We start from the raw sequence: 70,517 nt of genomic DNA, 5'->3' as shown, positions 1-70,517 counted from the left end.
GAAGAGTGGTCTTGTTCTGACCCCTTCTACCCAAATGGTGTTACATGTTTGTCCTGAAGAAATGAGGATATGTTTTGCTAGGTATGGGGTGCCAGCTTGTGGAAGTGAGAATTTAGTGCACCTGAGTGATGTCTTCTCCCACAGTTGCCTTGGCTGGAGGAGACCTGAATCATCCCAGTCACAAGCACTCCTCTCTCGAAAGAAACCCAACCTCAGCTTTAAAGGAAATGGACACTTAATATCCAGTGAGATTCGTGCACATCCCTCACTCTGGCATAAGTCCAAAAGACTTTCAGAAAAATGAAAGGGCACTTAGCGCCATTAGAAAATTCATGCCAGAGTCTTCTGTCTAGTCCAATGAAACAATGCCTCGAAATACCCAGCTACAAGTTGTTAATCTATACGCCATGCCGTGAATCATCTAAGGTGATAGTATATTTCATAACGCCCTAGTAGGTACTTAATTGCTTTTTTGTGGATTTTTTGTGATTTTTCATGGTGGTGGTCGACTGTTACTTCAAGAGTTCAAGCAGGAGGGCAGAGGCAGGGAGTAGAACATCCTTGTTTACATAGATAGTTCCATGCTAAATACAAACAAAAAGATCTTGGATTACAAATACAAAACCCCAAATGAACATGTCATTGCAGATGTGTGTCCCTTCTGAGCGCACAGGTTAAAATCAAACTTTATCATGCCAAGAGAACATCCACAAGAAAATTGCTGGAGACACCAGGCAGATTAGAATAGAAGTAATGGTGCCGGAGAGGTGGTTCCACACTTAATACTGGCTACTGTTCCAGAGGTCCTGAGTTCAATTCCCAGCAACCACATAGTGGCTCACAACCATCTACAGTGAGATCTGGCGCCCTCTTCTGGTCTGCAAGCATGCATGCAGGCAGAATGCTCTATACGTCATAAATCTTAAACAAACTAAAATAAAAATAAATAGGTTTGGAAAGCTATGTGTATTATATATAAAAAGTGCAATTACATCTACTGCTATCCTGCATAGATATACAGGGGCCTGCAGCATCCTTCTATTTCTGATAGTTCACCCACCACTTCAATATCTGAGACCAGTGTCACTTATGAAATACTTCATTTAAGTTATAAATGTACCATTGTCATTCAAGCCTGGAAATATTAACTCTTTGAATGAATGTACAGAGAATTTTAGTCAGTATGTTGCCACAGGATCTGTCAGGGGTTGGAGAGATGCTTCACGGATTAAGAGTACCAATTGTTCTCCCAGAGATCCTGAGTTCAAATCCCAACAACCACATGGGTACTTACAGAACTCTGCAATGTGATCTGATACACTCTTCTGGTGTGTTTGAAGATAACTACAATGTACTCACAAGTAGATATTATATAGTAAAAAAAAGGAAAAATAGGACTTCTCAGTTTAATCTGGCAGACCTAAATGTCATGGACTTACTGGATGGAAGAGGGTGGGCTTGATCCTGTAGGAATGTACCCAGGCACTGAAATTGGCACTTTGAGTCACTATGCCCAGTTGTGAAGAGTCCTTTCATGGTTGTGGTGAGCAACTTTGCTTATCCTTTCCCATCAGCCAATTCTTTCTATATAAATGAGATCATTTCTGTAGTGTCTGGTTTCAGGTGAATTCTGATTGGCTCTGTGATTCTGACATTTTTGTGGCTCCAGTTGACTAAAGAGGAAGCCATCCATGGTTTTCTAGGTCTCTGAGTGTTTTACCTCTTTTAAAAATATTAATCAATCATGTTTATTTAAAGTATTAACATCAGAAATTTTTAATGGGAATTATTTTAAAAAATCATTAAACAACCAAATCGATTTTCCTATTCTAGCCATATAAGCCAGCTGGACTTTGTAAGGAAAATGATCTAAAGCATCAGTGTCAAGGACTACAGAAAACTGCCACCCACAGGTAAACTGCCACAGTAAAGTGACTACAGCATGGTTCTGTCATTCATACCAGACAACCCAGAATAAATACCTTATAAAAAGAATTAAAATCTATCCAAACAACTTAAAATACTTAAATGCAGAAACCTTAATTTTCCTTCAGTTGGGCCAGAAACCACCACAGACGCTATGGTCAGTGTTCCAGGGAGAACGAGTGGAATGTTTAAGCCTAGGCCAACCAACATAGCCCTCGACTTTTCAAAGAAATCGTTTACTCAGGTATACTGTAAACAAGGACTGTGGCAACACAGGAAACAAAGGCAGTTGGCAAGTGAAACTTCTAGAAGCTCATGAAAACAATACCATCCAAACTGCAGATGGAAAAGGAGAGACAGGTAGTGCCAGGTTCTCTGCAGTCGTTCGGTCCTGCAGGGTGTCAAACAATCGCTGCTTCCCACACCAGGATGTTAGCCCACAGGAGGGGCTGGCGGGACCTGTCCACTGTGAGGACTGGAGGGCTTTCCAGGAAGGCTGAAGCCTCTCAGGTTAGGAGGCCTCAGTAGAAAGAGGAGCACAGCGATCACCATCCAGGCCATCAAGATCACAGTGATGCTGATGCCACTGTCACCGGAGGGCCCTGGCAATTCCCGAAGGCATTCTGTGTCGGTACAATAGGCCCGGGACTGCCGGAGCAGATTGATGAGTCTTCTCATGGCGCGTTCACGAGAGCAAATACATTCACAGGGATCAAATCCTCCTTCAGTCATGGTTGGTTACCAGCTTGATTTTACTCAACTCTTTAAAGCCACCCAAACAAGTGGTGGGTGGGGAGGGAGGTGGCCTGGAGTATTCTGGACGCCCCTGTCGCTGCGGCTGCTGCTGGCCGCCACCCTCCTCCCCTCCGGATTAGATAGTCAATGTCACTCTTAGCCACTAGACCCGGATCTGCGTTTTGCCTTTTGTATGGGTGGATCACGAGGTTGTCAAGTGTGGGCAGAATCTGGGAGACAGCTTTGCCTATCGAGGTTGGTGTTAGTCTTTGTATGGTTACCAGGAACCAATTCCAGATCCTCTGGAAGAACAGTAAGTGATTTCAACTGCTGTGATATCTTCCCTGCCCCTTCCTCTATACTTTGATCTTTCTTTCTTTTTTTTTTTTTTCTTTTCCGGAGCTGGGGACCGAATCCAGGGCCTTGCGGTTTCTAGGCAAGCGTCTACAACTAAGCTAAATCCCCAACCCCATACTTTGATCTTTCTGTAGTCTCTCTGACTCCATCTACCATAATGAAGACTTCATCTCATAAAACACTGTGGACAATAGCTACTGTGAAAAATACCATAAGTTGACAGAGCCTCCATTTTCACATAAATATATAAACACATAAATACCTAAAGAAACACAGAGACACACATAAACACAAGCACAGAACACACAAAGACACACAGAGACACACACAGCCCAAGTCATCATATTCTTTAGTAATTCTGTCCAGAGCCAAGTGGTTATAGGGATAGAAGAAAGTACAATTCCCAGCAATTTCAACTGAATATCATGTAATGCATATTTATGAAATGCATACTTCACAGTATTTTAGGATTCGAGTACATTATACTATCTATCCTTTATTTTCAAAAGTATCGAAAGTTATGAAGAGAATTCCAGCCTAGTATCAGACTTGTGTCCATCAGAATCAGAACAGTTTGCTGTTTGAAACTTTCTTTTATTACAACTGTTTCCTAATGTCACATAGGAAAACCGGCTTCAGCCAGAAATGCCTTTAGCTACCACATGCATCTGAATCTCACCCTGGGAAAACCATGAGAATCCATGAGAGAATGTGTGTGGCTCTTTGATGTCCAGCTTTCCTGTAGGTCTCTTCTGGCTTGCACGGATACCACTCCTTGATTCCTCCCTCTAAATGGCCGTGCAACCTTCTTGCCTTGCTCTGCTGCTGGTCACTGACAACTTGAGGAAGGTAAAAAGTGCCTAGTGTGTTAGTGAAGCAGGCCTTTGAATGTCGCTCTGAGGGGTTTTGGGGAGAGAATCGACATAAAGCTCACTCTGAATGGTGGTAACACCATAACTCTCAGGCCAGGTGCCTTCACTGAATGGCACAGAGAGGAAGCTAAGAGCTAGAATTTCCCTATTTCTGCTCCCTGCTCCACCCACATGGAAAGAGTCTCATTCACATCCTGCCAGCCAGTCCACTTCTACCAACTGCACCTCTCACGGCTACACTCACCCCTTCTAGGATGGAGTCTGTGCTTCCCGACTCTGAGCCAATGGAACCTCCTTTCTTAAAATGCTTCTGTGACAGAATGGGAAACACGACCAGTGCAGTCACTGCTTCCTTCTGCCTTTTGCAGTCTCCTCCCGCCTGGTTCCCTCACAGCCTTCGCAGTCCAATGTGTCTATAAGAAAACAGGGTAAAGATGTCACCTTAATTCTCCTTTGACTTGTCTCTGGGAAGAGCCTTTTGCTACATCAGCCCAGATAGAAGAGTGAAAGAGGAAAAAGAGAAGAGAAGACAGTAGATGGCCTAGGCAAGGGATAACTGAAGTTCTCCTTGTAACACAAGCTACTTCCCAAGATATTACCACTAATCCAGATTCTGTGTCAATAGACCCCCAAAACCTAACCACCTGTCATTAGAGCACATTTGCTGACAAAATTTTGTTGCAGTTAAATTTCTATTATATGTCTTTCAAAACACATCTAAAAGTGGAGTGGGCTTTTCCAGCTAGATTCATAACCTCCTCTCTCCCACACAGCACCCATATTCAAATCACCTGTGACATCTTGTTTCCTAAACACAGGTATGGCTGTCACTTTTACTTTTCTCCATGGGATAGTTTAGGTAGAATGACCTGACCACACCTGTCCATCAATGATTGGCCTTCTAGCTTTAATGACTTCGAAAAATTTATGTTTGTTGATAATGGAAATCCTCCCACAGTATAAAGTCATTTGCTCCTGCTCTCAAACAGAGGAAAAGAAAGAGAGAGAAGGTCTGCCTGCTAGGCATAGTCAAGGTAGGTCAAGGCCTGTTGGCAGATTTTTCAGCCTGCTGAGGTATGGAACCTTAAGAGAAGGTGTACTTGAGGCTTAAATTTCTATTGACCTTGGTGGATAAAAACGAGGTAGTTTGGGGGATGGGAACGAATGCATTGTTTATTTTAACAATTTGTTTCTGTCAGCTTGTGGTTATGCTTCCCACAGTGCTATAGTAAAATAGGGCTTTGAGAAATGTGCTTGTTGTTTCCTTGTACCCACCAGCAGCCCTTTCATAGCTGTCTCTTTCCTCTTCTTTTGGCCTTTCCTCATCTGCCCCTCAGAGAACCTTTCCACTTCCTACCAGTCAGTCCACCAAAGTAGGGCCATGCCGTTTCAGGAAACTGGAATTTCTGAAAAGCCCATTGAATATGGAAAGCAATATCCCCCAGGATATGTCCTGCAGCTCAGAGTAAGATGTTGCAAAAAGAGGATAACTGACTGATCTCCCACTTTGTGCTTTCAAAAAGAACAAATACTTCAAAACCATAGTTTCTTCTGCCTCTCCATTACAGAATCTGATTTCAGCCCTGCACACTGTGCTCTCCTGGATCCATGGATGCTAAGCTGCAGGTTCTGGAGATGCCAACCACTCAGATGAATTCAATGTCTGCTCAACTCAGTCCATTCATTCTCAGTTCCTGGAGTCAATCCGTCCACCGACCCAGACGCCCATCGCCGATCGAGAGTATTCCACGCAGCAAATCGAGTTCCAGCAAGCAGAAGGATCTTCAGTCACAGAGCACATTGCGGAACTTTCCTGACATGCTGGACAGAACTAAGAGGATAGTGAGAAACAAGTTTGTGAAAAGGATCCTATGTCGCCATCTTCTGGGAAAATACAGAATTACATCCTATTACCTTACTTTGGAGTCTGAGGCTTCCTTCTAGTCTCCCATGTGCCTCTGTTCAAGACATAGATGCAGATATTCACAGCCAACCATTGGACTAAGCCTGGGGACCACAATAAAAGAGTTAGGGAAAAGCCTGAAGGAGATGAAGGGGATTGGAACCCAATATGAAGAACAACAATATCAGTTAACTGGAGCCTTCAGAGTTCCTCGGGACTAAACTACCAACTAAAGAGGATATGTGGTCCCGGCCATGGCTCCTGATACATATAGTGTAGAGCATGTGTAGCAACAACTGGCTCATCTGACATCTCTGGGATGGGAGGCAACTGGCCCTGTAGAAACTTGATGTCCCAGAGCAGGGGGATGCTAGAGGGGTGAAGTGGAAGTGGGTAGGTAGGTGGAGGAGTGGCCTCTTAGAAACAAAGAGGATTGGGAGGGTATGGGGGTTCAAAGTGGAGAGACCAATGATGGGGATGACATTTGAAATGTAAACAAATAAAATGACTAGTGTATAATAGATGGTGACAGATGTCTCCATAAGGACTAGATATTCATTATCTGTAACAGGTTCATTGAAAGTCAAAATCCATAACTGTTGTGACTTACTTATTATTGAAATTTCACATAGATGAACACAATCAACATTTTAACTTCTCTCCTTGCACCCATAATAAATCATTAGTTACCTTTATAAAACAATTTAAAAAGCAATTAGTGTTTCTACTCTCTTAGGCTTCGATACAGCGCCTCATTTTACTGTCCCTCTCTATGTTCCCTCCATTGCTGCCCTCTCCCTGTCTCTTCACATTTCACATTCCTATCCCTGACAGTGTCCCTCAGCAATCCATGAGTGAACTTGTACTTCCCTAAATGAGGACAGTCTGCCCCACGTCCCTAGACCCTCACACTAAACTGATCATACAGTCACACAGATTGAAGAATCAACAGCTAACACCCACACCCACATTTCAGTGAATATGTATCCCATTTGTCTCTTTCAGTCTGGATTGTCTCATCCAGAATGACTTTTACTAGATCCATTCATTGTCCTGCATAGTGCATGCTTCCTTTTTGCCTTTTGTAATTGTTAAGCAGCAATGCAGTGTGTAAATGCACCATGTTTTCTTTATGCAGTCATCCGTTAAGGGACAACTTAAATATTTCCAAATTCTAAGCATTATAAATGAGCTTCACTGAACATGGTTGAGCAAGGGTCTGTATTCTAGGATGAATCAACATCTGGACATGAGACCTGGAGTTGTATCTTAAGGTACAACAATTTTCACCTTCCTGAAGAACCATCATACTGATCTCCGAAGTTGCTGTAGAAGTTTGCCTTTCCACCAGGAGACTATGAATGTTCCCCTTGCTCCATAACCCAGTCAGCTTGAGTTGTCACATGTGTTATTAACCTTAGTCATACTGACAAGTGTGAAAAGTGATCTCAGAGTAATTTTGATTTGCATTTGCGTGATGTAGAAGGATGATGAATATTTCTTATGAATTTCTGTCATTTGAGTTTCTTTTATTATGAATGTTATGCTTAGATATGTAGCACTTTTTAATTATTTTTCTTCATATACAGTGTTTTAGTTTTTCCAATATATATTTATATTAGCCTGTTGGGCCCTACCTTGGAGTGTTTCCCTTCCCCCTCGCTGTGCCTTTCAGCCTACTATGGCCAGAAGTTGTTTACACCCTTGGCAGCTTCTCTCGGTCCCTGATTTGGGGCCAGGACCTTCCATGGCACCCATTCCTCTTGCTGAGCCTTTCAGCTTCTTATTGTTAAGAAGTTGTTTACGCCCCTGTGTTGGGGCCGGGACTTGCCACGATGCAGATTTTTCCTGTTTTCCTATTTTCCTGGTTGGGGTTTTCACCTGCTTTATTGTTTTTCCACGGCTTTTGCCTCTGGTATATAAGGAGATCTCAGTAAAGCGTGGACAGCCTTCTTTTAACATGAATGACCCGAGTGTGTGTTTTTTCTTAACTCTTATAGGCCTATGCCCGGTTCTGAGTGTCCTGATGACACAGGCATCATCAAATGGAGGTCCCACCAAGATTGGAAAAGAGAGGACAACCTGACGAGATGGTCCCAGGAAGCCGGCCAGTGAAGGAGGGACGTATTGGGGAAAATGGGCCAGGAAAGGTCCCAGTAAGCAGGATACAGAAGCACCGTGGGCATTGAAAGCACGTGCAAAGAAAAATAAAGATTTGGGGTACTGGTGAGTAAACCTTGTAAAAAGGGACAAGGTAATAATGGTCAAATGTTTTTGTGTACGTGTTCTTTTAGAGTTATGCTAAAATCTAGAGAAGCAAAGTTAATTCTCATAGATGCTTTTAGTCTTTGGACCCTGATTAGAGACAGTTTACACCCTAGACAAGAGAGAAAATGGTTTGAGAAAAACATTCCTCCCAGACTCTCCACAGATGCTTTGGCAAAAGAAGGAAAGTGAGATTAAGCTTTTTAAGAGCTCTCCTGGGGACATCCTGCCTCCTTGCTGGCTCCTATTGGAGAAGTGCTTATTTCTGGTTCTGTGTCCTTTAGGTAGGGTATCTGCGTCCTTTTGGTGGGACACCATCTAGCTCCTTCCCTCTATGTCTATTGTCTGTCCTTGTTGCACCAAGCTGTCCATGGATGTCAATGTATGTCTGGGTTGTGCTTCTTGTTGCTTGAATGTTTTGTGTTTCATGTTTAAAAGAAAAAATGGTGAAAACTTTAAATGCTGGTTGATTTCCCCCTTGATTTAGTTTTAAGTCCTTTCAAGAAAGGAACAAATAAATAAAACAGTTTCAATTGACCTTTGGAGCCCAGCATCCTAGATAACTGGTTATCTCTGGTGTTAACTGCCATGTGTGTCTCTGACTGAATCCTGCCTCAATGGAGGAATGTAGCTAGGAGCCTAGGTCTATCCACTGGGGAAGCTCCCCCAGGGGGCTGGCTCAATGTCTACACTAGCTGGCCTTAAAGGTGCCAGCAGCTTCAAAGCTTCTATGGTAATGGAGCTGTTAGCTGTTTCTCTTAGAGAAATCTTTGACTGTGATATTTGGAATCAACAGGTAACAAGGTGCTTCTTTTAAAATGACAGCTAAAGAAGTAAAAATGGTGTTTGATCTAAGTACTAAAGATATGTGTAGTCACTTCATTTTTTTCTGTTTGGTTTTAAATGTATAATAAGCTTTACATGTCTTGGCTATAAGTGACTGGCTTTTAAGTTATTGGGTATGGTTGAAAATTTGTAATATTTGTAATAGAATGTTGGCTTAAAAAAGGAGTCATTCGAGAAAACACGTGGCATGTGCCAACCCAGGGAAACAGGTCTAGATTGGGATAATATTTTAATATAACTCTTATCATGGAAACCGGACTTGTAAAAGAATTTAGGGCAATGTCTCTTTGGTGAGGTATTAGAGCCTGCAATATCGATCCTTCATATGCAAGGCTTGGCCGTCATACTTTATAGCATGACGAATGGACTTGGTGTTTTGGAGAGACTGGATTTTGGAGGATAGTTTGGTGGAGGGTGAGTTTTGCTTTCCAAAGTTATGGCAGTGCTCTGATGTTACAAGGGAAACTTGAAGATTGTGGCTAATGATTGCCAGTGTTACATTGACTACAGTTTACAGTCTGATCACAGACAGACCTCGGAATTCTAACTCACACATATCTGTGCTTAAGAAAAAATCAAACAGGTGTAGATTGTCACAAGGGTTGATGAGGCTATGGAACTTATAAGAGCATGACAGCCTGCTTCCTCCAACTGCTATTTCAAGAAATACATATAGAATTATTATAGATTTAAAAGATTGGTCTTTTTTTCTTTTCTTTTCTTTTTTTTTTTTTTTTTTTTTTTTTTTTGGTGCTGGGGACCGACCCGGGGCCTTGCTCTACCACTGAGCTAAATTCCCAACCCCTAAGAGATTGTTTTTATACTGTTTCTTGCACTCTTGGGTTGTTGTGAAATATTTCATTTCTTGTGTTTCCTTGGGTTTTGTTTGACTTGACCATACATTTGTATGCCTTTTTGAAAGAAAAATGTACTAATTTTTATTTATTTTGGTGAATTGTTCTTTGGATGACTTTTGTCTGTGGTTCCTCTGAATGCAGTTCCAACGGTGGCCAGAGAGACACCAGATACTGAGTTATAAATGATGGTTAAGCACCCTGTAGGTCCTCAGAGTGAAGCCAGCAGGTTGCCCAGGTTGAACTCCAATTCTAGCTCCCAGTGCACCATGATGTGCTACAGCTTCTCTGCTTCCTCCTGCTCTTCCTTGGCCAGCAGCACCTCTGCATTCTGCCCCTCCATGGCTCTCGCTTGGGTCTCAGTTCCTCCCTCACTTTTGGGGATTTTAACTTTAAGAATGGACAGAAAGTTTACAATTTGATGTTTGCTCTATACCTGAGAAGCTTTTTTGCCAGGAAAAGGGAGTTTCCATTGCACAAAATGGGATGGTAAGACAGAGATTTCAGGAAAAAACATGGGTGAATATATTGAAACCATGACCCCTCTCAAGGCACAATCCATGAAACAACAGGTCCAGCTTGCATACATTTAAAGGAGTAGGAAAAAATATTGGCCTCTAGGGAACAGTAAAAATTGTGGCAAATGGATTATATGTCCCATGCACGGACCCTGGATTTATACATTTCAGGAAGAAGAATATCCCTCATCCACGGTCTTTAGATCTTTGGCTGTTAACCAAGATGTTCTATCCATTTCAAGGCCTGATACAACTCTCCCTCTCCTCAGCAACTGAGTTGTAATGAAGGAGTGAGAACTCTGAAGCTCTGGAAGGAGAGTGAGCGAATGGGTGTTCCCTGGCTCAAAAGTGAGTCTCTGGAAAAGCCACTGCAGAAACTGGTCAGTCTGGGTGGAGGTAGTTAGCAAGTAAGCTATGGCATTTCCCAGTGACATCACCGGTAGTGTCTTCCTTGGAAATTCTCTTGTATCCAGGAGACACTAGAATGTTCTGTGATGTCAGCAGTGTTGTGGTGACACCAACTGCCTGAGCGATTTCCCTTCATTTCCTAATGGGTTCCCGAGGAGGCATGTTCTCCAGGATCCTCAGTCTCTTTCGGAGGGACAATCATATCCATGCAGGCACCAGACCAAGGCAGAGGGAGGCTAGCCTTCCATCACGTTGGAGAAGAAGACGAATGGAAAGGTCCTTGAGGAGGTCAAGTGAGTACTGGGCAGGGCAAGGGGAGCTCCCTGGAGGAGGTTGGCTTGTGTTGGTCCTTCCAGGAGTAGGACGTATGATTTAGAGCCTCAGTCTTCCTAATGGCTGACCCAGACACAATAATTTCTGATCATTAGTTTGACAGAAAACCAAGAACTGTTATATGTCAAGGGGCTTTCCTTGGATCTCTTTAGTGTCCTGGGCAGTGTCAAAGAATACCAGGATGAGCCTTTATAAGAATAACAAAGTGTCTCTTCCAGGATTGGCTGTTGAAACACTTCATTCTCAGCAGTGTCCTGTAGATTACTTGGGTAATTGATGCCAAGAGGGATACTCTCCTGGTCATATATCAAGGTCTCAGTTACTTTGTCCTTGAACTCACATGATTAGGGATTCAAGATGTTAAGCAGTTTGAACTCAAGGACTTACCTGCCTCACATCAGACATTAGCTGAGAAGGTCCTCCAATTCTTCTTGTTTAGGCCAGCTTTAGTATTTCAGTGACAGAGGAATGGCTTTAGGAGGTGTGGTCTATATCTATGATGGCATATGTCATCATATGGCTATGATGGTGGGAACAGGGAACTAGCTGAGTTCAGCTTAAAGATAGCTTTCTTGCTCTGTCAGGGATTCACTGTATCTGTAGAACTGTTCATCCTCAGACTTCTGTTTAGAGTAAGCATAGTTTTCCTTGACACTGTGTCCACATATATGCCTGTTCACTGGTGTTTATCTACCTACAGAGTTTGATCAGAAGGCATCGTCCCAACCCTCCACGACACCTGTTGAAGAGGAGAGAATGAAGCATTTGGAGAACATCAAAATTGCTCTCCAGAAGATGCAGAAGGAGAGAGATGAACTCAGGAGTATCCTGGCCGATTACCCGGGAAAGAATTTAAATGACAGGTAGTCACAATGCAAGTTCTGTTAAATCCACATTTCCTCACATCACAGTAGGCTACAACTCCAGGGTGTCCTCATGGTCAAAATCACTTTCCTGATTGCATCAGAATGTGAAGTTCAGATGGGAATGGGATGGTGGCACAGGCTATTTTAATTCCTACAAACGTAAATCATAGCCTGTGGCCTGATTGTATCACAGGCTGAGAGTGAGGGTAGTAGTGTGTGTGCTCTCATTGTGTGGTTTAAGGAGACTGGACAGGTGTTGGCTTGTGGGAATTTCTAGGTGCTCTGATTATGACCAATCATTGTTGTAATTGACGTGGAGATGCTTTGGGTTCAATAGGTCCTGTGATGAGCTGGAGGGACCCAATCCCACTTGCTGCCTCACAGTGTGTGACTGGACTGACAACAGGGGATCATTGGTTTTCTCTGATTTTATTCATTGTATTTGGAGATAATGCCACATCCTTATATTTAATTGGCATTCTAATTGTATTTGAGAGAGAGAGAGAGAGAGAGAGAGAGAGAGAGAGAGAGAGAGTGTTTTGTGTGAGTTTGTGTGTGTGTATGCATGTGTGAGTGTGCTTGTGTGTATCACTTAAGATCTGGGTATTCTATGTATTGATTTGGCCTGAGAATTATCCTGTGTCAATTTCCATGGCATGATAATGATGAGGGTGAGAGCCTCACTGTGAGCAGTAGAACATTTCACATCTGCTCAGGTGGACGCACATGGAAATCTCCTGGTGCGTGTTATAAATTCTTTTCCCTGTAAATACTGTTCATGTTCCTTTGGGTTTTCATGTAGCAATAGATTCTATGATTGAGAATTGTTACCTAAGAACAGGAGAATAGTCTTCATGGGCTTAAGTTGGAGCCTGGATTGTGACACAGGGTCCTCGAATGTTCTTGGCAAGCTAGTCTATTCCTTCAAACCCCCTCAGGGAGCTCAAGCAAATCAGCTCCCTCCTTCTGTTTCCTGGCACTGCTGTCTCCGTGTTCACAATACTAAACTTAATAAATATCAAATGACCCAGTACCAAGAAGCAAGGGCGTGGCATGTCCTAGGCTGGGGTAGTTCAGGATTCAGTCTGAATTCATGTAATTCTTGAATCCTTCATTCATAATGTTATTTCATCTTTGGACCATGCCTTACCACAGGAACAACTTTGAGTCTGAGATGCTCACGATGCAGCACCAGGAAGTGATGACCGACATGAAGAAAATGAGCGAGCAGGTCAATAGAGCTTTGGTCAAATGTACACACCTCACACTGGAAAATGACTGGTACTGGTGAGTAACTTACAAGGTTGTGACCCCAGCACAGGGCACAGCATGTGTCAGCCCATTCTTATCTTTGAAGTAAAGTAGGATCAGGCTTTATAGGGTTTGAAGCAGACAAGGAAGCCTGTGTCTAAGGAAGGCTCTAGGACACACAGGACACAGAAAGATTGGCCTCCAAGCGATATTCTAATAAAATGGACAAATAAGCACACATGGGGATTAAGTCCTCTTCTGGGAAAAACTTGAATCAATGGTGTCAGGTTTTTGAGAAGTGCCCTGAGTCTTCTGGAATGTGGCTCTTTTCTCCATTTGACCTGTCTCTAGGTCATGCTCCATGGCTACTGTGGACTTGGACTATAATCTGAGACTCTCTTCAGATCAGGACCCTAGAAGAAGTAATGGACTTGGAGACGTGGGAGGAAGTTGGAGACTGGCTGGGAGTCACCATTTTTTCTTTGTGTCTCAGCCGAAGCTTCTGCCCCCTCCTAACTGAGTTGTTTGAGCTGAAGAACAATGCCCAGAGAGCACGGCATGAGAACAGGGAGCTTCTATGGGAACAGATTGCACTGGAAGAGTCTATTAAGGAAACAACAAGGTTCTGTGGGGAAGCCAGTATGAAAATCCATGTAACAAGCAGCCTCAGGTAGGATGAATGAAGCATCAAGGGCAGGTTTTCCTGATATCTAAGCATAAACCAAGTCAAACCAGTTTAACCTTTCTCCACCTTATCCAGACACTCTCCTAGGTCTCATCCAGTTGTTCATCTCTTTGAACATTTACAAAACTTTCTGTGATGTTAGCTTCATGCAAGAAACTGGAGGATTGACAACCAAATCCTCCTGCTCAACTAGAAAATGCATTTCCTTAAGGGGGATCTGTTGATCACACATTGCACACTTACATGCCATTATGCTAGAGGGATGCCATGAGGTAGCCGTCTTTGTAGTGCACAGAACTGATTAGAGTTCAGTTCAATTGCCAAAAGAATGGCTCTCATTGTCAATTATGATGGGACTTGTGGACTTTCTCTCCTTTTCCCCGTACATTGAAAATGGTCCCTTCTGCCTGTCCAATACGTGGTTTCTAGTGACAGAGCTTGAGAAGCAGTTTGTCCGTCCTGTTTTATGTCAGTGTTTTAGTGTTCTTTCCTGTGGCTTATGTCCTGGAGCTGACTGGATGAACAGGGATGTAGGAAAGACTTCTCTCAGGGTGAGGGTTTGTGTGAGATATGTGAGGATTAGAGGGATATTTTTGTCCAGCTCTCTCAACCTAGTGTGCCCAAGAAGTGCATTCCCTACACAGGTTTACTCTATAAGGGATGGATAGCAGTGTCTAAGCTCTCACTTGACACATTTCCTTTGCCTCATCTGTATTCAACAACTGTTGTTCTAGCATGATGGCCTCCCCATTCTTTTCTGCTTCTCACTTATGATTTCTGTTCTCTCTCTCTCTCTCTCTCTCTCTCTCTCTCTCTCTCTCTCTCTCTCTCTCTTCTCTCTCTCCCTTCCCCTCTCCATCTCTCTCTGACTCTGTGTGTGTGGGGGGGTGTTTTTTGTGTGTTTGTGGGTACATATATGTGTGATCATGTTTATGACTATGGTGCATATTGTACTTTGGAAGTTGTTTGTTTTAATTGTTTGTGATATGGGGGTCTTATATATATAAGTGTGTGTATATGTGTGCTTTTTCACATGTGTGTGTGAAGTCATCAAGTTTCTGAACACAGACACATATATATATTTATATATTGTATAAGTCTATATGTGCATATTTAGAAACATGTAAAAGTATACACACACTAACACACACACACACACACACACACACACACACACCACAAACACTCTGAGAGAGAAAGAAGAAGAGAAAACATAATCTTTCCAATTACATTTTAAACTGTTCTTAATGGGGTCTTGATCACTATTCAAACTATTTACACTGGGAAAACTATTCATAAATATTGATATTACTTGGAGAAAACTTGAATAGGGTACAGGGATGTGAGGAGAGGCTGCTGTGTGAAATCTATATACCTCAGTATAGAAACTGATGACTCAGAGCTCTTCTGCCTTCTTTGCTCTCGGTGTATTGTAACACTGGAAGGTCATGTGGCTTGTTGTGTCTTCTCAGCATCCTGGTTATGTTAATCATTACCTGCCACCACTTTCTTTCCAGATTGGCCTAAACTTGGTTGAATATACCTTGGCTTTGGAGTTTGGCCTGGAATTTGTTAATTGAAAGATTAATTTGCTTAGAGTTGAATCTGCAAGCAGAAGATGTCCAGGAGTTATGCTGAGGTGGAATCACATCTTTGCCTCAGACAGAAACTTAGGCTCAAAATCCTCCAAAGCACTCACCCTGTGCTGTGTTGTGGCACTCTTAACCATTGTTATTCAAAATCATTTGATCTGAGTGAAAATCATCTGTAAGGAGGGTTTAGAACAGTGATGACCCTCAGACATTGCTGGAGGTGTCAAATGGGTAGCCCTGTGAGAAGCTGTGTACAACTCTTGTGAAAGTTCAACCTTTTGACACAGCGATTCCAGAACAAGAAGTAGGTGTGAGCAGAGAAACTGTGGCATATTAGTGTTTAGTGGTTCACCTCAGAGCAGCCATGAAGCAAAATTACCCAGATGTCCATCAGTCAGAAAGTGAAAAGGTACAATGTTGTCCAGCCCTTCCATGGACTGCGGCTGAGTTTGATTATACCTGCCAGCATTTGGCTTTGAATTAGCCTTCTCTTACTCGAATTATATCTGATAGCATCCCAGTACAAGTTTTACCTTGGATTGTGGTTATGGAGATTTCCTAGCTGTTTGTGCTGGTAGTTTGTTTCCCCTGTCAGGTACTGTATGGTAAAGGGACCTCTTATTGAAAAATGCAGCTCACTTTGCATGCACTGGGAAACAGTGAGCAGAGGACTGAAGAGGCTCACCTGCCCCCCCCCCCAGTGCTCTGTTGCCTGAAATCAGCCTCCTGTGCACGGCCTTGTGACCTTGCTAAGCAGGCTTGGCTAACAGGCCTAGATGTCACATTTCTAATTTCTGATTTTCAGGGGAATACACTTTATTGGCTGAGCTGTCTTTAGGCTATGCTCACTGTGTACTTACTCCACTCCAGGTTTTTTTTTTTTCTTATGCCACAATAGTAGACTGGGTGATCCCTTCTATTACCATTAACTGGGAAACTAACCACATTCTGCAAATTACTCTGCTTGTATATGTGAACAAATATATTTGGGTGAGTTCAAAAGTGTGTATGTCTGGGTGTTTGTCTGTCTATGTCTGTATACATGTATGTCTCCATGGACAATATAATCTTCTAATGACCAGGATGAGGAGAAAATGGAGGAAAGTCTGCAGGACCCCCTGAATCAGCAAAAACTGGTCACTGAGCAAAAGGCCTAGTCTGAGAAGATGCAGCATCATTTCGGTGTCACTGAGAGGATTTGAAAGCACAGGATGAGAGGACCCAAGTAGATTCCCTGTACTTATAAACTGTCTTATTGGGTGTGTGACTTTCTCCATAGTTCTCAGCACCTGTCACCTAGGAGCAGCTCAGAATATTTTTCTTGTCCATTTTAAAAGAAATTCCGTCCATGTAGTGTATGTGATCCATAGAGATTCTGGCTATTGTGTACTGATCCCTCCAGTCTGTGCTCTCTTGTATTATCTGAGCCCAGTGCCTTTAGGTCTCCCCACAAATAGTTTTACGATACACATAAACAAAGGAGTGGTATAGTTTATTTTCTGCATGAGTATCTCCTTTGGACTTCAATGCCTACCCTCGGCAAGATTTCCATGCAGCATATTCTTGCCAAGTATAATATCACTTCAGTGTTCATGTACTTCTTGAGATATTGTTTCTCTGGGTCTTTACAGATTTTGAGGTTGTCATGTGGACCCCAGGCATATTCCTGCACTGGAGGAATTATAATAGTCTTCATTTCAGTGATGGCCAGACTTCCAAGGCCTTCCTATTGTTTTCTAGTTTGTTCATATCTCTCCTCATCTGACATTGAGACATTGCTACATGATATTAAAATATAATGTATACGTATGATTGGAATTATCTGCTGTTCACTGTTTAATTTTTAGCAGTTTTAAAAGCTGGGAAAATATGCAGGCTTGTGGGATCTCTTACCCTTCTCTCTTGGGCATGAGAGAATGACCTCAGATGAAAGATCATCCTGGATTATCCTGCTGAATTGTGCTGCTGTGTATGGGATAAGTGACATGGCAGGTTCTCACCAGGCCTTTTCCACCCCTAGGTCTGAACACTGCAGCAGAAGCTTTCCCAGGGCACAGAGCAGGATTACAGCTCTCAGAGACAGGACTGTCCACCAGGAGCACTGAGGGTGCAAAGATTGACACCACCTCCCACATCTCAGTCCTTGTAACCATACCAATCTTGGGCTAAATTTGAAAGACCTTGAGATGTGGCCTGGAACACGCCTCACGTTTAACCTTTTGACGACTTGTCCATCAACAACCAACCACCCGGAATGAGGCGTCTACATTCATCTTGAGGAGATTTTTACCATCTTACCTGCCGTTCTGCTGTGTTTGAAAGGCCAGCAACAGTCTGGAGTTATATGTTGAAGAATCAGCAGGAATTGAATGCTGACTAATTTACTTGTTATATTTGTTTTTAGTTTGAAGTTTGGTTTTATGCATTTGGTTTTATTTGTTTACGTTTGAAGTTTTGGTATTTATTTGTTAACTTTAGTTTTTTAATTAATATGCTATATTCTTAAGGCTATATACATTGAACTCATTGACTCCCCACTTTAAAGTGTTCTCGAATAAATCAATTTTTGCCAATAAATAAAAATGTGACCTTTAACCCTTCACTCACAAGACCGTCCTGAGTCGTGTGTGGTTCTTCCTCCTGTAACAGCACAAGTATAAGGCAACAGTGGTGCTCTGCAAGTCTCATGCAGCTTAGGCTTTACCATCAGTTCACAGCCAGCCAGAGCTACGCAGGAAACTGTGCTCTTAATGTAGACAGTGTATCGTGCTCTGTGGATCCCACATACATGACGAAAATTATCCTTGCTTTATCCTTGTGCTCACAAATTTAGCTTCCTTTATAATGACAAACAAAGGAGAAACACAAGTATTTCTCTAATACATTAGAGGAAATAAAAACATTCAGTATAGGAATATAAAAAGCGATCAGGACACACAGAGCTGTATGCCTCTGCATTCCTTATAATAAAGCATCGGTTATAACTGCACATTTATTGAATTCCAGCAATTTTGGAGGAACGATATTTTTAAATTTTTTTATTAGATATATTTCTTTACTTACATTTCAAACGTTATTCCCCATCCTTGTTTCCTTCCTTAAGCCCCCATTCCCTTCCCTCTCCCTTCCCCATATGTGTATCCCCTATACATCCCCCTTATTGTTCACCACTATTCCCCTGCACTGCCCCTGGAACATTTTCTTTATTGTTTTTGTTGGTTTGTTTGTTGTTATTCTTTTTCTCCCATTTTTATTAAATTGGGCATTTCTTATTTACATTTCAAATGTTATTCCTTTTCCCGGTTTCCTGTCCATCAGCCCCCTAACCACTCCCCTTCCCGTTCTAAATGGGTGTCCCCTCCCTGTCCAACCCCCATTACTGCCCTCTCCAACATTCCCTACGCTGGGGGTTCAACCTTGGTAGTACCAAGGGCTTCCCCTTCCACTGTTGCCCCAACAATGCTATTTACTGCTACCTACGCAGGGTCAGTCCATGTGTAGTCTTTGGGCAGTGGTTTGGTCCCTGGAAGCTCTGGTTGGTTCTTATGGGGTTGCAAGCCCCTTCAGCTCCTTCAGTCCTTTCCCTAGTTCCTCCAATGGGTGTCCCGTTCTCAGTTCAGTGGTTCGCTTCAGGCATTTGACTCTGTATTTGACATGTTCTGGCTGTGTCTTTCAGGAGAGATCTATATCCGGTTCATGTCAGCATGCACTTCTTAGCTTCATCCATCTTATCTAGTTTTGGTGGATATATATCCATATCTATATCTATATCTATATCTATATCTATATCTATATCTATATATCTATATCTATATCTATATCTATATCTATATCTATATATCTATATATCTATCATCTATCTATCTATCTATCCATCTATCTATCTATCTATATGGACCACATGTGGGGCAGGCTCTGAATGGCCGTTCCTTCATTCTCTGCCCTAAAATTTTCCTCCCTATCCCCTCCTGTGAATATTTTTGTTCCCCCCTTAAAGAAGGAGTGAAGCATCCACATTTTCGTCATCCTTCTTGAGTTTCATGTGGTTTGTGCCTTAGATCTCGTGTATTTCGAGTATAACTAAGAGGCGAGGATGCAAAAGAATCAAATGAATAGCTTGAGGCCAGAGGTTAGTGGTGAACACCAGAGGGAAAGATCATTCTTCCAGAAAGAATTGGCAGGTTTCTGGTAACTCAGCTTTACCAGACTACTTGTCTTGGGTCCACAGAACTCTCTGAGTTGCCAACACCAAGGTATGTTACACCTACATACACTGGACAGTGTAGAAGGAGATGTCAAAGCCAGATGTCACATTTACACCTATGTAAATAAAAAACAGAGATCATTTACCCAGAAAGGATTGCATACAGGTAGCCAACGCTAGGATAAATTATGGGAACCTGAATTAACTGACACATGGCCTCCTAGAGTCAGATAAAAGTACCTGCTTGTTTTTATTGATACCCTTTCTGGGTGAGTAGAAGCTCACTACATCGGACTGAAACTGATCATAGAGCAACTAGAAAGCTCTGCTAGGAACTTTCCTCCTAATTTTGCCACTCACTAGGAATGCTGTCCTATAATAGCCCAGCTCTCACGGCCAAAGCCTATGAATAACAGTCAAAGATGTATGAATAGTTTGGAGTCTTTGTTGTGCAGAATTCTGGGTAGGTGGAAATAATGAACAAGACATTAAAGGAGACACTAAGAAAACTCTCATTAGAGTCCAGGAAAGGTGGAAAGGCTCTTTTCTTATTTTGGGCCTGCTGTACTCCATACAAGGAGGGGTTGAACCCTATAATATTATGTTTAGAATACACGCCCCATTGCTTCTAAGTCTTAGAGATCAGAGGTTGGCAGAATTCTTCAACTATTTTATTCTTGAAATCCTGTCTGTCCAGTTCTCTGTAAAGTCTATTACTTTGACTATCAGAGAGACCCAGTGAACCTCTAAATCTATCTACAATATCCCCTAATTTGGACCTGGTGGTAGTGGGCAACGAAAGGACAATGAAAGCAATTTGCAATGAACTTACGTGGCGATGTTTTACACTCTTACAGTTATGAGGTTAGGTGGAATTTTAACATGGATTCCTCACAACTAGGTCAAGAATGTTGAAGCCACAGATGACAAGGCCAAATAGACTCCCTCCAGAACTTCTGGACCTATTAAAGTTGAGCTTTCACCTGACCTCAAGTCCTTCCACTCCCTGCCCAACCTCCTGGATCTTACATTTGGCATGAATACAGGATCATGGTCCAAACTCTAACACCCTCAGGCCTGGCCCTGGGAACTCAGGAAGGTGGATACTAGAGAAGAGACGTCTAATGGAACTGCGGAAGAGCAATCTCCGTCCACGTTGTCCTTTGCTCACTAATATCTGGTTATTTTTTGGAGAAAGGATTTGAAAGTTTATCATTTGAAGTAGGTGCACAACATTTAAAGTTGTATATTCACTGTGTAACTGGGTTCACTATGTTACCAAGATCATTGCAACAGAGGGATGCAAAACAAAGACTTTGTGAGTACACATCCATGAATATATGTAAAGAAAGACACCTTGGAAGGAATGCACAATAAGAAAATGAAATCCAATATCCATTAAATTAAAGGTCTGGAGGGAAATACTGCCTTTTGGGAAACAGGAAAACCTAGGAAATTGGAATGTATGTCACAGGACTGGATCTGGGAATAAAATTATTATGCAGAAGAATCTTCCACCCCATGTCCCTTGATGTTTTCTCCCCATGCCAGGCCCCTGACGCAATCTGCCCTTTCAGAGCATGTAACTACTAATGGAGCAAAGAGAAATCTCTAGCTTTAGAGGGAGGAGATATGGAAAGGGTTCCATTGTGTCACTGGAGAGCCTCCTGGACATGGCACCTCAGAATCTGGTCACCATAAGGAAAGCTGGTTAGCAGGAGGCCCTGGCAGTTCCCAGTGACGTCATCCAAATGCTCTCCTGTATGGTGGCCTTCTAGAAAGAGTAGCGTAAACTGCAATAAAAGGATACACTTGAAAGTAAAACTTGGAGGAAAGGCCCTGGCTTATCTACATTATCACTGTGAACTGTGACATTGCTCTCTTGGCTTCTGTGGCCCGACATGAGGGCTCTGAAGCTATGCTGCATCCTGTGGAACTGTGAATGAGCTTGTGTCACACGAAGCATGTGAATGGAGTGAGAAGACAGTAGGAGGACATTGTGACATTGCTCTCCCAATGGAGACATGGAAGTGTTGACAATCACAGTGGGTGAGTCTCAAGCTGCACTTTGAGACCCAGCCAGGCTACATTTCACCTGTCAGCTCACTTCCTGCACATCCACCACAGGCCAAGGGCAGGCTCAGATGAAGCTCTGTTGAACACAGGTGCTGTCCCTTGTGAGCTGCGTCTCAGGGTATACGGAAGACCATTCAGCCTCCGGTGATGTGGGAGATCAGAGTAGTAAGAGGCAGACAGAGGGGACAGTTCTGTGTTTGTTCTTCTGGGCTACCATAACTACATCTTCCAGGCTAAGGATTTGCTCATGGGAGTCTGCTGTGTCACATGTGTAAAGGCCAAGCTGTCGGAAGTCTCAATAACACAACTGGCTCCAGGCTGCTTTCTCAGTCACTGGGATTTTCACGCAGTCCTTCGTACCTTGTCTTCTAGAACCACACATTCTTTTCTGCCTTCATATGGACAAGGCATATTTTCTCACTCTCTCTCTCTAGAGACCAGTAGGAACACATATATTGGATAGCCATGCTTACTGTCTAAACTGGCAGGCGTCCAGGTAAGGCATTAGTGGGTACAGCATCATATCTCAGGATCTCTTCCTGTAAGGGTTGGAGCAGAACTCCCCCATCTCATCCTGGGTGACGATGTAGATTAGACCCATCAGATTAAATAAAGAATTGAAAAACTCTCCTGGGGGTGAAGTGGTGAGGAAATCATGTTGCCGTCCCATAAATGCACTGCTATGAGCAAGCTTCAGACAGCCTGGGGGGTGCAGCCTGCAGCAGAGACCACAGGCCTTTGGTGGAGAATGATTCAGTTCAGAACTGGGAAGGGAGAAGGATGGTTGATATTGTTCCAGTAGATCTCACTGCCTATAAAAAGAGTTTCTTCTAGATCAATGAATGGTTCTTGTAAAGCAGCTCCTGGACTGGACTACTGAGACCAACCATGAGCCCACCAGACTGGTGCTTTCCAACCAACAGACAAAAGTATCCACTGTACAAATGATACACAGATATATACACAGAATACCAGATGGATACAGAGTTTCTTCAGTTCCATGAATGAGGGATTCAGCAGATGAGATGGCTCAGCAGATAAAGGTAATTGTTGCCAACTCCCTACACCTGAGCTCCTTCCTAGGACCTACATGATTGAAGGAAAGAACAAACCTCTCACAACTTGTCCTCAGATTGTTATGTAGTTGGATTTTTCCGGTCTTGGTCCACAGAAGCAAAGACATCAGGTTTTCCAATTCCATTTGACACGGGACCAGCACCTTCAACCGAATGTTCCTTCCTGGAAAGCTGCAGCCTGTCGGCGTGGCTCAGTGGTTTGTGAACTGCAGGTGTCCGTCTGGGAAGGTGGTCGTGTTCATCCAGCCCACCTGCCCCTATTGCAGAAAGACCCAAGAAATCCTCAGTCACCTGCCTTTCAAACTTGGTCTTATGGATTCGTGAACATCACAGCCACTAACAACACCAATGAGATTCAAGATTATTTACAACAGCTCACTGGATGGAGAACAGTTCCTCAGGTCTTCATAGGTAAAGAAAGACTGCATAGGCAGACACAGCGATCTGATCTCCATGCCACACAATGGGGAGCTGATGACCCGGCTGAAGCAGATTTGAGCTCTGCAGTTAGGAAAGGGGTGCAGGCAGAGCCCATGCCGAGAGCCATCATCCAGCTATTCTGATGGCCCGGACCCCTGAGAGATGATGTGCATCACAGAGGATGTCAGTATTTTCTGGTGACCAGACTTTTCAACAAATTGGCTTTTATTTCTTCTTTTCCTCAGTGCTAAAACTTGTTGCTGTTTGCCTTTAACCATGGGGCTGAGAAGCTTAACAGACAACACTGGCTTTTCCACTCTTCCTGAGCTGACATGTCTCTGCCTCTAAGCCCATGTTTCCCATCCAGTTGATCTAAATCCCCATTGAATCTGTTTCTGGTTTCCTGCCATGCTGGTCAGCTGAAGTCATTTTGCAGAAGTCCACTTCCTGAATGGTCATTAAATCAATGGATATTGTGATTTTGTTTATGACCTACACACAGGCCTTTCCCTCCATCCTGCATGCACCGTCCCACTTCTCCATTCACAGCCCTCAGCCAGTGTTCTCAACCTTGCCCTCGCACAACCCACAGAAGTCCACACTTGTATGAGCACGCTGTTTGAAAAATCAGATGAAGAGCTTTAGCATACTTGGTCCTCACTGTAGCCATAATAACATAGACGACAGAGCAGATTGTGCATTCATCTCTATTCATAAAGGAGATTAAGAAAATCCCAAGTTTTATGTTGATCCTCGTCAGAGTACCAGCAAAGTCAAATATGAAATGCAAAATTGCATCAATTGTATCAAGGGGCAACCCCCAATATCCTCATGCCTGGACTTGGAAATTAAGGAAGACAGATATTGGAGAAGTGATGGCTGTCGGGCTACAATGTAGGAACACGAAGTCCAGGTTGACCTTTGCTCACTGATGACCAATTTAATTGTCTGGCTATGTTTGAGAAAGGGATGATGTCCTACTTAATATGTAAAAGAAGGGACAGAAATTTATGATTTTATATTTGCCCTGTAGTTGATCCCCTATATTCCGAAGAAAAGGGAGTTTTTATTGCAAAAAGTAGGATTATTAACATTGACTTTGTGAACTACATGGACGTGTATGTGGAAATAGCCCTGGCTATCAAGCAATGCACAATAAGCAAATATTATTCAGGTTTTATAAAATTAAAATTACAGGAGGAATATATTGGCCTCTAGGAAACAGAAAAATTTGGGAATTAGACTGTATATATGTGCACCGTCTCAAGTGTAGATTTATTATTGATAGAAATCGTCCTCATTTGTGGTCCCTAGAGATTTAGATACTAACAAAAATATCTTATGCAATTCAGGGTTGTAACCAACTCTCCCCATCAAGAGCATTGATGACATCTGATGAAGCAGAGAGAAATATCTAACTCTGGAGGAGAAGTTGCCAAAGGATATTCCCTGGGTCACAGGAGAGGCTGCAGAAAAGGGCCCCATAGAAATTGGTTTCTTTTGGGAGAGCTGGTTAGCAGGTAGGCCATAGAACTTTCCAGTGACGTCATCAGTAATCTCTTCCTTGGACAATCTCTTGTATCTAAGAGAGCACTAAAATCTTCTGTGATGTCACCAGTGTTGTGGTGACACCAACTGCCTGTGGGATTCCCTCAGTGCCTTTTAGGTTCACAAACAGGCATGTTTCACCAGCTGCTCAAGCTCGTTCAGAAGGAGAGGGGAGACCAAGGAGAGACCAGACCGAGGCAGAAGAAAGCTGGCCTCCTGTCTTGTAAGTACAGAAGAATGAAATCATTCTGGGGAAGGCACAGTGAGTACTGGGTAGAGTTGGGGAACTTCCTCCAGGAGGGAGGTTTGAGCTGAGCCTTTCAGGAGTCGGCCTTACAAGCAGGAGCCTTGGAATTTGTCAATTGCAGACCAAGAGTCAAGAGTCCTGATGATTAATTTGACAGAGAGCCAGGAATTGGACAGCCTGCAGCTTCTTTTCTATGAGCTTTTTAATTTCTACTGCCAAGGAATGCCAGGAGGAAGCCCTATGAGACTAACAATGTGCCCATTCATGGTTGGGTGCTGAAGCACTTCATCCTCTAGATTCCTGTAGGTTACTAAGTCTGTGGTGACAACAACAAGGAAGGATGAACCCCCTAGTCATGAATTGAGGTCGCAGACACTTTAAGCTTGAACACACGATTAGGGTTTGATGGTGCTGGGAACTCCAGGATTGACCTGCTCCACATCTGTTATCTGCTGACAATGTCCCAAATCTTTATGTCTGAGGTAGATTCTATCTTTCACGATGAGGGATCATGTAATAGTGAGTGAGGCTTATGTATGGCAATGGAGGTTGGGAAGAGGGAAATAGCTTAAGAGTCCACATTAAAGATAGCTTTTCTTCTCTTTCAGGGATTCAACAAGTCTCCAGCCTTTCCTCTTCCTCAACCTCCATTTTGAGACTCAGAATGGTCTTTTCTGCCCATGGGCTATCCAATATGTACATTCACTTGTGTTTATCTATCTACAGGGTTTATTCGGAAGGCATCATCAGAAAATTTCATCAGTAACCATGAAAAGCGTATAAAGAAATTGGAGGAACTAAAACTTGAAATCCAGAAGTGTAAAATCGAGCGGGATGAACTTTCTCGAATCCTGGACCTTTATGTCAATGATGGTTTGAACTACAGGTAGTCATTATGCCCTGTAACCTATTGACTGTCTTGTGCTCTCTCTGCTAAGCCAAGATTTCCTCACATCAAGAAACTGTTTCGGGGCTGGGGATTTAGCTCAGTGGTAGAGCACTTACCTAGGAAGCACAAGGCCCTGGGTTCGGTCCCAGCTCCGAAAAAAAGAACCAAAAAAAAAAAAGTGTTTCACCTCTCATTCTGGATTTTAAGGAGCCTTGGCAGGTGCTGGCCTGTGAGAGAAGCTAGGTGCTGTGTGTTTAGGGTCAACCTCTCTTGTACTTGACCCTGAGCTCCTTGGAGTTGGATTGGATTTTTTCAGCAGCTGGAAGGACCTGGTCACACTTGCTGCATCTAAGTGTGTGAATGAAATGCCTGAATGTCCTCACTCTTACTCTGATTTTGGTCATTATACACTGATTCTATGGCACCTCCACGATAAAGTTGGCATTCTAATTATGTTTGTATATGGGTTGGTATGTACGTATGGATGTGAAAGTATTTGTGTGTGTTTTGCTCAGGATCAGGAAGTCTGGGACCTTTGATTGGGTCTGAGGATTTGTTTGATGAACAGTTTGCAGGTCATGATAGTGATGAGTCCGTGAGGCCGTCATTGATCAACAGAGCACTTTGCTCCTTCTGTTTACCTTGCTGGCACATAGGGCTCTCCTGAGGGGAGGAGGTGTTATGAATCCTCTTCCCTGTAAAAAGTAGTTTCGGCCTCTGGGAGTCTTGTAACAAGGATTGAGAATCCCTGCATTCAAAACAAGAGAAATGTCATCACATCTTTCTGTTGGACCCAAGGCTATGGCACAGACTGGAGGAAACATCTTATACTTCTTACACAACTATTCAATTCCTTCATGCTTACCTGGCCAGCTCTTCAAGGTCAGCTCCCTCCATTTGGTCCCCTAGCTCTGCTGTCCAAAGGCCAGGATAATTAATTTAACCAGCACCATTGGAAGGAGCAAGTTTGTGGTATATACTGGGCTTAGGTAGTCCAGAGAACAGTCTGAGTTCATTTATTTATTTATTTATTTATTTATTTATTTACTTATTTATTTATTTATTTATTATTCATTTTCCTGCTTTGAACTTTATTTTCTTTTTTTTAATTATCCAAGGATGGTTTACTGTGACCTAGAAAAGGTCACTGTGGGAATAAATTCTTGGCACTTGTTATTCCCAAACATGCAGCTCTCAGACTTTCCCCCCTCCTATACAGAGGGTCTTTATAGGACCATATCTCACCAGCCTTTTAAGGATTACTTATTTCAAAACAAATGCATGCTGATTTGCAGAGAAATATTTTCTATGGGAGAGTGATGGTTTGAATCTCACTGTTGTGTTTTTGCTGTGGTCTTTGAGTTTTCCACTTTCTTCCCTAGCCCCCATTCCTTGAATTTGAATTTTTTATTGGCTATTTTTTATTTACACTTCACCTAATTCTGAAATCATGGGTCAGACAGTTATTTGTTCCTTGGGTCATGTTCTAACACAGGCTGAGTGTTGAATTGCCAATGCTTAAATCCCAACATGAGATGAGAACGATGGACATGCATAAGATGACCAACTGGATAAGTGATGCCATGGAGAAGTCCAAGGAGCTCATACAAGAGAACAATTCCTACCGGTGAGTCACTGACAGAAAGGAGACCCCAGCACTAGGCGGGGAATACTTCTGTCCAGCTGTGACTTTGAAAAAAGATCTGTGATCCATGAGAAACACATGGAAAGTTTGTATAGCTGCTGGGTCTTCTATCAGCCCTCAGAGGGGATTGGCCCTCCACCTGCCAATGGTTTTAGAATACCATGAACACATAAGCACCCATATGCACCATTTCCTCTTCTTTGATGTATATATACCCTCTAGTGTCAAGATTTTCTGAAGTACTTTGATTCCCATGGAGTGCGGACTCGGGATTTGACCTGCCTCTAATTGGTGCTATCATGCAAACTGTGGCTCTAGTCTGGAGATGCCTGGGGATGGGGCCCTTGAAGGGATGATTGTACTTGCAGGAGTGGCAGGCAAACAGAAACTGCCTGGGATTTACCATTATTTGTTTTTGATTCAGCATCAGAAACTTCCACCTCCTGAATGAATGCAATGAATTGAAGAAGAATGTAAGGATTTTGATGAATGAGAACAGAAAACTGCTGGTGGAGCAGACTGAACTGCAAGCATCCTGTGAGGAGGGAAAGAGGTTCTGTGAGGAGGCCAGCAAGACCATCTACACCGCAGATATTGGATCCTTGTGTCCTGTTACTTTTGAGTAAATCGAATGTATCCTTGTGAATCAAACAGTGATCTCGAACTCGTCACTCTTAAGAACCTTCTTTATTGAAGTGTGATGTAACCATCTGAAATCCCACAGCTCTCAGGCAGAGATGGATCTCTGCATTCTCACAGGGATTGGGCATCATAATTACTTCCCAGTTAGACTGAGATACAAAGACAATTGTACTTTCAGTGTAGATTGTGTGTCCAACTCTGAATACCAACTTCTTATTGAAAATAAAATATCAATGCTTTATCCTTATCAAATATTTAGTGACCACTAAAATATACTCTTTTGTGGATGAGAGTGTTGAACATATTAATGGAATATTCATCAGGTGTTCTGTAGTATCTCCCAGGAAATAAAACAATATTATAGGGAGTATAGAAGCAGTCATGAAACAGAATTGCTTGCTTTGGTTTCCTTCAAACATGATATCAATTGTAACTGCACAGAGGAGATAATAAATTGCAAGACCTTTCAGGGGATAGGGTTTTTATGGTTGGTTGTTTTCTTGTTCTTCTTGATTAGGATGATGACTTTTGTTCTTGACAATGTACTATGTTCATTTGGGATTTCAACTCAAGCAGACCACATAGTTTACAATTCAGTTTCTAGATTTCTTTAAAAGCTGGACAAAATATCCAGGCAAAGGTGCCCTATGAGTTTTCTCCTTTGGTTTTCCCTCCTTTGAGTGCTTTTGTTTTTCTTTATTGTTGTTGTTGATTTATTTTACATTTATGAGTGTTTTGCCTTCTGTAGGTCTGTGCATGCTATTCCCCAAAGGCCAGAAGGGGTCATTGGGTTTCACCTGAAACTTAAGTGACAGAGGATTGTTAGGTGCCCTGCAGGTCTTTTGAGAAACAAATTCTCAAATGATGAGCCATCTCTCCAGCCCCTACCGTGGATGTTTGTCCTTCATCGTGTTCCTAATTTGTGGCAATGGATCATACCTGAACAAAGTGTTTCTTGAGATATGTAGGGACACATTTATGGGGTCTGCATGCTAATTATCTAGACTTCCAGGCATCTATGTGAAGTTTTTAGTTAGGGTTTCACTGCCGAGAACAGATACCATGACTAAGACAAATGTTACAAAGGACAGCATTTAATTGGAGCTGGATTAAAGGTTCAGATCTTCAGTTCTTTATCATCAAGGTGGGAGCCTGGCAGCATCTAAGCAGATATGGTGCCGTAGGAGCTGAGAGTTCTACATCTTCATCTGATGTTTGCTAGCAGAATACTCAGTTTCAGGCAGCTAGGATGAGGGTCTTAAAGCCCAGACCCACAGCGAAACACCTGACCCAACAAGGAAATACCTACTCCAAAGATCCGTACCGTATAATAGTACCGCTCCCTGGGCCAAGCATATACAAACCTGCACATTCCACTCTGAGGCTTCCAGAGGCTTGTTCAAACATATGAGACTATGGGGGCCACATAGTGGTGTTTCTGAGTCTTCCTTTTTCAATTCAATTTATCTGATTCTCATAACCTTGGTCTCAGGCAGATTCTTCAGACAAGTGCAAAAGATAGCCACATTCTTTACCATAAAACCTCCCCAAAGAGTCTCTAGGCAAATATTGAAATTCTTCACAGAAGGATTGGGACAGATTCACACAATTTAAACCACTTCTAGTAACAAAGTCTTCCATATTTGTTCTAGGATAGCCCATTAAGCCCTATTTAAAGCATTTCCACAGCTTTCCAGATCCAAAGTCCCCATGAAAGAGTCAGAGTTGGGGCCAATCTGAGGCCAGCGGGAAAATTCCACCACAAACCTCTGAGCACAGAAGGACCCCTCCCTTCCAGGAGGAGTAGAGCTAGTGTAGTTCCTGCAACAGCTGCAAACCAGACTGTTGAAAAAGCCTCCTGTGACTCCCCATCCGACTCCCTCAGAAGGTCCCAGAACAGCCCACTGACTGCAAGTCTATTTGGAGGTTGCATCTCCCCACTGATTGTACCCTATATAGTTACCTTTGTCCAAACTCTGCCCCAATTGTTTGAATTGTACCTTAATTGCAAGTATATAACTCCCTGGTAGACTCTGCTCAGGGACTTCTCTCTCTGAAATGGGATGACCCTGATATTTTGGAATGACTAAACTCTTGTTTTTGCATAGATTTCCTCCTCTGTGAGTCACATTTCAGGAGGTCCAGGTAGTGGTTCAATTTGTACCTCATATTTTGTGTATTGGCCAGTAAACTCCCCTCTTGTGGGGGACCCACAGGAGAGTGTGAATCGGGGAAGTGACAGCTTGAGCGATGTACCACAGTTGTCTACGTCTCCTCTATCTAGCTTCTTTGTGTTCTGCTTTTGGTTAGATTCATATGTGCAAGCTTAAGGAGGGCTCGGACAGCCTCAGTAACAGGACTTTGATCTGGCCAGTGGCTGGAGCAGAAGGCCTGAGTTATCCTGTCCGTGGCATGGACAGGCTGGTCTGTGTACTTCAGCTGCGAAAGAGGGTACTTTGTGTTAGTTGTTCTTTTGTTTTCTGTGTTCTTGGACTTGGACTGATGAAATTTTTTGACATGGGACAGGTTGTTAGGACTAATGACCACTTAATGTAACTTAGAGTGGCCTGCTTTTGATGTTAAATGGCCACAGGACCGCCCCCCCAAGGTGTCAGCAGTAGAGGATATAGTGTTTCAGAAGTTTTCCCTCCTCCTCCCTGCTAACACTTCTTTGTCAACGGGAACAAAATCTGAGTCCAGCCTAGCGGTTAGCTCCATCCGTGTTGACAGTGTTAGCTTTGGGGCTGGAGAGATGGCTCAGTGGTTAAGAACACTGACTGCTCTTCCAGATGTCCTGAGTTCAATTCTCAGCAGTCATTTGTTGAGTTTCTTTTTCCCTCAGGACCAGCTCCAGGTTTTACATTTCTCACCGGTTTATCCCCTCTTCCCCTCTCCTGCCTAGGGCAGACACAGTGCAGTCTGGCATCCAGGGTCCATGACAGGAGAGGCCCCAAGTGGTCATATGTATCCATTAACAGAGTTTGCAACTGACTCCTGCTCACATCTTTTGTTCAGTAAATGAATATCCTTCTTGCCAAGAGAAATGCATGCTCCCTGTCCGAGTAAATGTGGTCTCTGAGTTTTTAAGATGAAAAAGATTTATTTTATATAAAGAAAGGGGATGCCTCTGGTAGGCTCATGTTGAGGCATCTCTTCCCCTGAGGAACCAGCCACAGGATGGCATAATGTAGAGTAAACTGTGTTCTGGACATGACTCCAACTCCCTTACAAGTTCTCTTTACCACAGACATAGGCCAAGAAACTGGCTCTTGGGCCCACAGGGTACCCACCCAGATTGGTTATTTAATGGGTGTAAGGGTTAGGGATCTCCTCCAGATTTGCCACCAGGCTCTGCAAGCAGATTTCAACAGTAATTTGGCCAGTGTTTAGATATGATATGAAATAAGAGAAAACAGAGAACTCTAGTACAGGGGCCCTGGCTTTTATCAATTAGTTAGTGCCAAATATTAGATAAAAGTTACAGATACAAGCTAATAAAAGTTGCAGAGAGTATAGAAGAGTGGAGATTAGACAAGAAGAATTAATTAGAGCCCCTCTAGCCAACAAAGCCATGGATCCAGGAGAAAAGACTACCATAGAAATGGCCAATGGCTTATTTATCATAGAAACTGAACTCAGTGACAGCAGGATTGCCTGCTTATTATTGTTGCCACAGCACTGTTGGATAAAGATGCAGATAAGTTAACTTTGGGACGCATGACACACACACACACACATACATACACACACACACACACACACACACACACAACACACACACATACATTTCTGATTGTTGTTCAGTAATGCCAACAGGCTTCAATATCAGACTTTATTAATCTACCTTGGCTAACATATTTTCCAGCTACCTGTTTCTGCAAACCATACAATTCTGCTGCCCAACTCTGATTTTGACTGTCCACTCCATCAAAGTGATTCTCCTCTGTCAGAGACAGAACAGATCTGGTTTATTAACAAAAGCAGCTTTATCCATGAGGGTCAGAGGAGAGCAGGGGCAGTGGTGACACTGGAAATGGAGGTAGTCTGGACTCAGCCTCTTCCTCCAGACACTTTAATTCAAAGGACCAAGCTAATAACATTAACACAGGCCCTCATCATGGGAAAAGAAACCAATGGCTAGAGGTAACAGACGGGCTAACAAGGCCGCTAAGGACATAGTCTTAAAGAAACAGCATCTCCAGATTGGATACTGTTCTACCTGAACCACCTAGATCAACTGATATATGCAGAAAAAGAAATTAAATGGGACGGTGATTATGGAGCGTAAGCTAATATCATTCACCTCTTTAACAAGAACTCTTCTCAGAAAGATCCACAGAGTCACTCACTTAGGAGTAAAACAAATGACAAACTTTAAAGCTTACCAGCTGAGCAACACTCCCAGTCACCCCAAATACCCAAACTCCTGACTGAGAGGTAAGAGCTTGGAGGCCTCAACTGGGAAAATTGATTTTATAGAGATCAAGGAAGAAAGACATGGCTCAAAATACCTGCTGGTTTTTGTGGACATTTCCTCCTGGATAGACGGATAGAGATACTAGAAGAGATTTTCCCAGGTTTGGAGCACCTAAGGTAATAGGACCAGATAAGGGCCTGCCTTCATATTTCAGAAATGTCAGGGACTGACTAAGATCTTGGAGACGAATTGGAAGCTTCATTATGCATATCATCCCCAGAGTTACGGGCAAGTAGAAAGGATAAATAGAACTCTAAATTAGACCTTAACTAAATTAGCCTTAGAGACTGGTGGGACTGGATGAAGCTCCTTCCCTTTGCCCTATATTGGATGCATATGGCATTCTAGCCCCCATTGTATCCAGCCTACAGTTGGCAGTGATTACAGAACTGAACAATGATAATTTAATATTTAAGGTCAGAGCTACCCAATAGGCTCATGACTATGTTTGTGTTGTTGTAAAAATATAAAAATAATAATGAGTAATTGTCTTTTACCCCACTGGGTCTACACCTCGGTGCCCAGATATCTGGCGGAAACACATCCTACCCACACACTTTCTTACACTCAAACCCTCACATAAAAGAACACACAACACAACAATCTTTGACCCAATTGGTAAGATATAATGCCCACTTAAACATACAAAGCCCGGTACCATCCATCCCTTGAGAACATTAATAACAACCTGTAAATACACAGAGCAGAATCTTAACATCACCTGCCATGGTTTCTCCCCTCTCTCTGTCTCCCTTCTCTCTCCCCTAGTCTCCTCCTCTTCCTTCAAACTTCTCTCCAGCCCATCATTCCTTCTCCTCCAATGACAGGCCTCCTTCTCTCCTGTACCTGCCCCTCACCTGTACTTTACAAATTCAATGGAGAGGTTGTTCTGGTGAAGTCACCTGAGTTCTGAGTCCTTGACTAGGCAGTTGTCCTTGGGGCAGTGGAATTAGCATCAAAATACAGTAACTACAGGGCAAACCACAACATGTTTGCCCTAAATTATGTGCCCTCAACACCCTGGCAGTCCCCTACATTGGGGAAATGATCCTTCACAGAACAGTGAAGTTAGGGTTTTATTGCTGTGAACATATAGCATGACCAATGTAAGTCTTATGAAGGACAACATTTAATGGGGCTGGCTTACAGGTTCAGAGGTTTAGTCCATTATCATTAAGGTGGGGGCGTGTCACCCTCTAAGCAGGTATGGCACAGCAGGAGTTGTGAGTTCTACATCTTCATCAGAAGGCTGCTAGCAGAATACTAACATTCAGGCCTTTCTCTGACCCCAGATATCTTAATCAAGCAACTGGCTTTTGAAAATGCTAATACAGTAGAGAAACACTGTCTCAAAAACCAACCAACCAACCAAACCGACAAAGACAAATTAAAAACAGCAGCAACCGGGTTGGGGATTTAGCTCAGTGGTAGAGCGCTTGCCTAGCAAGTGCAAGGCCCTGGATTTGGTCCTCAGCTCCGGAAAAAAAAAAGACAAAATAAAAACAGGAGCAGCAGCAACAATAACAACAACAAACGAAAGAAAGAAAACACCAATGCATACTCTTATTGACCTTACCACGAAGTGATTTCTGAATTGTAAATTAAAATGCCTATAGTCAAAAGCTGTGCAGAATTAAGACAGGTGTTCCCTGGTGTTCCCAGCTTGGGGGTGGGAGACCATGACAGATGGGGTAGAAAGAAGAACATAAATAGAGGAGAAGCCACCATGTGAGTGGGCTAATTGGAGTTTAAAGCAGTCCAGACAAAACCATGGCAAATTATATAATGAAATTATTGGAAAAATATGCATAATAGTATAGAGGATAGCTGTCTGTCCAGTTCTTGTGCTAATTAAGGATTATCATAGATATAAAGCTAGTGTGAATCTTTTATCCAGAAACTAACTGGGCAAAGGATGGGCAGAAATCCATGGTTGGGATCAACACAAAACCAGATTCTGCACCTAGAGTTACAATCTTCCCAACCCTAGATAACTACAGACCAGCATAGAAACACAACCAGTAACAGCCAGGGCATTCAAATCTCTATTAGAGCCCATCAACACTATCACAGAAGGCCCTGAATGTGTCAACATGACTGAAGAACAAGAATAAAAAAGACTGTAAAACATCATTTGCACATATCATAGAGGTCTTTAAAGAGAAAAATAAAGAAGTCTGTGAAAACACTAACTGGGGAAGGAAATGAATAAAGAAAACCTAAACAGAGAGATGTGGATGAGCAAAATGTAGGAACTCAAATAGTCTCTCAGAGGCAGACCTTAATGACAGACTCCAACAGATGGAATAGAGAACCTCAGGCATTGAAGAGATGATAGAAGGAATGGATACATAGATAGAGGAAATCTTAAATCCAAAGGGAGGAAAAGAGTGGAGGGGGGAAAGGAATAAAGGAAAAGTAAAGGAAGAAAGGAAGGAAGGGAGGAGGGAGGGAGGGAAGGAAGGAAGTCAATCCTAGAAGAAAACATCCAAGAAATAGGATTTTTCTGCAAAGTAACATATAATAATAAAATGATAAAGACATTAAAGTATATAGGAAGGATGAAAATAAACTTGGGTCAAAGGCAAATAAAACAAAAAACAAAAACAAAAACCAAAAAACAAACAAACAAAAAAACATTCTCAAAAAAATCCTAAAAGAAAATGTCCTTAACGTAAACAAGAGACTTATCAAAGTAAAAGGAGCACACAGTATGAAATAGACTGGAGTCGAAAAGAAATTCCCCTGTGCGTATATTACCTAAGGCAGTAAACATGCAGAACAAATAAAGTGTAATAAAAGTTGCAAGGGAAAAAGTACTGGTAACATACAAAGTCAGTCCTCCTATGAGAATCACACATTACTTCTCGCTAGAGACTCTAAAAGCCAGAAGAGCCTGGATAGATGCACTGAAGACTAAGAGACCAGACTAATAAAGTTGGATTTTAGTTGACCCAAGTGCCTCTCTTCTTTTATCACATGCAATATTATTAGATACTTCCTAAAATTGCCTTCAGAGCTTCTTTGAGGAAGCCTGAGGAGCTTAAGACCTCTGATAAAGCGTTTTGTACAAAAGGACCTGCTTGCTTTTTCCTTATTTCTACTACAGCAGGATGGAGGCAAAGTTTTTTGCAAACTACTTTTAATAAGTAGCCCTCATCATAGGTAATGGAAGAGAAAAGTTATTAGGATATGGGGGAAGAGGACCTGTTCAGCAATAGTTCTTCAGGGACGAGCTTGTTTTCCTTTGGCAGCAGTTCAGGACAACAGCAAGCAGCAAACCTGACTCAGGAGGGGATTTCACAGGGAAGGAAAGCAGGAGTGTGGTGGAAACATTGTGGCAGCGGCTGTGCAGACACAGGAGCTCCTGCTCAAGCTGCAACAAAGCACCCTGTGCTCTGAAGCACAGCAGCTTAGCCAGTTAGCTGGAGACCTGGCTCTCCCACTGCCCGCCTTACCTGGAATCCGCACAGGATCCAAGAGGACAAACAACTGTGCCCAAGGTGAGCAGACAGGGCAAAATGCCTGTGAAGGACCCGCAGGCACCACCTTAGTCAGCTTCATCAGAGCACAGAGTCTAAAGTCTTTTCCTCCTTCAAGCATGGCACCCCAGCCCATTTTCTTTCATTCCCTGCCTTCATTTTGATGGCTTCTACTTCCCTTCATAAGTTTGTCATTTATTTTCTTCTCTCTCTCTCTCTGTTTTTGCTTCTTTGTTACTTTCTTTCTTTCAACTAATATAAATGCCCAGCAATTTGATATTTCTAATGTAATATTTGTTGTGGTTTATCTTGCACATTAAAATTCTTTTTTCTTACATTTGCCACACTTTAATAGGACACATTAGTTTAGCTCAATCTCGGTTCTTGGGTTTTCTGAGGTAAGTGAATGTTGGGGTGACCTCATTCCCAACTCCTGATCCTTCTGCCTCTAAAGTCAAATGCTTATAATTTTCAAAGTTTTCTTTGCCTGTGGATATGTGCATGTGTCTGTGCACATAGGTTCCACAATTTTCAGTTCATGTTTCTACTAGCAGTCCCAGGTGTCGAACTCAGATAATCACACTAGTGCAGCAAGTTCTTTACCTGCCGAGGACCTTGCTGCTATTGCACAAGAGCGTGTGTGTGTGTGTGTGTGTGTGTGTGTGTGTGTGTGTCTAATTTTCATATATGTATATACCTTATATTGCACCTATCTCTGCCTCTCAATACCATTATCCTTCCTTTCCTTACCTCTTCTATCATTTCTTTTTATCCCTCTGGACAGTTTCTCTTTGTTCACATCAGTTTAAAATGTAGGAACACACACACACTGTTTGAAACCAAATTAAAATGAAAAATAAAAATATGCGGTCTTTCTGATCAGTACTCCTTAGGAATAGCTTTTCTTTGATTTTTTATACAATTGATATATAATAATTAATGGGCAATCAGTTTGAAATTTTTCCTTAATGATTATATCCTTGGAATTTTCATAAATGTTATACTATCTGTGGATAAAAATGTCAACTTTTAATTCCTACAGTGACAGGCCTTAAATTATCCCCTTCCTCCATTCTGACCACAGCAGTCTGCTGTCTATAAGGGTGATCACCACTTAGTACTCAATAAAAGGGGAACAGAAGAGTGGTGTTGTTCTGACCCCTCCTGGCCAATGTCCCTTATGTGTTTGTCCTGAAGAAATGAGGATATGGATTGCTAGGTATGGGGTGCCACCTTGTGGAAGTGAGAATTCAGTGCACCTGAGCGATGTCTTCTCCCACAGTTGCCTTGGCTGGAGGATTCCTGAATCATCCCAGTCACAAGCACTCCTCTCTCAAAAGAAACCCAACCTCAGCTTTAAAGGAAACGGACACTTAATTTCCAGTTAGATTCGTGCACATCCCTCACTCTGGCATAAGTCCAAAGGACTTTCTGAAAAATGAAAGGGCACTTAGCGCCATTAGAAAATTCATGCCAGAGTCTTCTGTCTAGTCCAATGGAACAATGCCTCGAAATACCCAGCTACAAGTTGTTAATCTATACGCCATGTCGTGAACCATCTAAGGTGATAGCATATTTAGTATGCCCTAGTAGGCACTTAATTGCTTTTTTGTGGTTTTAGGACACAAAGAAGAAAGTGCCTTTCATGGTGGTGGTCCACTGTTACTTCAAGAGTTCAAGCAGGAGGGCAGAGGCAGGGAGGAGAACATCCTTGTTTACATAGATAGTTCCATGCTAAATACAAACAAAAAGATCTTGGATTACAAAATACAAAACTCAAAATGAACATGTCATTGCAGATGTGTGTCCCTTCTGAGTGCACAGGGTAAGACCAAACTTTATCCTGCCAAGAGAACATTCATAAGAAAATTACTGGAGACACGAGGCAGATTAGAATAGAAGTAATGGTGCCGGAGAGGTGGTTCCACAGTTAATACTGGCTACTGTTCCAGAGGTCTGGAGCTCAATTCCCAGTAACCACACAGTGGCTCACAACCATCTATAGTGAGATATGGCGCCCTCTTCTGGTCGGCAAGCATGCAGGCAGGCAGAATGCTGTATACGTCATAAATCTTAAACAAACTAAAAAAAAGTAAATAGGTTTGGAAAGCTCTGTGTGTTTTATGTAAAAAGTGAAACTACATCTACTGCTATCCTGCATAGATATCCAGTGTCCTGCAGTGTCCTTCTATTTCTGATAGTTCACTCACCACTTCAGTATCTGAGACCAGTGTTACTTATGAAATACTTCATTTAAGTTATAAATGTTCCATTGTCATTCAAGCCTGGAAATATTAACTCTTTGAAGGAATGTACAAAGACTTTTAGTCAGTATGTTGTCACAGGATCTGTCAGGGGTTGGAGAGATGGTTCAGGGATTAAGAGTACTGCTCTCCCAGAGATCCTGAGTTCAAATCTCAACAACCACATGGCTATTTACAGCCATCTCTAATGGGACCTGATGCCCTCTTTTGGTGTGTTTGAAGATAGCTACAATGTACTCACACAAGTAAAAATTAAATATTAAAAAAAAGGAAAAACGGGACCTCTCAGTATAATCTGGCAAACCTGACCGTCATGGACTTGCTGGGTGAAGCAGGGTGGCCTTGATCCTACAGGAATCTACCTACTTCTTTATCCCAAGTACCGAAATTGGCACTTTGAGTCACTATGCCCAGTTGTGAAGAGTCCTTTCGTGGTTGTGGTGAGCTACTTTGCTTATCCTTTCCCATCAGCCAATTCTTTCTATGTAAATGAGACCATGTCTGTAGTGTCTGGTTTCAGGTGAATTCTGATTGGCTGTGTGATTCTGACATTTTTGTGGCTCCAGTTGACTAAAGAGGAACCCATCCATGGTTTTCTCGGTCTCTGAGTGTTTTTACCTCTTTTAAAAATATTAATCAATCATGCTTACTTAAACTATTCTTTATCAGAAATTTTTAATAGGAATTTTTAAAAAATCAGTAAACAACCAAATCGATTTTCATATTCTAGCCATATAAGCCAGCTGGACTTTGTAAGAAAAATGATCTAAAGCATCAGTGTCAAGGACTACAGAAAACTGCCACCCACAGGTAAACTGCCACAGAAAAGTGACTACAGCACGGCTCTGTCACTCATACCAGACAACCCAGAATAAATACCTGGGGCTTCAGCACTTTGTCTGAGTCACTGTCATTGCCCACTTCACTATTGTTCTTCCCGTCACGGTGCACATTGTTCCTGCTGCTTCCATTTGAAGAAATTGCAGCATTTTACCTGATGAAGAAGAAAGAGAAAATCCTGGGACTCTTCATACTGGACGTCCAGAAAGAGTTCTATTTCCTGAGCATTCACTGTACTGGGTTATATTAACCAAGTAGGCATGTTCTCCTTCTGTCGTTCCTTCCTTTCTTCTTTCTTCCTTCCTTTTGCTAAAGCATCGAATTAAAAAGACAGGGAAATATCTACTGAGTATGTACCAGTGTGCACTATTCAGGAAGACACTTTAGACCTCGCTTGCCTTTAGAAGTCCTTAGGTAGACATTATGTTCAGTGCCTCTGTGAAAGTAGAGTTTCAAGGATCAACTCTGGCTTTGCCTTCTAAGGTCAAATCTGTGCTCTCTCGTGATGGGGAAAGTTAATGACAGAAATTGTCTTATGGGAGATGAAGACTGATACAAAATATTATCCCTACGGAGTTAGCAGGAAAGTTTGGTTGGTGCTGTAAGTCTGTTATTTCATCTACTCTTCCACTTAGGCCTATGCACGCAGGATGGTTTGACACACAACTGACAAAAGAACCGAGTCAGTGGAAGGATTGACCATTTCACATTTCTGAAGGGTTGTTTGACTGAGTAGGAATTAGGCATTTTATTCATTTCTTTACTTTGTAGTCCAGGAGTAGAACAGGAACCAAAAGAGGAGAGGGGTATATGTTCCCTCGAAAATGTTCATCAATAATTCAGTAGGCACACCTAAGAGTTAATGAGATCTTGACTCAGGAAATATTCAGCCAAAGGTTGCCCTGTGTGTGCCAGTGAGATATCTCTGTGGATAAAGTGCTCGTCAGGCTCACAGAAGGACCTCAGTTCAGTGTGTACAACCCATGTCAAAACCTAGGTACATATACACATGGCCCATATCAGAGAAGGAGTGATAAAGACATTTTGGTGGCCAAGTCTTCTTATCAACTTCCAAGCAAGTAAAAGACTTCATCTCATAAAACACTGTGGACAATAGCTACTATGAAAAAATACCATAAGTTGACAGAGTCTCCATTTTCACATAAATATATAGACACATAAATACACAAACATACCCAAAGAAACAAACAGACACACATAAACACACACACAGAATGCACAAAGACACACACACACACACACACACACACCCCACCCAATTCATCATATTCTTTAGTAATTCTGTCCAGAGCAGAGCGGTTATAGGGGTAGAAGAAAATACAATTCCCAGCAATTTCAACTGAATATCATGTAAATGCATATTTACGAAATATATATTTCACGGTATTTTAGGATTCAAGTGCATTATACTATCTATCCTTTATTTTCAAAAGTATCGAAAGTGATGAAGAGAATTCCAGCCTAGTATCAGACTTGGGGCCATCAGAATCAGAACAGGTTGCTGATTGAAACTTTCTTTTATTACAACTGTTTCCTAATGTCACATAGGAAAACCGGCTTCAGCCAGAAATGCCTTTAGCTACCACATGCATCTGAATCTCACCCTGGGAAAACCATGAGAATCCATGAGAGAATGTGTGTGGCTCTTTGATGTCCAGCTTTCCTGTAGGTCTCTTCTGGCTTGCACGGATACCACTCCTTGATTCCTCCCTCTAAATGGCCGTGCAACCTTCTTGCCTTGCTCTGCTGCTGGTCACTGACAACTTGAGGAAGGTAAAAAGTGCCTAGTGTGTTAGTGAAGCAGGCCTTTGAATGTCACTCTGAGGGGTTTTGGGGAGAGAATCGACATAAAGCTCACTCTGAATGGTGGTAACACCATAACTCTCAGGCCAGGTGCCTGCACTGAATGGCACAGAGAAGAAGCTAAGAGCTAGAATTTCCCTATTTCTGCTCCCTGCTCCACCCACATGGAAAGAGTCTCATTCACATCCTGCCAGCCAGTCCACTTCTACCAACTGCACCTCTCACGGCTACACTCACCCCTTCTAGGACGGAGTCTGTGCTTCCCGACTCTGAGCCAATGGAACCCTCCTTTCTTAAAATGCTTCTGTGACAGAATGGGACACACGACCAGTGCAGTCACTGCTTCCTTCTGCCTTTTGCAGTCTCCTCCCGCCTGGCTCCCTCACAGCCTTTCCAGTCCAATGTGTCTCCAAGAAAACAGGCTAAAGATTTCACCTTAATTCTCCTTTGACTTGTCTCTGGAAAGAGCCTTTTGCTACATCAGCCCAGGTAGAAGAGTGAAAGAGGAAAAAGAGAAGAGAAGACAGTAGATGGCCTAGGCAAGGGATAACTGAAGTTCTCCTTGTAACACAAGCTACTTCCCAAGATATTACCACTAATCCAGTTTCTGTGTCAATATGGCCCCCAAAACCTAATCACCTATCATTAGAGCACATTTGCTGACACACTTTTATTGCAGTTCAATTTCTATTGCATGCCTTTTGAAAACACATCTAAAAGTGGGGTGGGCTTTTCCAGCTAGATTCATGACCTCCTCTCTCCCACTCAGCACCCATACTCAAATCTCCTGCGGACCTCTTGTTTCCTAAACACAGGTGTGGCTGTCTCTTTTACTTTTCCCCATGGGATAGTTTAGTTAGAATGACCTGACCGCACCGGCCCATCAATGCCTGGCTTTCTAGCTTTAATGACTTAGGAAATTTTCTGTTTGTTGATAATGGAAATCGCCCACTGTATAAAGTCATTTGCTCCTGCTCTCAAACAGAGGAAAAGAAAGAGAGAGAAGGTCTGCCTGCTAGGCATAGTCAAGGTAGGTCAAGGCCTGTTGGCAGATTTTTCAGCCTGCTGAGGTATGGAACCGTAAGAGAAGGTGTACCTGAGGCTTAAACTTCTATTGACCTTGGTGGAAAAAACGGAGAAGTTTGGGGAATGGGAATGAATGCATTGTTTATTTTAACAATTTGTTCCTGTCAGCTTGTGGTTTTGCTTCCCACAGTGCTATAGTAAAATAGGGCTTTGAGAAATATGCTTCTTGTTGCCTTGTACCCACCAGCAGCCCTTTCATAACTGTGTCTTTCCTCTTCTTTTGGCCTTTCCTATTATGATCCTCATCTGCCCCTCAGAGGACCTTTCCACTTCCTACCAGTCAGTCCACCAAAGTAGGGCCATGCCGTTTCAGGAAACTGGAATTTCTGAAAAGCCCATTGAATCTGGAAAGCAATGTACCCCAGGATATGTCCTGCAGCTCAGAGTAAGATGTTGCAAAAGAGGAAAACTGACTGACCTCCCACTTTGTGCTTTCAAAAAGAACAAATACTTCAAAAACTTAGTCTCTCCCTCCTCCCCATTATAGAATCTGATTTCAGCCCTGCACACTGTGCTCTCCTGGATCCATGGATGCTAAGCTGCAGGTTCTGGAGATGCTAACCCCTCAGATGAATTCAATGTCTGCTCAACTCAGTCCATTCATTCTTAGTTCCTGGAGTCATTGTGTCCACCGACCCAGACGCCCATCGTCGATCGAGAGTATTCCACGCAGCGGATCGAGTTCCAGCAAGCAGAAGGATCTTCAGTCACAGAGCACATTGCGGAACATACCTGACACGCTGGACAGAACTAAGAGGTTAGTGAGAAACAAGTGTGTGTGAATATGATCCTATGTCGCCATCTTCTGGGCAAATACAGAATTACATCCTATTACCTTCCTTGGAGTCCGAGGCTTCCTTCTAGCCTCTCATGTGCCTCTGTTCAAGACATAGATGCAGATATTCGCAGCCAACCATTGGACTAAGCCTGGGAACCACAATAAAAGAGTTAGGGGAAAGTCAGAAGGAGATGAAGGGGATTGGAACCCATATGAAGAACAACAATATCAATTATCTGGAGCCTTCAGAGTTCCTCGGGACTAAACTACCAACTAAAGAGGATCTAAGGTCCCGGCCACGGCTCCTGATACATAAAGTGTAGAGCATGTGTAGCAACAACTGGCTCATCTGACATCTCTGGGAAGGGAGGCAACTGGCCCTGTAGAAACTTGATGTCCCAGAGAAGGGGGATGCTAGAGGGGTGAAGTGGAAGTGGGTGGGTAGATGGAGGAGTGCCCTCTTAGAAACAAAGAGGACTGGGAGGGTATGGGGGTTCAAAGTGGAGAGACCAATGATGGGGATGACATTTGAAATGTAAACAAATAAAATGACTAGTGTATAATAGATGGTGACAGATGTCTCCATAAGGACTAGATATTCGTTATCTGTAACAGGTTCATTGAAAGTCAAAATCCATAACTGTTGTGACTTACTTATTATTGAAATTTCACATAGATGAACCCAATCAACATTTTAACTTCTCTCCTTGCACCTATAATAAATCATTAGTTACCTTTATAAAACAATTTAAAAAGCAATTAGGGTTTCTACTCTCTTAGGCTTTGATACAGTGCCTCATTTTAGCTGTCCCTCTCTATGTTCCCTCAATTGCTGCCCTCTCCCTGTCTCTTCACATTTCACATTCCTGATCCTGACAGTGTCCCTCAGCAATCCATGAGTGAACTTGTACTTCCCTAAATGAGGACAGTCTGGCCCACGTCCCTAGACCCTCACACTAAACTGATCATACAGTCACACAGATTGAAGAATCAACAGCTAACATCCACATTTAAGTGAATATGTATCCCATTTGTCTTTTTCAGCCTGGATTACCTCATCCAGAATGAGTTTTACTAGATCCATTCATTGTCCTGCATATTGCATGCTTCCTTTTTGCCTTTTGTAATTGTTAAGCAGAAATGCAGTCTGTAAATGCACCACATTTTCTTTTTGCATTCATCCGTTAAGGGACAACTTAAATATTTCCAAATTCTAAGTATTATAAACGAGCTTCACTGAACATGGTTGAGCAAAGGTCTCTATTCTAGGATGAATCAACATCTGGACATAAGACCTGGAGTTGTATCTTAAGGTATAACAATTTTCACCTTCCTGAAGAACCATCATACTGATTTCCGAAGTTGCTGTAGAAGTTTGCCTTTCCACTAGTAAACTATGAATGTTCCCCTTGCTCCATAACCCAGTCAGCGTGAGTTGTCACACGTGTTATTAACCTTAGTCATACTGACTAATATGAAAAGTGATCTCAGAGTAATTTTGATTTGCATTTGTGTGATATACAAGAATGATGAATATTTCTTATGAATTTCTCAGTCATTTGAGTTTTTTCTATTATGAATGTTATGCTTAGATATGTAGCACATTTTAATTATTTTTCTTGATATATAGTGTTTTAGTTTTTCAAATACATTTTTATATTAGCCTGTTGGGCCCTACCTTGGAGTGTTTCCCTTCCCCCTCGCTGTGCCTTTCAGCCTGCTGTGGCCAAAAGTTGTTTACACTCTTGGCAGCTGCTCTCGGCCCCTGATATGGGGCCAGGACCTTCCATGGCACCCATTCCTCTTGCTGAGCCTTTCAGCTTATTGATGTTAAGAAGTTGTTTACGCCCCTGTGTTGGGGCCAGGACTTGCCACGATGCAGATTTCTCCTGTTTTCTTACATTCCTGGTTGGGGATTTTCACCTGCTTTATTGTTTTTCCACGGCTTTTGCCTCTGGTATATAAGGAGATCTCAGTAAAGCCCGGACAGCATTGTTTTAACAGGAATGACCCGAGTGTGTGTTTCTTCTTAACTCTTATATGCCTATGCCTGGTCCTCAGTGTCCTGATGACACAGGCATCATCAAATGGAGATCCCAGCAAGATCGGGAAAGAGAGGACAACCTGACGAGATGGTCCCAGGAAACCGGCCAGTGAAGGAGGGACATGTTCGGGAAAATGGGCCAGGAAAGGTCCCAATAAGCAGGATACAGAAGGACCGTGGGAATTGAAAGCACATGCAAAAGAAAATAAAGATTTGGGGTAGTGGTGAATAAACCTTGTAAAAAGGGACAAGGTAATAATGGTAAAATGTTTTTGTGTACGTGTTCTTTTAGATTTATGCTAAAATCTAGAGAAGCAAAGTCAATTCTCATAGATGCTTTTAGTCTTTGGACCCTGATTAGAGACAGTTTACACCCTAGACAAGAGAGAAAATGGTTTGAGAAAAACAGTCCTCCCAGACTCTCCACAGATGCTTTAGCAAAAGAAGGAAAATGAGATTAAGCTTTTTAAGAGCTCTCCTAAGGACATCCTGCCTCCTTGCTAACTCCTATTAGAGAAGTGCTTATTTCTGGTTCTGGGTCCTTTAAGAAGGGTATCTGGGTCCCTTTGGTGGGACACCATCTAGCTCCTTCCCTCTATGTCTATTGTCTGTCCTTGGTGCACCAAGCTGTCCACGGATGTCAATTTATGTCTGGGTTTTGCTTCTCGTTGCTTGAATATTTTGTGTTTCATGCTTAAAAGAAAAAATGGTGAAAACTTTAAATGCTGGTTGATTCCCCCCTTGATTTAGTTTTAAGTCCTTTCAAGAAAAGAACAAATAAATAAAAACAGTTTCAATTGACCTTTGGAGCCCTGCATCCTAGATAACTGGTTATCTCTGGTGTTAACTGTCATGTGTGTCTCTGACTGGATCCGGCCTCAATGGAGGAAGGTAGCTAGGAGCCTAGGTCTGTCCACTGGGGAAGCTCCCCAGGGAGCTGGCTAAATGTCTATACTAGCTGGTCTTAAAGGTGCCAGTAGCTTCAAAGCTTCTATGGTAAGGGAGCTGGTGTCTGTTTCTCTTAGAGAAATCTGTGACTGTGATTATTGGATTCAACAGGTAACAAGGTGCTTCGTTTAAAATGACAGCTAAAAAAGTGAAAATAGTGTTTGATCTAAATAGTAAAGATATGTATAGTCACTTCATTTTTTTCTGTTTGGTTTTAAATGTATAATACACTTTAAATGTCTTGGCTATAGGTTACTGGCTTTTAAGGTATTGGGTATGGTTAAAAATTTGTAACATTGGTAATAGAAAGTTGGCTTAAAAAAGGAGTCATTCTAGACAACAGGTGGCATGCGCCAACCCAGGGAAACAGGTCTAGGTTGGGTAATACTTTAATATAACTCTTATCGTGGAAACCTGACTTATAAAAGAATTTAAGGCAATGTCTCTTTGGTGAGGTATTAGACCCTGCACCACTGTTCCTTCATATGCAAGGCTTGGCCGCCATACTTTATAGCATGAGGAATGGACTTGGTGTTTTGGAGAGACTGGATTATGGAGGATAGATAGTTTGGTGGAGGGTGCGCTTTGCTTTCCAAAGTTATGGCTGTGCTCTGGGGTTAGGAGGGAAACTTAAAGATTGTGGTTAATGATTGCCAGTGTTACATTGACTACAGTTTACAGTCTCATCACAGACTCGGGATTCTAACTCATACATATTTGTGCTTAAGAAAAAATCAAACAGGTGGAGACTGTCAGAAGGGTTGATGGGGCTATGGAACTTATAAGAGCATTACAGCCCGGTTGCTTACTCCAACTGCTATTTCAAGAAATACATATAGAATTATTATAGGTTTAAGAGATTGTTTTTATGCTGTTTCTTGCACTCTTGGGTTGTTGTGAAATATTTCATTTCTTGTGTTTCCTTGGGTTTTGTTTGACTTGACCATACATTTGAATGCCTTTTTGAAAGAAAAATGTATTCATTTTTATTTATTTTGGTGAATTGTTCTTGGCTGACTTTTGTCTGTGGTTCCTCTGAATGCAATTCCCTCGGTGGCCAGACGAGGGCACGAGATACCGAGTTATAAATGATGGTTAAGCACCCTGTAGGACCTCTGAGTGAAGCCAGCAGGTTGCCCAGGTGTGCACCATGATGTGCTACAGCTTCTCTGCTTCCTCATGCTCTTCCTTGGCCAGCAGCACCTCTGCATTCTGCCCCTCCACGGCTCTCGCTTGGGTCTCAGTTCACTCACTTTTGGGGATTTTAACTTTAAGAATGGACAGAAAGATTACAATTTGATGTTTGCCCTATACCTGAGAACCTATGTTGCCAGGAAAAGGGAGTTTCCATTGCACAAAATGGGATGGTAAGACAGAGATTTCAGGAAAAACGGGTGAATATATTGAAACCATGACCCCTCTCAAGGCACACTCCATGAAACAACATACTCCAACTTGCATACATTTAAAGGTGTAGGAAAAAAATATTGGCCTCTGGGGAACAGTAAAAACTGTGGGAATTGGACTATATGTCACATACATGGACCCTGGGTTTATACATTTCAGGAAGAAGAATCTCCCTAAACCAAATCCTTTAGATCTTTGGCTGTTAACAAAGATGTTCTATCCATTTCAAGGCCTGATACAACTCTCCCTCTCCTCAGCAACTGAGTTGTAATGAAGCAGTGAGAACTCTGAAGCTCTGGAAGGAGAGTGAGCGAATGGGTGTTCCTGGCTCAAAAGTGAGTCTCTGGAAAAGCCACTGCAGAACCTGGTCAGTCTGGGTGGAGGTAGTTAGCAAGTAAGCTATGGCATTTCCCAGTGACATCGCCGGTAGTGTCTTCCCTGGAAATTCTCTTGTATCCAGGAGACACTAGAATCTTCTGTGATGTCACCAGTGTTGTGGTGACACCAACTGCCTCAGCGATTTCCCTTCATTTCCTAATGGGTTCCCGAGGAGGCATGTTCTCCAGGATCCTCAGTCTCTTTCGGAGGGACAATCATATCCATGCAGGCACCAGACCAAGGCAGAGGGAGGCCAGCCCTCCATCACGTTGGAGAAGAAGACGAATGGAAAGATCCTTGAGGAGGTCAAGTGAGTACTGGGCAGGGCAAGGGGAGCTCCCTGGAGGAGGTTGGCTTGAGGTGGTCCTTCCAGGAGTAGGACGTATGATTTAGAGCCTCAGTCTTCCTAAATGGCTGACCCAGACTCAACAATTTCTGATCATTAGTTTGACAGAGAACCAAGAACTGTTATATGTCAAGGGGCTTTCCTTGGATCTCTTTAGTGTCATGGGCAGTGTCAAAGAATACCAGGATGAGCCCCTGTAAGAATAACAAAGTGTCTCTCCCAGGATCGGCTGTTGAAACACTTCATTCTCAGCAGTGTCCTGTAGATTACGTGGGTAATTGATGCCAAGAGGGATACTCTCCTGGTCATATATCAAGGTCTCAGTTACTTTGTCCTTGAACACACATGATTCAAGATGTTAAGCAGCTTGGACTCAAGGACTTACCTGCCTCACATCAGACATTAGCTGAGAATGTCCTCCAATTCTTGTTTAGGCCAGCTTTAGAATTTCAGTGCCAGAGGAATGGCTTTAGGAGGTGTGGTCTATATCTATGATGGCATGTGTCATCCTATGGCTATGATGGTGGGAACAGGGACCTAGCTGAGTTCAGCTTAAAGATAGCTTTCTTGCTCTGTCAGGGATTCACTGTATCTGTAGAACTGTTCATCCTCAGACTTCTGTTTTAGACTAAGCATAGTTTTCCTTGACACTGTGTCCACATATATGCCTGTTCACTGGTGTTTATCTACCTACAGAGTCTGATCAGAAGGCATCGTCCCAACCCTCCATGACACCTGTTGAGGAGGAGAGAATGAAGCGTCTGGAGAACCTCAAAATTGCTCTCCACAAGATGCAAAAGGAGAAAGATGAACTCAGGAGAATCCTGGCGGATTACCCGGGAAAGAATTTAAATGACAGGTAGTCACAATGCAAGTTCTGTTAAATCCACATTTCCTCACATCACAGTAGGCTACAACTCCAGGGTGTCCTCATGGTCAAAATCACTTTCCTGATTGCATCAGAATGTGAAGTTCAGATGGGAATGAGATGGTGGCACAGGCTATTTTAATTCCTACAAACATAAATCATAGCCTGTGGCCTGAATCACAGTCTGGGAATGAGGGTAGTAGTGTGTGAGCTCTCATTGTGTGATTTAAGGAGCCTGGACAGGTGTTGGCTTGTGGGAATTTCTAGGTGCTCTGATTATGAGCAATCATTGTTGTAATTGACGTGGAGGTGCTTTGGGTTCAATAGGTCCTGTGAAGAGCTGGAGGGGCCCAATCCCACTTGCTGCCTCACAGTGTGTGACTGGACTGACAACAGGGTGTCATTGGTTTTCTCTGATTTTATTCATTGTATTTGCAGATAATGCCACATCCTTGTATTTATTTGGCATTCTAATTGTATTAGAGAGAGAGAGAGAGAGAGAGAGAGAGAGAGAGAGAGAGAGAGAGAGTTTTGTGTGAGTTTGTGTGTGTGTGTGTCTGCATGTGTGAGTGCGTTTGTGTGTATCACTTAAGATCTGGGTATTCTATGTTATTCTATGTTCTGATTTGGACTGAGAATTATCCTGTGTCAATTTTCATGGCATGATAATGATGAGGGTGAGAGCCTCACTGTGAGCAGTACAACATTTCACATCTGCTCAGGTGGACGCACATGGGAATCTCCTGGTGTGTGTTATAAATTCTTTTCCCTGTAAATACTGTTCATGTTCCTTTGGGTTTTCATGTAGCAATAGATTCTATGATGGAGAATTGTTACCTACGAACAGGAGAATAGTCTTCATGGGTTTAAGTTGGAGCCTGGATTGTGGCACAGGGTCCTCGAATGTTCTTCGCAAGCTTGTCAATTCCTTCAAACCCCCTCAGGGAGCTCAAGCAAATCAGCTCCCTCCTTTTGTTTGCTGGCACTGCTGTCCCAGTGTCCATAATAATAAACTTAGTAAATACCAAATAGATCCAGTACCAAGGAGCAAGTGTGTGGCATTCCTAGGCTGGGGTAGTTCAGGATTCAGTCTGAATTCATGTAATTCTTGAATCCTTCATTCATAATGTTATTTCATCTTTGGACCATGCCCTACCACAGGAACAACTTTGAGTCCGAGATGCTCACGATGCAGCACCAGGAAGTGATGACCGACATGAAGAAAATGAGCGAGCAGGTCAATAGAGCTTTGGTCAAATGTACACACCTCACACTGGAAAATGACTGGTACTGGTGAGTAACTTACAAGGCTGTGACCCCAGCACTAGGCACAGCATGTGTCAGCCCATTCTTATGTTTGAAGTAAAGTGAGGATCAGGCTTTATAGTGTTTGAAGCAGACCAGGAAGCCTGTCTCTAAGGAAGGCTGTAGGACACACAGGACATAGAAAGATTGGCCTCCAAGCGACATTCTAATAAAATAGACAAATAAGCACACATAGGGATTAAGTCCTCTTCTGGGAAAAACTTGAATCAATGATGTCAGGTTTTTGAGAAGTGCCCTGAGTCTTCTGGAATGTTGCTCTTTTCTCCATTTGACCTGTCTCTAGGTCATGCTCCATGGCTACTGTGGACTTGGACTATAATCTGGGGCTCTCTTTGGATCAGGACCCTAGAGGGAGTAATGGACTTGGAGACGTGGGAGGAAGTTGGAGACCGGCTGGGATTCACTATTTTTTCTTTGTGTCTCAGCCGCAGCTTCTGCCCCCTCCTAACTGAGTTGTTTGAGCTGAAGAACAATGCCCAGAGAGCACGGCATGAGAACAGGGAGCTTCTATGGGAACAGATTGCACTGGAAGAGTCTATTAAGGAAACAACAAGGTTCTGTGGGGAAGCCAGTATGAAAATCCGTGTAACAAGCAGCCTCAGGTAGGATGAATGAAGCATCAAGGGCAGGTTTTCCTGATATCTCAGCATAAACCAAGTCAAACCAGTTTAACCTTCTCCACCTTATCCAGACACTCTCCTAGGTCTCATCCAGTTGTTCATCTCCTTGACCATTTACTAAACTTTCTGTGATGTTAGCTTCATGCAAGAAACTGGAGGGTTGACAACCAAATCCTCCTGCTCAACTAGAAAATTCATTTCCTTAAGGGGGATCTGTTGACCACACACTGCACACTTACATGCCATTATGCTAGCGGGATGCCATGTGGTAGCCATCTTTGTAGTACACAGAGCTGATTAGAGTTCAGTTCAATTGCCAAAAGAATGGCTCTCATTGTCAGTCATGATGGGGCTTGTGGACTTTCTCTCCTTTTCCCCGTACATTGAAAATCTTCCCTTCTGCCTGTCCAAATCGTGGTTTACAGTGACAGAGCTTGAGAAGCAGTTTGTCTGTCCTGTTTTATGTCAGTGTTTTAGTGGTCTTTCCTGTGGCTTATGTCCTGGAGCTGACTGGATGAACAGGGATGTAAGAAAGACTTCTCTCAGGGTGAGGGTTTGTGTGAGATATGTGAGGATTAGAGGGAAATTTTTCTCCAACTCTCAACCTAGTGTGCTCAAGAAGTGCATTCCCTACACAGGTTTACTTTATAAGGGATGGATAGCAGTGTCTAAGCTCTCACTTGACACATTTCCTTTGCCTAATCTGTATTCAACAACTGTTCCTCCAGCATGATGGCCTCCCCATTCTTTTCTGCTTCTCACTTATGATATCTGTTCTCTCCCTCTCCCTCTCCCTCTCTCTCTCCCTTCCCCTCTCCATCACTCTCTGACTCTGTGTGTTTGTTTGTGGGCGTGTTTTTTGTATGTTTTTGTCTGTGGGCACATATATGTGTGATCATGTTTATGGCTATGGTGCATATTGTACTTTGGAAGTTGTTTGTTTTAATTATTTGTGATATGGGTGTCTTATATATAGAAGTGTGTGTATATGTGTGCTTTTTCGCATGTGTGTGTGAACTCATCAAGTTTCTGAACACAGACACATATACATATATTTATATATATTGTATAAGTCTATATGTGCATATTTAGAAACATGTAAAAAGTACACACACACACACACACACACACACACACACACACCACAAACACTCTGAGAGAGAAAGAAGAAGAGAAAACATAATCTTTCCAATTACATTTTAAACTGTTCTTAATGGGGTCTTGATCACTATTCAAACTATTTACACTGGGAAAACTATTCATAAACATTGATATTACTTGGAGAAAACTCAGGAATAGGGTGCAGGGATGTGAGGAGAGGCTGCTGTGTGAAATCTATATACCTCAGTATAGAAACTGATGACTCAGAGCTCTTCTGCCTTCTTTGCTCTCAGTGTATAGTAACACTGGAAGGTCATGTGGCTTGTTGTGTCTTCTCAGCATCCTGGTTATGTTAATCATTGCCTGCCACCACGTTCTCTCCAGATTGGCCTAAACTTGGTTGAATATACCTTGGCTTTGGAGTTTGGCCTGGAATTTGTTATTTGAAAGATTAATTTGCTTAGAGTTGAATCTGCAGGCAGAAGATGTCCAGGAGTTATGCTGAGGTGGAATCACATCTTTGCCTCAGACAGAAACTTAGGCTCAAAACAGTCCACAGCACTCACCCTGTGTTGGGTCTGTGGCACTCTTAACCATTGTTATTAAAAATCATTTGATCTGAGTGAAAATCATCTGTAAGGAGGGTTTAGAACAGTGATGACCCTCAGACATTGCTGGAGGTGTCAAATGGGTAGCCCTGTGAGAAGCTGTGTACAACTCTTGTGAAAGTTCAACCTTTTGACACAGCGATTCCAGAACAAGAAGTAGGTGTGAGCAGAGAAACTGTGGCACATTAGTGTTTAGTGGTTCACCTCAGAGCAGCCATGAAGCAAAATTATCCAGACGTCTATCAGTCAGAAAGTGAAAGGGTACAATGTTGTCCAGCCCTTCCATGGACTGTGGCTGAGTTTGATTATACCTGCCAGCATTTGGCTTTGAATTAGGCTTCTCTTACTCGAATTATACCTGATAGCATCCCATTACAAGTTTTACCTTGGATTGTGGTTATGGAGATTTCCTAGCTGTTTGTGCTGGTAGTTTGTTTCCCCTGTCAGGTACTGTATGGTAAAGGGACCTCATATTGAAAAATGCAGCTCACTTTGCGTGCACTGGGAAACAGTGGGCCAGAGGACTGAAGAGGCTCACCTCCCCCCCCCCCCCCCCCCCAGTGTTCTGTTGCCTGAAATCAGCCTCCTGTGCACAGCCTTGTGAACTTGGTAAGCAGGCTTGGCTAACCGGCCTCGATGTCACATTTCGAATTTCTGATTTTCAGGAGAATACACTTTATTGGCTGAGCTGTCTTTAGGCTATGCTCACTGTGTACTTACCCCATTCCAGGTTTTTTTGTTTCTTATGCCACCATAGTAGACTGGGCGATCTCTTATATTACCATTAACTGGGAAACTTACCACATTCTGCAAAATACTCTGCTTGTATATGTGAACAAATATATTTGGGTGAGTTCAAAAGTGTGTATGTCTGGGTGTCTGTCTGTCTGTGTCTGTATACATGTATGTCTCCATGGACAATATAATCTTCTAATGACCAGGGTGAGGAGAGAATGGAGGAAAGTCTGCAGGATGCCCTGAGTCAGCAAAAACTGGTCACTGAGCAAAAGGCCTTGTCTGAGACGATGCAGCATCATTTCGGTGTCACTGAGATGGTTTGAAAGCACAGGATGAGAGGACCCAAGTAGATTCCCTGTACTTATAAACTGTCTTATTGGGTGTGTGACTTTCTCCATAGTTCTCAGCATCTGTCAGCTAGGAGCAGCTCAGAATATTATTCTTGTCCATTTTAAAAGAAATTCCGTCCATGAAGTGTATGTGATCCATAGAGATTCTGGCTCTTGTGTACCAATCCCTCCAGTCTGTGCTCTCTTGTATTATCTGATCCCAGTGCCTTTAAGTCTCCCCACAAATAGTTTTATGATACCCATAAACAAAGGAGTGGTATAGTTTATTTTCTGCATGAGTATCTCCTTTAGAGGTCAATGCTTAGTCTTGGCAAGATTTCCATGCAGCATATTCTTGCCAAATATAATATCACTTCAGTGTGCATGTACTTATTGAGATATTGTTTCTCTAGGTCTTTGCAGATATTGAGGTTGTCAAGTGGACCCCAGGCATATTCCTGCACTGGAGGAATAATAATAGTCTTCATTTCAGTGATGGCCAGGCTTCCAAGGCCTTCCTATTGTTTTCTAGGTTGTTCATATCTCTCCTCATCTGACATTGAGACATTGCTATATGATATTAAAATATAATATATATGTACCATTGGATTTATCTGCTGTTCACTGTTCAATTTTTAGCAGTTTTAAAAGCTGGGAAAATATGCAGGCCTGTGGGATCTCTTACCCTTCTCTCTTGGGCATGAGTGAATGACCTCAGATGAAAGATCATCCTGGATTATCCTGCTGAATTGTGCTGCTGTGTATGGGATAAGTGACATGGCAGGTCCTCACCAGGTCTTTTCCACCCCTAGGTCTGAACACTGCAGCAGAAGCTTTCCCAGGGCACAGAGCAGGACTACAGCTCTCAGAGACAGGACTGTCTACCAGGAGCACTGAGGGTGCAAAGATTGACACCACCTCCCACATCTCAGTCCTTGTAACCATAGCAATCCTGGGCTGCATTTGAAAGACCTTGAGATGTGGCCTGGAACATGCCTCACATTTAATCTTTTGACGACTTGTCCATCAACAACCAACCACCCAGAATGAGGCAGGTCTACATACCTCTTGAAGAGATTTTTACCATCTTACCTGCCGTTCTGCTGTGTTTGCAAGGCCAGCAACAGGCTGGAGTTATATTTTGAAAAATCAGCAGGAATTGAATGCTGACTAATTTACTTGTTATATTTGTTTTTAGTTTGAAGTTTGGTTTTATGCATTTGGTTTTATTTGTTTACATTTGAAGTTTTGTTATTCATTTGTTAACTTTAGTTTTTAATTAATATGCTATATTCTTAAGGCTCTATACATTGAACTCATTGACTCCCCACTTTAAAATGTTCTTGAATAAATTAATGTTTGCCTATAAATAAAAATGTGACCTCTAACCCCTCACTCACAAGACCATCCTGAGTCACGTGTGGTTCTTCCTCCTGTAACAGCACAAGTGTAAGGCAACAGTGGTTTTCTGCAAGTCTCATGCAGCTTAGGCTTCACCATCAGTTCACAGCCAGCCAGAGCTGCACAGGAAACTGTGCTCTTGATGTAGACAGTTTGTCATGCTCTGTGGAACCCACCTTCATGATGAAAAATATCCTTGCTTATCCTTGTGCGTACAAATTTAGCTTCATTTATAATGACAAACAAAGGAGAAACACAGAAGTATTTCTCTAATACATTAGAGGAAATAAAACCATTCAGTATGGGACTATAAAAAGAATTCAGGACACATAGAGTTTGATGCCTGTGGATTCCTTGAAATATAGCATCAGCTATGACTGCACATTTAATGAATTCCTCCAATTTTAGAGGAATGAACATTTTTACTATTTTTCTTGTTGGTTTGTTTGTTGTCATTGATAATGATGTTTTGCTGAGGGCTGGAGAGATGGCTCAGCGGTTAAGAGCACTGACTGCTCTTCCAGAGGTCCTGAGTTCAAATCCCAGCAACCACATGGTGGCTCACAGCCATCTGTAATGGGATCCAGTGCCCTCTTCTAGTGTGTCTGAGGACAGCTACAGTGTACTTATAAAAAAAAAATGATGTTTTGCTGAGTTCACTTTGATATATATCACAGCTTTTGGACAGAGGTCTTTCAGTTTTTAATTTTTTTTTGCAATATTTAGTGGATATTTTCATCTATATTTCAAATATTATACCCCTTTCCAGTTTCATCCCATAAAACCCCCTTTCTCTCCCCACAACCCCTGCCTCCATGTGGGTCCTACCCCATGTGCCTGTCCTCTCCCTCCCACCTCCCCATGTTCGTTTGCATGCAATTCTGCCAGCGGCCAGCAGAGGGCAGTGGATTTCACGCGGACCTGTTGTTACTGAGAATTGTGAATTGCCCCTAAGGTCCTCTGGGATTCAAATTCTCAAACAGATGAGCTATGTCTCCAGTCCCTGTCCTGGACTTTTGTAATGAATTCAATTAGTTACAACTTGTCTGCCAATTCTGTGAGTTCATTGAGAGAGCATTATCTAACTTGTTATTAGTGCACATTCACTATTGGGCTCATATAAAACATATTTGAAACACTAAAACACTATATTTAAAAAAACGTAATTCAGGGCTGGAGAGATGGCTCAGCCGTTAAGAGCACCCGACTGCTCTTCCAGAGGTCCTGAGTTCAATTCCCAGCAACCACATGGTGGCTCACAACCATCTGTAAAGAGATCCGATGCCCTCTTCTGGTGTATCTGAAGACAGCTACAGTGTACTTATATATAATAAATGAATAAATCTTTAAAAAGAAACGTAATTCAAATGGCCTATATATATATAAGCCTAATATTCACAGTTGAAGAAACTCAAATGATTTAGGAAATCATAATAAATATTTATCATCCTTGTACATTACAGAAATGCAAATCAACGTTATTCTGAGATATGTTTTCATATCTTTCAGAATAACTTAGTTTAGTAACACATAAGAGAATTCACTCTTACTGGGTTATGGAGCAAGGGGAACATTGTGATTCTCCTGGTGGCAATGCAAATTTTTGTAGCAACTTTAGAAATCAGTATGCTGTTTCTTCAGGAAGGTGGTAATGGGTATACCCCAAGATACAACACCAGGGCATATATCCTAATGCTGATTCCTCCTAGTATAGACACCCTTTCTCCACCATGTTCACTGAAGCTCTCTTATAATATTCAGAATTTGGAAATATTCAAGGGGTCCCTTACGAGATGAGTGCATAAAGAAAACGTGGTGCATTTCCAGACTGGATTGCTGATCAATAACTACAAAAGGAAAAAGGAAAGCATGTAATTTTCAGGACAATGAATGGATCTTGCAAAATCATCCTGGATGAGGTGATCCAGATCAATGAGGACAAATGGAATTCGTATTCACTTTAATCTGAATGTTAACTCTTTAATCTGTGTGACTGTATGATCAGTTTAGTGTGAGGGTCTAGGGACGTGGGCCAGACTGTCCTCATTTAGGGAAGTACAAGTTCACTCATGGATTGCTGAGGGACAGTGTCAGGGACAGGAATGTTGAATGTGAAGAGACAGGGAGAGGGCGGCAATGGAGGGAACGTAGAGAGGGACAGCTAAAATGAGGCACTGTATCGAAGCCTAAGAGAGTAGAAACCCTAATTGCTTTTTAAATTGTTTTATAAAGGTAACTAATGATTTATTATAGGTGCAAGGACAGAAGTTAAAATGTTGATTGGGTTCATCTATGTGAAATTTCAATAAAAGTGAGTCACAAAAATTATGGAGTTTAATCTTCAGTTAGTCTATGTAACAGACAATGTATATCTGGTCCTCAGGGAGACATATGTCAAAATCTCTGTTGAAAACATAAATATATTATAAATGTGCAAATGTTTCTAGGCACTGTCCAACACTCTCCCTTCTATTAGCTTCTGCCTATCTGGGTTTATGTTAATGTCCTTGATCCACTTGGACTTGAAATTTGTAGAAAGAAATAGAAATGGGTCAATTTGCACTCTGCTACATGCAGACCACCACTTAAGGTGGCGTCATTTCTTAAAATGCTTTCTGTATTCCATTGAGTCATTTTGGAATCTTCGTCAAAGATCAAGGGATCATAGGTGTGTGGGTTTATTTAAGGGTCTTCAATTCTATTTCACTCCTCCACCTGTCTGTGTTACCAACACCACTAAGCTTTTTCTCACTGTTTCTCTGCACTACATCTTCATGCCGGAATGGTGATTCGCGTAGATGTTCTTGTATTGTTGAGAATTTTGTGTGCCTTTTCTTTCTTTCTTTCTTTCTTTCTTTCTTTCTTTCTTTCTTTCTTCCTTTCTTTCTTTCTTTTCTGTGAAGAATTGAGTTGCATTTTGATGGAGATTTTTTAATCTGGAGATTGCTCTTGTTTAGATGACCTTTTTTTTTAACCATGCTCCTTCACGATGATCCATGAACATAGGAAATCCTCCCATCCTCTGAGGTCCTCTTTCACTTCATTCCTAAGAGACCTCTATTTCTTGCCATACGGTTTTTCACTTCACTCGGTTCGAGTTATGCCAAGATATTTTTTTTGTTGTTGTTGTTTTTGGAGAAATGCAGTGACGCTTTTTTTTTTTTTTTTTTTTGGTTCTTTTTTTCGGAGCTGGGGACCAAACCCAGGGCCTTGCGCTTCCTAGGTAAGCGCTCTACCACTGAGCTAAATCCCCAGCCCCAACCCTAAATTTCTGATTCTCCTGCCTCCACTTCCCAAGTGCAGGGATTAGGGGTGTGCCGACAAGCTGATTTCTGTAAATGGGGTTCTGGGAACTTAACCCAGGGCTCCATACATGGTAGGCAGGCACTCTAGCCAGGGACCCACACCCTCAGGTCACTGTAGCTGATCTAGAGCCACTGAGACATCAGGATTATCCAGCAATGGCCACAGCAGCTGCCTCATGACAAACTCTCAATAATCAGATACTATTTTAATAATTATATCTATAACCAAACACTATTATACATAATATTATTAAATAATCAAATACTATTTAAGGAAAAACGTTAAAGTTGAGTTTCATGTAGAACATTACATTTCTCCCTGGAACTGTCCTTTGATTAAAAACTAGAAGTGATATGAATGCCTTTTGTAGTCACAGTAGTTAAGTCCTCCTAAGTCACCAGACACCCTCCCATAGACATTGCTGGAAATGCACACTCTCAGGTTTGTAGGACCTTGGCAAACCATATTCTTTCTTTCAGCTTTCAGATATGGTGAGCCTGTTTTGGTCAGTTTGAATGTTATGAATGTTATGTGGCATCAGCACATAAGCAAAAGGCATTCTTTCTTGTATAAATGTAGACTGTCCCACCCATTCATACCAAATGAAACCAAGACAGTATTTCTAGTGTCCACCTCACCCCCCTGAGAGAACTCTAACTTGATGACATTGAGGTATTACCAGTCGACATTTGAGGTATTACCAGTTTGTGTAAAGTATACTAAACACCCGGGAAGCTTTGTAAGTAACAAAGTAAAATCTTTACCCTTTCTGCTAATGAGAATAAAAGGGTAAAATGCACATCGTGCATTAAGCTTCCCAAATACCAAAGGCAGCATCTTAGGACTGCCCATAGACAACGGGATACTGGGAGACATTTTTAAAGTTTTCCAAGTCTGTACAAAGATGATTCACATTGTTGTGGAGTCCAACACATTCACAGATGACAACCAAGTACTTTGTCCATCTCACTGGGCACACAGCCCCCTGCCGCGGTGGGCTCCTTCCCTGACAAGGCGGTGAACTATGACATGCGCTCCTTGAAGAACCACCTCTGGCTGTCTGAGTTGCTACAGTCCGGCAACTACGGAGCAAAGGCGGCGTCGAACTCCTTCTCTGTGGCCTCCACACATTTCCCGCTCTGCTTGTGGACTAACGTGCCGTCCTCCTGTAGGATGAACTCTTGATTCTCCGGAACGGTATCTTTGCAGAGATCCATGACAAGGACATCCTTCCCTTCCTCCACTGCTATGCAGGCCTCAGGCTGGTGGGTGTTATATCGTATTTCTGACCGGGATGTACACTCGAAAAACTGGTTCTGACCCATCCCGTGGCAGAGGTACAAAAGGACATGGGGCCTTCCACATTGTTTTCCCTGGGAGGGTTATAGTCCAGGCAGTACCCCCGTAGTCCTCTGTTCTCAAGCTTCCCGAAGATACCAGGCCTGTCCTCTCGCACATGCAGTTCTGGGTACACTGTATCCAGGAACCACTTGAAGTCTTTACACTGGAGCTTGGCCCGAAGCTTCTTTCTCTCTGTCACGTCCCCAGAAGGTTCCCGGCGGCCTGGGGATTTCGGTGGTGGTAGAGTTCTTTAAGTTCATCCGTCCACATTTCTGCAGCTCAGACACTGTTGGCTACAGCCTTGCTGCGTGAATAGGGAGCTTAGGGAAGACGTGGCCCACGTGGGAGCAAGGGTGTGTTTCCAGAGAGTCACCACACTGCCAGATCCTAAAGGTTTTCTCCTCCCCAGATTTCCATTCCTGTATCATAAGACCCCAGGTATTCAAAGTATCTCTTACTCACAGCAAAGAGTTGGAGACCTGATAACGTCAATAGGAGACCACATCAACTTCCGCTCCCGCTGGGGGACCACGTGCCACGTGAATACTAGCCGCCAGTCAAAGCCTCCAATCTGGAGCTCTGCGGAGTTGCCCAGGTACTCAAAGGTGTTCCAGTCAAGGACATCGATAACAGGGCACACCACGGCCGACTCCTTCTTGTGGATCCTCTGCAGCAGAGGCTCCAGCCACCCCTCATGACATTCACAGTGACAGTTCAGAAACATCAGCAGTCGCCCCTGGCCGCAGAGGCTCCCAGTAGCGGGCTCACACTAGGCCCTCTCTCTTGCTAGCACAGATCAGGCGCACCTTGAGCAGCTGTGACAGCTCTTGGCCAGGGGCTCCTTCAGGTGCTCTCTGTCCTGTAGTCATCTACCAGAATGACCTCCTCCAGCAGGATGTCAGGGGAAGTCTCGAGAACACTGTAAACTGTCGGAAGGAATGTGGACCAGGCTTCATTATAAAATGCTATGACAACGGATGTCTTGGGCAGGTTATCATAATCATACCCGCAGCCCACGGAAGCGGAAACCTGGTGTCCTGGTAAGGTGCTCAGACAAGCGCAGGGCTCCGGGCTGCACTCCTACCTCCAGTGGCGCCAACCAGCTATGAGCCCTCAGTGCCTCTCTACAACTAACTACCTGGTGGCAGGCTATGCTGCTTAGCCTGGCTAAGAGGCTTTCCCGCCACTCGCCTCGCCGCTCGTGCCCTACTTACCTTCTGGGCAAGGCCCAGGCCCCTCCCTGTGCCCAAGTCACCCCAGCCCATGCCCTAAGGCTTCCAGCCCAGGGCGTGTTGCTGAAGCACAAGGGGGTGGACAAGTGCGCGGAGGCCAGCTACCGCAAGTACGGGTACTAGCCCGCCCGCCTCAGAAGATGTCCAGTGTTGGGACAAAGCGAAGCCACCCGGGGAGACAGAGGATGGCAGCAGCGGTGCTCTCAAGGTCCCGGGCTCCCCCGCCTACAACCCGCAGCTGGAGCCCTTTGACAAGTTTGCAGAGCGGGTTCCTGCCAAGCACAGAGCCGTCAGGGGAGCCCGCCAAGGGAGTGGATCCCGGGCGCTGGAGCTGGTGAGTGGCAGGATGGTGGACTGTGGGCCCCCGGTGCATTGGGCAGACGTGGCGGTCCAGGGCGCCCTCCGCGGACGGTGCTGTTCTTCAGGCCCCGCGGCTGATGCAAGGCGCTGCTGGGGCACTGCCTTGCCACCCAGCTTGGTGCCACTCTGCTGCGACTATGGGGAAACGGCCTGGCGGCCTCCTGCCCTGTCAAGGGCGTGCACCTCCTGCAGGCAGCCTTTGCTGTGCTCTGAGGGAGATGGAGCTGGCCGCTTAGTGCAGGGCACCCAGGGCTTCTCAGGGGCGAGCTGGGGCAGTTGTGCCAGCAGGCAGCAGCCCAGGCCGGCCTCTCCAGAGTACAGAGGCCCCTCTCCTACAAAGACATGGAGGCTGCTCTAGCCAAGGTGGGCCCTCGGGCTCCTCCCAAGGAGCTGTATTCATTATTTGAGTGGGACAAACTGTATGGGTCCTGACACTGAGGGTGGCAGAGGAAGTCAACTCTGCCTGGGGGATGGGGGGGGGAGAGGCTGAGGTGGAGATGTCTTTGGCCAAAGGAGTGATGAATGTGGGGCTGGAGAGGAAGGGCTCTACCCGTGGATTTTTTTTTTTTTTAAATGGGAAGGAAAATGCCTGCAGATCGATGCCGTAAGCGCCGGTGGACTCAGGTTTTTCCTATTATTGTGGACCGGAGGTTCGCCATCTCCGCTCGGCAGACCAGACACACCTGACAGGAGTTGGCATCGGGGCCTAAGGAACTCCTGCTCTCTCTCTCCTTAGCCTCTGTCTCTTGTCCTCTGGGCCACACCCTCCTCCATTCTACTTTCTCCTCAGGGTTTTGCCACTTACCCCTTCCTTTTCAGCTCCTCCTTCCCACCCCCATCTATCACCCTCTGCTTCTGTCTCTGCCTCACCCTGTGTCTCCCTGACGCTGTGCTTAACCCACCCTCCCTCATTGTTCTGACTAACACTGCAGAGACTCTTGGCAGAAGTTCTTTTGGCCTGGAGGCTGAGAAAGGTGGAGCAGGGAGCCGCAGCCCTCCTCTGTACCCTACCCACCTGAAATCTTGGGGTCTTAGGGGTGGGACAAGGATAAAAACCACCCAAAGAAGGCTTTTGTTTTGCTTTTGGGTTTGTTCACTTTGTTTGAGGGGAAGTTCCAGAAATGAAGGTTGCGTAATAATTTAGGCCTCTTATTTTTTTTTGTAAGATGTGTAGGATTTGCTGGAGTTTGTTGTTGTTGTTGTTGTTGTTGTTGTTGTTGTTGTTTTATTTTGACAATTCAGGAAGAAACTGACCTCAGAAACTGAGTGTTCGAGTTTGGCTGTTCTCCTATTACCCCAAGCCCGGTCCCTGAGGAGCAAATTCTCCCAGACCAGCCAGAGATATTTGGGGCTAATGAGGAAGACCAGACATGAGCCCTAAACTGCTGTTCCAGGGATAGAAACAATGTATCTAAGGCTTCCTCCCCAGGACCAGCTTGCAAGCAAGAGGTGAGGATGGGTCAGAGGCCCCAGAGGAAGGGGCTTGCTGCTTACTTGCCATTTTCCACCTTGGGCCCCAGTCCGCAGCTTCCAGTGGTCTGCAAACCTTCCAGAGAGTTGGGGTACTCTTGTCCATTTCCTGCCTTAGAGGTGACCCAGGCAGAAGGTTCTCAGGCTATGGGACTGAAAGTAGGTTCTGTCAGAGATGCTCAATAAAAAGCTAAGAGGATTTCCTCAGGCATGAATGTGGTCTGGCCACAAGTCTGGCTGGGCAAACTACTGATTACTAGGACCCAGGCCACCTGTGACAAGGCAGAGCAGTGCCCTGGAAAGGGTTCTGTGTCTCTGTGTGGGGATGTCTACTTGTCCCCGTGGAGTGCTGGGTCTAGCTAGACCTGGAGGGCCTGGAGGGAACTGGGTATTTTCTTATGATGCTGGTCCAGAGCCCTTCTCTGCAAACCACATCCCTCCTGCTCCTTGTCTTGACAAGGCTTCACCTCCTTGGCCCCTCAGGCCATTTCACAATCTTTGGTGCAAGAAGGGACCCCCTCCCCCTGCATCTTTGTCCCATCTTAGCCTCCCTGCTTGCCCTACAACTCCTAGGTCCCTTCCCTTTCTGGATGCTGAGGGTGCCTTGAGAGACATGGCAGGGGTGGAGTGCTGAGGGCAGATGTGAGCAGAGGAGGGTGAACAGGGGAGTTGCTGTGTCCCCTTCATGTTTGTTCTCTGCAAGCCGCTCTCTGGAGCCAGCCAATCAAGTACAGGACTTGATGCCTCAAAGTAGCCCCGAGTGATGCTGCAGATGATCCTCCATGGGGCACAGAGTAGGGGAATCTCTAAGATCTCTAAGTGGGGATACCAGGGCAGGGAAGTGGGGTTGGGAACCCAGCTGTCCTTTCAGGCAGCAGCACCACAAGGGGGCTGGGTAGGAGTTCATAAGGTCCCCACACTTATGGTCTCATGGCGTTTTCACTGAGACTCTAGAAAATCATGCAGTGTGAGGGACAGCTTCAGAAGCCGCTGCACAGGAAGAAGTACAGGCTTGTAGTAAAGCTGGCCCAGAAGGAAAACTGCACGAGCTTCAGGTATCAGAGACAGAGGGTCATCAATGCTCGACTCCATTTAAGCCTGGGGGACAGAACCAAAATCTGAAGATGCTGGGCATGGGACTTCTGGGTTCGATGAGTTTATTTCCCCCTCTAGGGTTTCAGTCTTGCTTTGATCTAGTCTTTCCTCTCTAAGTTTCCCTTCCTTTCTTTTAGAAAGGGAGTGTCAATCCACGCTGTTGTCTTTTGGTTTTTACTTTTTGCATTTGTGTTTTAGTGAGTTGTTTGTTTTGTTTCATTTCATTTCGTTTACAATCGCTTACTCCAAGCTAAGTGTTGGCCTTGAGTCTCAGAAGAAGCTTTGGACTTTGAACTTTGAATACCATAAGTCTATGAAGATCTGTAAGTTCCACTCAGTGCATTGTGCATTATGAAGTGGCAGTGAGTCTGTGGGGATCAGGAACAGAATGGTGTAGTTTATCAGTGAAACATCTCCCAGAGGTCCATGTGCTTGAATCCTTAGTCCAGCTGGTGGCCCTGATCAAGATTATCGACCTTTAGAAGGTAAAGCTGGAGGACTGAGTTCCCAGGGTGGAGAGGTGGCCTTGAGGATCATAGCCCAGCTTGACTTCTTGTGCCAACCGCTCTGCCTCCTACTTGGGCACCAGCCTGTGAACACCAGCCCCATGTGACCACCACAACAAACCGGGCCCCTTCAGTTTGTCACGTCTTCATTGTTCATGATGAACTGTAGGCTCTCAAACTGTAAGCCAAATAATAAAAAATAAATAAATCTTATCCCAAGTGGAGAAAAAAACCTGAAAAAAAAAATAAAGAAAACTAAGGGATTTGGTGGTATTAGAACATGGACTTAATACATGTGAGAAACTTTGCATATGATTCCTACTACTACATGTATGTAAACAAAATGGACTAAGACAGTGAGGAAAAAATTGTGATTTATACATACATACATATATGTATGTATATATATAAAGTATCCGAGAATTGATTCCTGGGGTCTTAGGGATAAGAAAGAACATTTGGAGCATTCCCTTGAAAACAACAGACAACAGAAGTACGTTGTCCTGAATCACTGTAGTGTGCTTCTCTTGGTTTTCCCCAGATTGCATACGCTCTACTCCTGTTAAGCAACTGCTCATGGCTGCTGTAGAAAATGGCTTTTCACCACCCCTGTACAGAGTTCCAACCTCGGCCCTCTCCGATGAACCACAGGCACTGCTTTTGTTTGCCTCTGATTTCTAAGCTTGTGGGATGAGAGGATGAGGGCTATAAAGAGGTCTGAGATCGCCATCTGTACTTCTGAATCCAGAGGAGCCCACACCCCAACAGACTCCTGATGTCTCCAACTATAACTTAATAGCACTCTCTTTTGCTTACTTGGGTTCGATTTTCATTCCTGATACAGTTGTAAATGTTGCCTGAGCATGTCCCTAAATTGTGATATATGAAGATTCATATTTTGTTATCTCAGGAATATTTTAATCTACTTGCTTCTTTTCCTCAGAAGAACTGAGCCTCCCTCCAATCCATCTGCCAGATTAAGTTTGATGATTTGTTCGTGTTGATAAGAAACAGAAGTGTGATTCCTATCACATCATGTACTTAATCAGCATGTAGTAAGTACCATGCAGGCAAAACAGTCATACACATAAAATAAAAACAGATAAATCTTCCAGCATGTGTTCGATCTCAGTGTATCTCTGATATTAAGATAAAAGTCAGTTTTTAAAAATAGCAAATTTTACTTTAAGTGCCTTGGGCAGATCAGACCCTTTCTGAGAATTACCACCGAAGAGCTTCATCTAACTCCACCTTGCCCTTCCCCAGCCTCAGACAGTCACAAGTCCTTTTCAAGAAGAAAACTCTGAGGCAGGCCTGGTGAAACAGTTTTGAAATCCCAGCTATTCAGCAAACTGAAGCAGGAAGACTGCAAGTTCAAGGCCAGCTTACACTATAAAGTGAGTTCAAGACCAGCCTGGGCAATGTAGTGAGACTGTCTCCAGAGAAAAAGAAAAAGGATGTAGTTCAGTACTCCAGAGCTTAGCTGGCCTGTGCAGGAATCTGAATCCAATCTCCAGCATACCAAGAAAACAAAACAAAATTAAGCAAAGCCTAGCTTTCTTTCCTTTCCACAAAACACAAAACTAAAGGAAACGAAGGAGGAATGGGACTCGAATTGTAGTGAGGAAACTTTATATACAAGCAAATCTCTTTCGAGCCATAGTTAGCTCCAGTCAGCACAGACGGTGGTCTATAGTGACTGAAGAAGAACCACGCATTCGTGGGTGGGGGTGCAGCAGAAAAGCAAGGCCCCAAGGAAGGGAAGAGCTGGCCTGCGTGTCTCTGTGGGAGAGGAAAGGACGAGTGAGAGATCTAAGCTCCAAGTCAAGGCTGACCCTAGAAGATATGAGGCAGCCCCTTTGCTGCTCTGTGCCCACGGTGTGGACAGAGTTCCTGTTCTCGCAGCTCTCTGCAGTTGGGGAAGACCCACCAAACACGGTTTGCAGTGTAGAGTGACTCATGTAAAAGACCTAGAGCAAAAGACAGGGTACCATGGACTTAACCTTCAGCAGCCAGGGCATCGGAAACAGGAGCTGGTGGTGGGAGAAATCTTACTTAGAAGAAGGGGCATTTTGCGGTGTCCTTGGGAAGCAGCGGAGGCAGGCAAAAGCAAGTGAAAAACGTTTTTCTCAGTATTTTAGTCACAGAAGAATCCAACACAAGCAAATGCAGGAAATGTGGCTGTAAAATAAGAGGTCGCAGCATCCACAAGGAAACCACAACCTCACCATGAGGCGCCCTGTTGCTACCGGCTGTAATGTCCGCGACCGTCCGCTAGGGGGAGCCCACAGACGTCTCCCAACTGGTTCCAACTCTGACCGATCTGTGTTGGCTGTACATCTCTCAGAAATTTTAGAGAAAATTACTGTGTGGCCACTGAGCAGGAAGGTTGTCTAGAAGTAGAGTCCAGAGGCCCTTGAGCCTTTCCCTGAGCCCCCAAAAGTGAACTATTTTCAGATTCATTTATGACATGGGGTCCTGGTCTCTGTTTCTCTCTCTCTCTCTCTCTCTCTCTCTCTCTCTCTCTCTCTCTCTCTCTCTCTCTCTCTCTCTCTCTCTCTCTCTCTCTCCAGCCCCCTCTCTCTCTCCCCCTCCCTCACACACACACACACACACACACACACACACACACATACACACACACACACACACTAACAACAACAACTAGAAAACACATTAAAGGAAAGATCTGAAAATTCCTGGAACCCTAATTATTCCAGTTTCTCCCCTAGAGGGCGCCAGAAGTCTTCTGCCAATCAGGGACCATGCCTGCCACCACAGAGCTGCCTTCTGCAGACCTGGCTCACATTGTGCTACCTTCAGTGGGTTGCATCTTGGTTTCAGGTAGGAGTAGACAGACAGAACAAAGTAACAGAGAAAGACATGTATGCAGCTCAAAACTCTTTAGGGCGTATGAGTAGTTTATAAGGTCTGTCAGCAGAGTCTCTGCCTTTCATCCTGTGTTTTCCGTTTGGCACATCTCTCCCACAGCACCCATAGAGCCCTTGTGATTTCCAACAGATTTTCCCAAGTCTTGTGTCCTTGGAGTCTCGGGCTTCTACGAAGACTGCAGAGAAGGCTCAGAAGCCCGCATTATCTTTGGCCAGCAGGGCTGTTTTATTTGGGACACTGAGCTGGTAGGGTGGAGAAAGATTCCCCCACTCAGCTAACCCAGGATCAGCTGCACTTCGTGGATGAAGAGGATCAGGAGCCAGTTTCTGAGTTAGCTGCTTTGGGGTGGGGCCTGAGAATGAGCCTTCTCAACCGCCATGCGCCCATGCTACCAGTCCAGAGACTGAGAAGGGCTTTAACACTTACCACATGTTTGCTAATTTGATCCACACCCTGTAACTGGATGGGTGGCGTCCATGCCTGTGGAGGAACTCACCTCAATAGGCAGTCTGTTTCACTGCTGAGGAAGATAAATGAATAGGTGTAAATACTGGGTTCCAGGGGCGTGTTGACAGAACTCGGTACCGTCCAGAGCAGGCCCAGGTTGACTGCTCCTGAGGCTGTCTTTGAGAATTTTCTTTCTTTTTTTTTTTTTTTTTTTTTTTTTTTTTGGAGTTGGGGACCGAACCCAGGGCCTTGCGCTTGCTAGGCAAGCGCTCTATCACTGAGCTAAATCCCCAACCCCTCTTTTTTTTTTAAACAGTAAATTTTTTTTAAGATTTATTCATTTATTATATATAAGTACACTATAGCTGTCTTCAGACACACCAGAAGAGGGCATCGGATCTCTTTACAGATGGCTGTGAGCCACCATGTAGTTGCTGGGAATTGAACTCAGGACCTCTGGAAGAGCAGTCGGGTGCTCTTAACCGCTGAGCCATCCCTCCAGCCCGAGAATTTTCTTTAATAGCAGGCAGGGGTGCTTGTCAGCTGGAAGGTGCTTCACATTTAACTGGGAAGGGGCTGGCTTGAGTTGATAACTGTGTCAATAACTTACCCCACTACAGCTATGTCATGGCTTCCTCCCTGGGTTCATCAGTCTCTGCTCCTGCAGCAACCGAGTAAAGTGTTTCCTCCACACAAGCTACTTCGGAAACGTGTTTATTTGAGCTTTACATGGAGTATAATGTAAGGAAGCAGGAAGAGAGGACCCTCCCTGTTTTCATCTATGGCACAGTGTAGAGATAAAAATATCCTTGAGTGTACCTAAAATTATCAGAGGAGAAACAGAAAATGCCAAATTTCACCTCTTTAGAATTGTCTATGTAAATGCTGTTAGGTTTCCAAAAATAGTAAAGTTCAGCCTGCTTCAACAGAACTGTTTTTTTTTTTTTTTTCCTTTTAACATTGTCTCAACGAGTAACTGCTAGAGCTATAAATAAGTTCCTGGCTACAAACCCAGTCTCCAGCTTAAAGGAATTTACAGTGAAGTGGGGGAGAAGCAAAATGTTCATAATTAGCTACAGTATCACACCGGGCAAATGGAAGTCCACACACACAGTGCTGGGAGATGGGAGGGCTGATTTCACTTAGGGAGGATGGATGACAGCAGCAGAGGAAGGGGTATCAACAAGGCAGGAGGACCTTGTCTGTACGTCTTCCAGACAATGAAAGTCATGTGGAAAAAGACTCAGGTGGGGCCCTTTATCTTGGGACTGTGCAAAGTGACTTCCGACTGTGGAGTGAGTCCCTGAAGACCTGGGAGACCTGCACGTGGGTCAGAGCGATGCTTCAGCAGAAGCCAGGGCAAGGCAGCTTTCAGGGATGAGGTGAGAAGAGTATGTTGTGTGCAACAGTAGGAAAGCCACCCTGCCCCAAGGCTGACAGAGTTAGTAAGCTGTTTGGGGAACAGGTTCACTAACTCTGCTGTGACAACTGACTTCTTGGACTGTGGTTTTCTCGCCTGGTGCTGGGTTCTCGCCCTTGTGATTCTGTGACTGTGAAGGAAGGCCTTATGCTCGGTGAGCATAACTCTGGGTGGCTAAACTCACCCCCTCACCCTTCAGATTCCCCAAAATGATGGGATTCTGTTTGGTGAAATAAGATACAACCAAAGGTCCTCTCGACCTAGCTACGGTTTTCGGGCAGGACTAAGAAGATAGAATTCCTGACTTTGAACCTGAATTCTGATCCATCTTCTTTGGATCTGTGATAGTAGCTTTTCAAACATAATGTACAAGCAATATTCATCTTACTGGGTTCATAGACATGAGAAGGCATGGTTCCAGTTCTGAAAACAAGCAGGTGACTTAGGTTATATCTCATAAACACAAGGGTTTATATCGGGGGCAGAGACCAGATTTCATTACTATTACCAGAAATCTCAGACAATGGAAGAATCACATAAAACATCACATCAGCCAGAAAATAAAGTATCCTACCCATAGCATTTAGTCTCAGAATACTTAGGGAAACCAAAAAAATTAATGAGCACCTTTTGTTCTCTGGGGGGGTGGGGTTGGGGCTGGGGTATGGGAAACAAAGATCAGGCCACAGAGAAGTTTCAAGGGAGAAAAATGAATCACCAGCCACCAGGAAACACCAGGAGCTCCCTAAATAGAGTGGAATCCTGTGCTGGGGTGGGGCCAATGATTTAGGAGCTGCAGGGGAGACAGGCTAAAGGAAGAGACGCTCCAGCGATGCAGCAAAGGAACAAATCCAAAGCCACATGAGGTTCTGGCAGGAGCTATTCCTAGGATCCTTAGTGACAGTCCTCCAGCAGCTGTCCCAGTCCCCGTGTCTACCATGAGCAGCAGCATCTGCTTAAATATGTGGAGAATGTTTCCACTGTTCTGTCCTTGTCCAAATCAGCTTTGTGAATTAAGGGGCTGCCCATGCAGCTGGTGCATGTGCCTTCAAGCCGCAGCCTGGGCACACCGACTTCTGACCTCAGCAGGAGATGCCACTCACAGAAGGACGCACCTATGGCCTGGAGAGGCCTGGAGAGCACCTGACCCCTAGAGCATCATGGGATTTGAGCTGAATATCTTCTGATATACCATACATCTTCAGTTAATTTGCTTTATTATTTCTAAATCGTCCTTATGCTAAAAGCTCTTCATTCTGCTTTAGTATTAATAAATAAGTCTTCTTTTTTTGTTTAGTAGACCTTAAAAATTTTTGACAGTTTAAGGTTATAAGATTAGTAAGGAGACATAAGGAGATACCATAATGAACTGGCATGACCTAAACTCAATTCTACAAGCGTTTCTGCCAAATCTGTTCTGCCCCA

At 43.5% G+C, this 70,517-nt stretch overlaps 3 protein-coding genes and 2 pseudogenes across 5 annotated transcripts; 3 read left to right on the top strand and 2 right to left on the bottom strand.

Moving 5' to 3' along the window:
- Positions 1-2,358: 2,358 nt before the first annotated feature.
- On the bottom strand, positions 2,359-2,658 carry LOC134482238 (small integral membrane protein 14-like; annotated as a pseudogene).
- Positions 2,659-10,787: 8,129 nt separating this feature from the next.
- Positions 10,788-18,018, top strand: LOC134482167 (uncharacterized). 2 transcript variants are annotated; one of them, XM_087586904.1, is made up of 5 exons: positions 10,788-10,977; positions 11,718-11,880; positions 13,039-13,170; positions 13,628-13,804; positions 17,432-18,018. In XM_087586904.1, exons 1-5 carry the CDS (start codon positions 10,827-10,829, stop codon positions 17,514-17,516), a joined length of 708 nt encoding a protein of 235 aa, XP_087443030.1. In that variant the 5' UTR covers positions 10,788-10,826; the 3' UTR covers positions 17,517-18,018. The 2 variants fall into 2 exon arrangements, with proteins under 2 accessions (XP_087443030.1, XP_087443031.1); XM_087586905.1 differs by lacking the exon at positions 13,628-13,804 and having other exon boundaries at positions 10,850-10,977; positions 17,432-18,005.
- A 6,765-nt stretch (positions 18,019-24,783) lies between these two features.
- On the top strand, positions 24,784-28,167 carry LOC148000673 (disks large homolog 5-like). The gene is made up of 4 exons (XM_087586903.1): positions 24,784-24,958; positions 25,709-25,868; positions 27,367-27,498; positions 27,941-28,167. Exons 1-4 carry the CDS (start codon positions 24,868-24,870, stop codon positions 28,140-28,142), a joined length of 585 nt encoding a protein of 194 aa, XP_087443029.1. The 5' UTR covers positions 24,784-24,867; the 3' UTR covers positions 28,143-28,167.
- A 7,787-nt stretch (positions 28,168-35,954) lies between these two features.
- On the top strand, positions 35,955-55,026 carry LOC102550466 (disks large homolog 5-like). Of its 2 annotated transcripts, XM_087587141.1 has the most exons (10): positions 35,955-36,138; positions 39,112-39,191; positions 42,742-42,888; positions 44,179-44,222; positions 44,971-45,205; positions 47,539-47,996; positions 48,729-48,891; positions 50,062-50,193; positions 50,652-50,828; positions 54,435-55,026. In XM_087587141.1, the coding sequence occupies exons 6-10, from the start codon at positions 47,846-47,848 to the stop codon at positions 54,517-54,519; spliced, it is 708 nt and encodes a 235-aa protein (XP_087443267.1). In that variant the 5' UTR covers positions 35,955-36,138; positions 39,112-39,191; positions 42,742-42,888; positions 44,179-44,222; positions 44,971-45,205; positions 47,539-47,845; the 3' UTR covers positions 54,520-55,026. The 2 variants fall into 2 exon arrangements, with proteins under 2 accessions (XP_087443267.1, XP_087443268.1); XM_087587142.1 differs by lacking the exons at positions 35,955-36,138; positions 39,112-39,191; positions 42,742-42,888; positions 44,179-44,222; positions 44,971-45,205 and having other exon boundaries at positions 46,859-47,643; positions 47,769-47,996.
- Positions 55,027-59,351: 4,325 nt separating this feature from the next.
- On the bottom strand, positions 59,352-61,275 carry Galnt12-ps5 (polypeptide N-acetylgalactosaminyltransferase 12, pseudogene 5; annotated as a pseudogene).
- Positions 61,276-70,517: the final 9,242 nt, after the last annotated feature.

Source organism: Rattus norvegicus, chromosome 15, assembly GCF_021556685.1.
Source record: "Rattus norvegicus strain SHRSP/BbbUtx chromosome 15, alternate assembly SHRSP_T2T, whole genome shotgun sequence".
Taxonomy (NCBI): domain Eukaryota; kingdom Metazoa; phylum Chordata; class Mammalia; order Rodentia; family Muridae; genus Rattus; species Rattus norvegicus.
This window is presented reverse-complemented; position numbering and strand designations above follow the sequence as displayed.

What these genes read in the sequence shown, in the direction of transcription:
- LOC148000673 (XM_087586903.1), top strand. Translation starts at nt 24,868, where the DNA reads ATGTTTCACCAGCTGCTCAAGCTCGTTCAGAAGGAGAGGGGAGACCAA. An exon ending in GAAAGCTGGCCTCCTGTCTT is followed by an intron (nt 24,959 to 25,708) that starts GTAAGTACAGAA and finishes ATCTATCTACAG; the next exon opens with GGTTTATTCGGAAGGCATCA. An exon ending in AATGATGGTTTGAACTACAG is followed by an intron (nt 25,869 to 27,366) that starts GTAGTCATTATG and finishes GTTCTAACACAG; the next exon opens with GCTGAGTGTTGAATTGCCAA.
- LOC102550466 (XM_087587141.1), top strand. Translation starts at nt 47,846, where the DNA reads ATGGGTTCCCGAGGAGGCATGTTCTCCAGGATCCTCAGTCTCTTTCGG. An exon ending in GGAAAGAATTTAAATGACAG is followed by an intron (nt 48,892 to 50,061) that starts GTAGTCACAATG and finishes GCCCTACCACAG; the next exon opens with GAACAACTTTGAGTCCGAGA. An exon ending in CTGGAAAATGACTGGTACTG is followed by an intron (nt 50,194 to 50,651) that starts GTGAGTAACTTA and finishes TTTGTGTCTCAG; the next exon opens with CCGCAGCTTCTGCCCCCTCC.
- LOC134482167 (XM_087586904.1), top strand. Translation starts at nt 10,827, where the DNA reads ATGGGTTCCCGAGGAGGCATGTTCTCCAGGATCCTCAGTCTCTTTCGG. An exon ending in CTGGAAAATGACTGGTACTG is followed by an intron (nt 13,171 to 13,627) that starts GTGAGTAACTTA and finishes TTTGTGTCTCAG; the next exon opens with CCGAAGCTTCTGCCCCCTCC. An exon ending in CATGTAACAAGCAGCCTCAG is followed by an intron (nt 13,805 to 17,431) that starts GTAGGATGAATG and finishes TTCCACCCCTAG; the next exon opens with GTCTGAACACTGCAGCAGAA.